This window comes from Macaca fascicularis, chromosome 3, assembly GCF_037993035.2.
Source record: "Macaca fascicularis isolate 582-1 chromosome 3, T2T-MFA8v1.1".
Taxonomy (NCBI): Eukaryota; Metazoa; Chordata; class Mammalia; order Primates; family Cercopithecidae; genus Macaca; species Macaca fascicularis.
In genome coordinates, this window is record NC_088377.1 from 80,766,262 (window position 1) to 80,838,350 (window position 72,089).

The window sequence follows — 72,089 nt, forward strand, 5'->3', positions numbered from 1 at the left end:
ACAATTCTAATGCTTTCCTGCCTTTTCTCAAAGGGTTCATAGACCGGCCAAGAAAATAGATATAGATGTAAATGTAGAGGTTGATGTAGATGTAGGTATAGACATATGGATGTAGAAATTGGTGTAGGCATATATGGAGCTGGAGATGATGCAGAGGTAAATATATAAATGTAGGTATAGGTGTGGGTGTAGATGATGTTGATGTAGATATACAGATGTAGATGTAGGTGTAGATAAAGTAGATGTAGATATATAGATGCAGAGGTAGGTGTAGGTGTAGATGATGGTGATGTAGACACTCAGAGGTAGATATGGTTGTAGGTGTAGATGTAGGCATAGATGATGTTGATGTGGACATATAGATGTAGATGTAGTTGCAGGTATAGGTATAGGTGATGTTGATGTAGATATACAGATGTAGATGTAGGTGTAGGTGGAGATCTGGGTGTAGATGACGGTGATATAGATATACAGATGTAGGTGTAGGTGTAGAGGATATAGATGTAGGCACTCAGATGTAGATATAGGTGTAGGTGTAGATGATGTCAATGTAGACATGCAGATGTAGGTGTTGGTGTAGGTGTAGATTATGTTGATGTAGATATACAGATATAGGTGTAGGTGTAGGCGTAGAGGATGTAGAGACAGACACTCAGATGTAAATATAGGTGTAGATGTAGATGATGTTGATGTAGACACTCAGATATAGGTGTAGGTACCCCATGATCTGTCTTCTACCAGCTTCTCTGGTTTCTTCTTTCTCTTACTCTTCATGGATTATATATTCTCTTGTCTCTTGTGCACATATGATGCTGCTCCATATCCTATTGCCTTTCTTTATGTCATTTCTTCTACTTGGGAAACACTTATCTTCCTCTCCAGGGCCAGATCCAGTAGTTACACCTTCAGGAAGACTTTCCTGTACTGTTTGGGCAGAGGGGTGGGTGCTCTCTCCAATCCCATGGATTCTGTGTTTTTCTCTGTCTTCACTTATCACACAGGGAGGTTGTTGCCTTCTAATGAGGACTGGGGTTAGAAGGAGGCTGAAGAGCATAGTAAGGTATTTCTCAAACAGAGGTCCACAATTTTCTAAGTCATTGCTAGTCTATCCCTGAGCATAGCCAGAGATTTTAGTGCCCATGAGTTTGTATTTATAACTGCGTTGGTGCCCAGGAATGCTTCTTTCACTGTCACAAGCTAATAGGAAATGTACTGGGGTGAAGTAACGAATAAACGATGTGCTTTCACTTAGTGGAGGCCAAATGGCACCATGGTGTGAGGTACTAGCTGCTCAAATAGAGGGAAGTGGTGGGAGATGCTGGGGCTCCAGGACACAGAGGAGCCCTCCTCAAAGGGATTTTCCTAACTTTATGAGATTTATGGTTGCAAAACCTCATCCTCTGCCTCATTAACATGCAAGTTTAATTTAAGTTCTATTGGTTTTGTGGTTTCTATAGTATTTGAAGATGTATACCATGTTATGAGATGTGTACCATGCATGAGAACTGAAGGAATTTGTGTTTAGTTTTAAGTCTTTAGGTGGTTACCATCACAGCACAAAAAGTTACCCGATGAGGAGGCTGGGGAGCCCCTGCTCCATCTAATAAAAGGAAGCTTAGGAAACACACACTGGGTGGTTAAGCATGTGACCTCTAGGATCTAACTGATTAGTTTCAAATTCCTCCTACTCCACTTACTTTCAGAAGGGCCTTAGGAAAATTTCAGAAACTTTTTGAGCCTCAATATCCTCACTGGAAAATGGGGAAAATATTGGTACTTACTTTATATGGTTGTTACAGAATTTTATTTTATTTTATGTTTTAAGAAACAGAATCTTGTTCTGTCACCCAGGCTGGAGTGCAGTGATGCGATCATAGCTCATTACAGCCTGGAACTCCTGAGCTCAAGTGATCTTTCCACTTCAGCCTCCCAAGTAGCTGGGATGGCAGGCGTGCATCACCATGCCTGGTTGATTGTTAGAGGATTAAGTGAAATAATTCAGGTGAAGTGTTTAGTACAGTGAGTCATGCTGATTGCAAACGAAATTCATGTTATTAATGTTGTTCGGCACCTTCAGAGCAGATGTTATACCTTATTTAACTCTGTTCCCCTGAGCAAAGTCAGGCGCTTGGAATATATGAAGTATATAAATGTTCATTAAAATAAAATCCTCTTCTCCACCATAGTTTCTGGCAAAGGGGCTTCCTACACAGAGGCGTAGACTCACTGTGACTCCTAAGTCAGCTCCGACTGAGACAGAAACTATGTTCCCAGCTCTGTCTTTCAATAATTGAATCTTTGAATGATGCAACAGGACCTTCGTGCGGCTCATGACTCCCAGAACCCAAAATAGCTGCCGGAAGACTCTTTGCTGCCAGTCTGACCTGGGTCCTTTTGGAAATTGTATCTCAGTGTCTCTCTACATGCTAGCCTGTTAATCCCATCCTTATCCCAGCCTCTTTATGTTCACCCGATATTTTTATAGACTTTTGCATTAATCCCCATGCCCCAGTTCCAGCCAGTTTCTTTGCCACGTCTGCCAGGCCTGTGGCTTCTACGTGCAGAGGGCCTTGCGATCTCAGCTTGCTTCCACCAGCCCTCCTCGAAGGAAGTATTCCTAACTTTATCCCAGTCCAGTGGCGTGGCTTACAGATGATGAATGTAGGCCCATGACACACATTGCTTGGATCCCCTCCCCTGTGAGCTTCCTGTTACCTGAATGACGTCTAAACTCATTCCAACTTGAAGATTCTGCCCAGTTCACCCACCAGAAACTTCTAAGGCAGTCATTGGAACCTGATCAGATGTCTAACATACGGCATCATTACAGGGGCCTCTCTTGGGCTGGTCTATAATTTCCCCATTCTCTTTGTCTGTCTGAAGTTTCCTTTAGTATGTAGACAGTTTGCCCTAAAGTCTCAAAACAGTAAAACTCATCATAGATCAGAGTAGTGGGGGAAATCACAGAGTCAGAGTCCTGGAAATAGCCATGCTCATTCAGGGTGAGATGCAGAGGCAATTTCTCTGGTGACAGGCTCATTATCAGCATGGGCAATCAATGGAAAGGTAGGCAGAGGCCTGAACAGGTGTCTTAAAAAATAAAAACACATGTGCCCACTAAACCTGTGTGGAGATTTTCGGCACTGTTAGTAAAGAGAGAAATGAAAATCAGAAACAGGACGATTTAGTATTTTATACTCGTTCAGTAGGCACACATACAAAATCTGCAAATCTCAATTCTGGAAGGGATGTGGACATATAGGTCCTCTCAATTTTTGCTGCTGGATTGAGCTTGATGCAGTTTCTTTGGGAAGCAGGTGGGCATTATTTCCTAAAACGCAATGCTTACATACCTTTTAACATTTGCAATTCCACTTGGAACTACTTGAGAGACATGCAAGAATGTTCCTAGCTTCCCTGTTTAGAAGAGAAAACCTAGAAATGATTGAATGCAAATCACCTGGAGAGTAGACTAATCAATTGCTGTGTATTACCACAATAGAATAATTTTCTACAATCCAAACCAGTATACTCCAGTGACAGATGAAACTGTGGATGAATCCTAGCAAGGTAGTGTAAATGAAAAATCCCCAAGGATTATACATGGCATGATGCCTGATATACAAAATTTTAAATAACATAAATAATATCGTTTATGTCTGTGTGAATATGGGCAGGGTCACGGAGCAAAATCATATCAATATATATTGTTAATCCATCATTACCCCAGCCTCTTTGGGTTAACCCCATATTTTTCTATGATATATTGATATGTTGATATGGTTTGGCTCTGTGTCCCCACCCAAATTCATATATGTATATTATAAAATTATAATATATGTATAGCAAGTCCTCCTTATAGCCGTCCTCCCCTCCAGACTGGTGTCCTCTTCACTCCCGCCAGCACCTGGGGCCCACACTGGTTGGCTCCAATGGTACTGTGTCTGCAATCTGCCAGCCCGCCCCAGGGGCTTGGCAGAGCTGCACCATCCTTGCAGGTGGGGGTTGTTGTGTAAGTTATTTTTGTACACGTTCACGTGTGGATTCTAAAGCCTCATCCCTTCTCCCTCAGCCCCACCATATAATTGTACAGAATATTTCTATTGAATTTGAGACGGTCCTTCCCTTGGCTTTATATACATTAAACAGATGTGAATCTTAAAAATATAGATAGATAGATAGATAGATAGATAGATAGATAGATAGATGATAGATAGATATAGACAGATGATAGATAGATATGGTTTGGCTCTGTGTTCCTACCCAAATCTCATGTCGAATTGTAATTCCCAGGATTGGAGGAGGGGCCTGGTGGGAGGTGATTGAATCATGGGGGTGGACTTCCGCCTTGCTATACTTGTGATAGTTCTCGCGAGACCTGGTTGTTTGAAAGTGTGAGGCACCTCCCTCTTCATTCTCTTACTCCTGCTCCAGCCATGTAGGATGTGCTGGCTTCCCCTTCACCTTTTGCCATGACTAATTTTACTAAGACCTCCCTCAGCCATGCTCCCGTTACAGCCTGCAGAACTGTGAGCCAATTAAACTTCTTCTCTTTATAAATTACTCAGTCTCAGGTAGTTCTTTATAGCAATGTGAGAACAGACTAATACATATATGTTTGTGTGTAGGAGTATACGTGTGTATACATACATACCTATTTCCACCTTTTTTCCAAAACATTTCCATATTTTGTGAGAGTACATAAAAATGATATCAAAGTATATAAAAGTTAAAAAAAAAAGGGGCAAGATGGACATGGAATACTAGCCAGGGTACTTCAGAGCGACAGAATCAATAGGATATATCTATATACAGATAGATGAGAGGGGATTTATTAGGGGAATTGTCTCACACAATTGTGGAGGCTGAGAAATCCCAGGACAGGTCAATTGCAAACTGAAGATCCTGAGATGCTGGTCGTGTAGCTCAGTCCAAGTCCAGAGGCCTCAGAACCAGAGAAGCTGATGGGTGTAACTTTCATTCTGAGGCCGAAGGCCTGACAACCCAGTGTGGCTGCTGGTGTAAGACCGGGAGTTGAAAGGCCAGGGGGCTCAGATTTCTGTTGTCCAAGGCAGAGGATGAGCATATTCCAGCTCCAGGAGATGGAATGACACATTGGCCTTTGAAAAATTTTTGTTCTCGCCAGGTTCCTAGTAGATTACACGGTGCCTGCCCACATTAAAGGCAGATCTTTACCTAGTCCACGCTGACCCACATGATAATCTCCTCTGGAAAAAACCTCATAAACACACCCAAGATAATTATTTACCTTTTTTCGAGATATTCCTTAATCCAATCAAGTTGATATCTAAAATTAACCATCACACATGATATTCAGAATGTTGATCACCTTGAGTGAGGAGAGAAAGGGAGATAGGAGGAACCATGGTCTGCTCAGTATGGGCTGCTGTCAGGATATCAAGGTCCTGGGTTTTGTTTGGGGTAGTGGGTACACTAGGACTTAATACACAATTATAATAACTAGCTAAACAAAACTAGCTGACTGTGTCAAAACAAGGATGAGTGCATGCCATGACCCAATGTTATTATTAACTATTTCCTGGGCACCTGATGTGGTTTGGATATGTGTCCCCGCCTAAAGCTCATGTTGAATTGTAATACTCAGTATTGGAGGAGGGCCTGGTGGGAGGTGATTAAATCATGGGGACATATTTCCCCCTTATATTCCTATGATGTGCGTGAGTTCTCATGAGATCTGGTTGTTTAAAACCGTGCAGCGCCTCCCCATTCTCTCTCTCTCTCCTGCTCTGCCATGTAAGGATGTGTTGGCTTTTTCTTTGCCTTGTGCCATGATTGAAAGTTTCCCGAGGCCTCCTCAGTCGTGCTACCTGTACAGCCTAAAGAACTGTGAGCCAGTTAAACCTCTTTTCTTTATAAATTGCCTAGACTCAGGTAGTTCTTTATAGCAATACGACAATGAATTAATACAGCATCTGAAATCCATAGAAAAAATAGTAAATCAGAATAAAAACTAAAGAATAATGAGCAAACAAAGCTCAAACTCAATTCTTGTTACTGTGAAAATTGAATTGCATAATATATATAAATGGTACACCACACGGTGCCGGACTCCTGCTGGGAATCTTTCTTCTGGAGAGCGTAAAATAAACTTGTCTCTTACATGTCCTTGGTCATCTTGAGGCTAACGGGGGTTCTGGTAGGAAGCCACTCATAGCAGTGCCATCAGGGTTCCAGGCAGAGGCATGGGTGTGGGAACAAGACTCCTATCCTGGAATTAAATGAGACAGATCCAGAATCTGCAGGATAGGACTCAGGACAGGTCTAAGCAATTATCCGGAAGCAAGCCTAGGAACAGGGAGTCCTAGTCAGGCAGGAATGAACACATGATAGGCACTGGAGCCTTGAGGGGAGAGGGGTGAGGAGTGAGTCACTTGAGAGGGGGGTACTGAAGCCAGGTAGGGTGTGACAGGGTGTAAGCCCAGAGCACATGCATCCAGGTGGGCAGATGGGGCCTGAGACCTCACCTCCATTCTGCTAGGTACTACTATGTGTCCTGCAGTGAATTCATTTCCTCTGCGCCCCTCAGTTTCATTTCCCATAAATATAAAACATAGTATAAATATGAATTATACAAAACCATGTAATTTGTATATTTCAAAGAAAATATTATAAATGAATATTATAATATGGAAATTTCCTCATTAGGTTGCCACCAGCATTAAAAGAGTTAACACTTGCCAGGTGCAGTGTTTCACACCTGTAATCCCAGCACTTTGGGAGGTGGAGGTGAGTAGATCACCTGAGTTTGGCAGTTCGAGACCAGCCTGACCGATATGGTGAAACCGTGTCTCTACTAAAAATACAAAAATTAGTCGGCTGGTGGTGGCGCACACCTGTAATCCCAGCTACTCAGTAGGCTAAGGCAGGGGAATCGCTTAAACCCGGGAGGCGGAGGTTGCAGTGAGCTGAGATCATGCCACTGCACTCTAGCCTGACCCACAGAGGGAGACCCTGTCTCAACAACAAAAAAAAGAGTTAACACTTGTGAAGCCCTTACATAGTGCAGGCACTATATAGAGGGAGTGCTAAATACATTTTAAAGGTTTTGTATTATCGAAATTACTATAAACTCTAAGCCATTCTTTTATGGAACGCCCTTCCAGCAGTTTTGGATCATGTGTTTATTGGCACATGAGAATGTCTAGCCCCAGATCTGACCCACTGCTAACGTTTCCCTGGGTAACAGACTCCTCTCTGCTTTCCTAGGGTATTGTTTAGTGCAGAAAATGAAGTGTTACTGAGACTAGTGTTCAGATCTAAGCTCTATCACTCACTTGCTCTGTGATCTCTGACAGCTTAGTTCACTACTCCGAGCTTTAGCTTCTATCTTCATGGCAAAAACAATACAATATACTTTAAGATTTTCTGTAAAGATGTTAGGTAATACAGGCAGTCTTCACCTTGCAAGGTAATGTAAGACCATAAATCTGACTGTGCAAGCAGTCTTAATTTAAATCAATGGAAAAGTTATGATTGGTTCATGACATATGAACATTTTTGTCAAAACATTCAAAACTTTCTTACTGTCACTTATAGACGTATGAGAAAATAACACTTAGTAAAACCAATATTATTTAGTAAACTGCACTTTAAGATATCAGAAACATGGAGAATTATAAGGTTTTATTTATTTGTTAGAAACCTGCCAAGAGCCTTTGAACAGTGTTTGCTTTCTTTTCATCCCTTATGATACAGAGCAAGCATCTTTTCCATGCCTTGGCAGATAGGCATCCTCCTTTCCAAGATTGGATCAACTTCCAATATTTTGTCCTTAGTGCTTGCCATGTTGTGAAACATCTCTGAGAGTCCTTTTAGTGGGAGATCTTTTGCCAGCCTTCCTTCCTCCAGGAAATGACGTCCTTTATTTGCCATTGATGTCGACTATCCTCTGTCCCTGAGCTCCCCGACTGCACATCTGGAGTCTCTCGAAGGCTGAGTGTTCACGTTCCCTCTGTCAGCTATTTTTTCTACAACGCGATTTACATTTTATTCAGTTTCACTTCCAGCATTATCACTTTCCATTTCCTTGCTGCACTTTTATCTTTGTTGGCCAATTCCCTCTTTTGAATATCAACGTTGCATATAGGAAAATAAAAAATAGTACCAAGCCCATTGGTAAAATATCATGCCAGTTTATCCTGGGGGACAAGAGACGATATAACTACATGCTTTCCTGTCTGTGCATTGCAGAGTTTGTCTCCAGAACAACAACAACAACAACGAAAAAAAAGCCTATGTGTCAATTTTCAGACCAAACCATAGGCAATTAGAAAGGCTTTACCTGGCAGGCCTCGGGGGAATGTTTTCCTCCCTACATCTGCACAGTCAGTGCTTTGCAGACCCTGTAGGGAGTTGCAGTCAAGGTGTCACGCCCACTGGGCAGCCATTTTCTTATGCATTTTTGCACTGCCAGCCCAGATGATTTCATCCCTAGGTCTGTTTATCTAAGGTCCTCGCTGAGGTCTCCTTATAGAGATGCGGAGGAGGGGGAAACCCTGAAGACACTTTTGCCCATTCTAACTCACTACCCAGTGTTTTTCCACTCCAAATCCTCCCTCATCTTGCCTCCTAGCCTCTGGGTCAGCAAAACTATAGGAGCCATTTGTTTGGAGATCCTTTAACTGTGAAAATGATGTCCCAAAATGTCTATGCTGACCCACGACTGAAACACCGTTCCATGGGAGACAACAGAACAGAGGGGAGTCAGCACTTTTTCTGGTTCAGCCTTTTGCTTATGCCATTGCAGTAAGTGATTAAAGCCTTGATTATGAATTCTATTTTGGCTTGTTGCCTTGTATCAGCTACTCAGGCACCTGGCTACTCAGCTATGTCTCCAGCTAGACTAGCTCCTGACAAGTGTGACCTGAATAACAGGTGTTCAGGGCCAAACCACTGGCAGACTTTGCAAGAAGTGAACTGATTGGTCACTGATCATGATGCACATCTAGTATTTATGTAGGGATGTGTGAACTGAAGAGCTAACAGTGAAGTCAAAGTCATTTTGTTGGAGGGACAAATATTATATCAGCCATAGTAAATGGAATCTATGCATGTCAGGATCGAGCAAAATGAGGACTGCCTTTCTGTGTAATTGCTTGATGTTAGTACCAAGCACACAGAAGGAATTCAATGCAATTCTGCTCTTCCCCTTACCCCAAATTCCTTAGGTACACCTCTGCCCATTCTATAATGAAGCCTCCATATCAGCCTGCATTCCAGGTGGCTAATGTGTCAGATGGACACCCAAGGAGCATTACGGCCTTAACACAAGCATGAGCTCACCCCAGATGCAGTGTAGGGCCCCAGACGGACCTTCACAGTCAGCTCTGTTCCATCATATACTCAGACATCAATTTTAACTAGTTCAGTGTCCATCACTCACCCACACTTACGACTTTCTGACCTGGTTCCCCTAAGGTGCAGTGCTATTCTGGTGACCCACAGGGAACATCCTGGTGAGTTGGTGCCTTGATGAGGAGCTCTGTCTCCTGCACTAACACTGCACACATTCATTCCTGTTCTCCCCATGGAGATTTTAAATGATGCACTACCTATTATTTGAATGATTCATTGATGTCACTGTGTCATTGATTGATGTGTTCATCTGTTCATTTTCAAATACATACTATTAATACTATTAATAGTATTTAATTAATTAATACTTTTAACCATCTAATATGTGTTGGGAACCATGCTTTGTAATTTACTGAACAGATTTTGGACAGGTTTCTTTATCTTTCCATTTCTACAAGTGTACAACAGGACAATACTAGAACCTTCCACCAGGAATGTGAGGAAGGCACAGGCCACGTATGGGGTGTGCTGGGAACTGCTCCTGGCTATTGGGAGGCTCTGGAGGTGTCAGCCATTGTTGCTGATCCTGCGGGGGTCAGCCTCTGCCGGCAGCCCCCTCACATTCTGATATTCCTCTGTAAGCTCCGTTTTTGGATTCCTAGGGCAAATTGTGTTTGATGGTGTCTACAGTGAGCAGAACTGACACACAAATCTCTGAATTTGAAAGAGATGTTTTAAAATTGCATTTGAAGTCATTGCTGAGCATCAATATTTCACCCTGAAAGGAAACTGAAGCATTTTCTGTCTATGTTCAGAGAAAGCTAGGATATCCTTCTCTTTCACCTGACTTCTGTAACTGTGGTCCTCAGCAAGGATCAATCTCTGAGGCGAGAAAGCACAAATCATTTGCTTCAATTAAGGCAAACAGAGTGCAGGCTGCCAAGCAGGGCTCCAGAGCCTTGAAAGGGATCCTTTCAGGAGCTGCTAATCACAGCCTGCCCAGCTGCTGGCAGCTCCTCTGCAGGAGGCCCAGATCGATGCCGCTCTCCAGAACTGCTAAGGAGAGAGAGCCTGGACAGCTCCTCCAGTCACCACCACCACAGCCGCCGTCACTGCAGTAGCCAAAGTGAGTTCACATTAGTCTACGGCAGTTTATTGAAGGTGCAGCGCATGGACTGCATGGGAAAATGCCCACTGTCCCTAATGGGAATGTGGCTGCTGTGCAGAGGGAACAATGTGTCCTGGGGCCACTGATTTGGTAAAGGATGGATTTCTCCCTCTCTGCCTTCACATTGTCTTCACAGACTCAGCTTTTTTCAATAAGAAAGAAAAACAGTCTGTCCAGAAACCTTGGTGTAGAGAAATGTGTGAATGTCGGGTGATATATCACAGGCTTTTCAGACTGTCAGAACAAAAGGAGAATGTAGAAGATATTATTTTTGGTCTTTTATTTATATACATTTATGGGGTACAAGGTGCAATTTTGTTACATACATAGATTGCTTGGTAGTGAAGTTAGGGCTTTTAGGGTATCCATCACCCAAACGATGTGCATTTGACCCATTAAGTAATTTATCATCAACCACCCTCCCCCTATCCCCTCACCCTTCCAAGTCTCCATTCTCCATTGTCTGTCTATTTATTTTATTATTATTATTATTATACTTTAAGTTCCAGGGTAAATGTGCACAACATGCAGGTTTGTTACATAGGTATACATGTGCCATGTTAGTTTGTTACACCCATTAACTCGTCATTTACATTAGGTATTTCTCCTAATGCTATCCCTCCCCCTGCCCTTTACCCTATGACAGGCCCCAGGGCATGATGTTCCCCGCCCTGTGTCCAAGTGATCTCATTGTTCATTTCCAACCTATGAGTGAGAACATGTGGTTTTTGGTTTTCTGTCCTTGTGATAGTTTGCTCAGAATGATGGTTTTCAGTTGGATCCATGTCCCTGCAAAGGACATGAACTCATCCTTTTTTATGACTGTATAGTATTCCATGATGTATATGTGCCACATTTTCTTAATCCAGTCTATCATTGATGGACATTTGGGCTGGTTCCAAGTCTTTGCTATTGTGAATAGTGCCACAATAAACATGTGTGTGCATGTGTCTTTATAGTAGCATGATTTATAATCCTTTGGCTCTCTATTTCTTAATTTTAGAGATGAGCAAATTGTGGCCAGAGAGAAGCGTCTTAAGGACTCCTTTCCCCCAAGAGACCAGAATAGAATAAGGATGTTTATTTGGGGGCAAGCTCTGCTGAAGATGCTCTATGGGAGGTTAGTTATGTTGGAGGCAGAAGCAAATGTTGGTACCTAAAACAACAGGCAGAAAATCTTGTGTTGCACACACTTACAGAAGTTTCTTTAGGCAAATGCACATTTTGAATCTCTGAGAAAGGATTAATTACATATTACTTCATAAACTTAACTTTCCAAGGAATTTTTTTTCCAAGTACTTCCTATTGGGAAACACTTGATTCAGTGAGGTCACCAGGCTCAGACATTGGCTCGCACCGTGATAAACCTTTTGCTGGTTGACCATTGATTTACTTTTAAGGGTAAATGACTTCAGTATCTAAGTCTTTTTTTTTTTTAATGAATATAAAATAACCAATTTTGAGTTGTTTTGATAAAGAATTAATTTTTAAAATGTGTAAAAAAGGAACAATGCAATGTAAAAAGGAATGATTTCACCAAATGGTGCCAGAACAACTGGACATCCACAGGTAAAAAAAAAAAAAAAAAAAAAAAAAAAAAAATCTAGACACATACTTTATACCTTTCATAAAAATTAACTCGAAATGGGTCATAGACCTAAATGTAAAACACAAAACTATAAAACTCCTCGAAGAGAACGTAGGAGAAAATCCAAACGATCTTGGGTATGGTGATAACTTTTTTTCATGATTCATGAAAGAAAAAATTGATAACTGGCGTTTCTTAACACTAAAACTTCTGCTCTATGATAGGCCCTGTCAACACAGTAGAGAGACCACAGGCTTTGAGAAAATATTTGTAAACCACATATCTGATAAAGAACTTATGTCCAAAATTCTTTAAAAAAACTCTTAAAACTCAACAATAAGAAAGGAAATAATCCATTAAAAAAAGAGAAAAGGTCTGAACAGACACCTCACCAAAGAAGACATACAAATGGGAAATAAGCATTTGAAAAAATACTTAACACCATATACCATTAAGTAATTGCAAATTTAACAACAATGAGATATCACTATACACCCAATAAATGGCTAAAATGTTAACACAACAGCAAATGCTGGTGTGGCTGTGGAGCAAAAGAAACTTTCATTTGTTCCTGGTACAAATGCAAAATGGTATGGTCACTCTGGAGGATGGTTTGGCAGTTTCTTACAAAACAAAACATACTCTTACCATATGATCCAGAAATCATGCTCTTTGGTGTTAATCCAAAGGAACTGAAAACTTACATCCACGCTAAAATCTTTTTTTTTTTTTTTTTTTTTTTTTTTTTTGAGGCGGGGTCTCGCTCTGTCGCCCAGGCTGGAGTGCAGTGGCGCGATCTCGGCTCACTGCAAGCTCCGCCTCCCGGGTTCCCGCCATTCTCCTGCCTCAGCCTCCCGAGTAGCTGGGACTACAGGCGCCGCCACCACGCCCGGCTAATTTTTTTTTGTATTTTTAGTGGAGACGGGGTTTCATTGTGTTAGCCAGGATGGTCTCGATTTCCTGACCTCGTGATCCGCCCGTCTCGGCCTCCCAAAGTGCTGGGATTACAGGCTTGAGCCACCGCGCCCGGCCCACGCTAAAATCTTGACAGAAATGTTTAAACCAGCTTTCTTCATAATTGCCAAAACTTGGAAGCCATCAAAATGCCCTTCGGTAGATGAATGGATAAACTGTGGTGCATCCACACAAGGAAATTTTATTTAGTGCTAAAATGAAATGAGCAATCATGCAGTGGAAAAACAAGGAGGAATCTTAAATGTGTATCACTAACTATAAGAATTCAAGCTTAAAAGCCTACATAAGATCAGTGCTTGCTAGGGATTCAGAAGAAGGAATGAATAGATGGAACATAGGAAATTTTTAGGGCATTGAAACTTTTCTGTATGATTCTGTAATGGTTGATACATGTCATTACGCATTTATCAAAACCCATAGAATCTACAACACAAATAGTGAGCCCTGGTGTAAACTATGGACTTTGGTTTATAAGAATGTATCAGTATTAGTCCACCAGTAGCAAATGTGCTAAAGTAATGCAATGTTAACAATAGGAAAAATTGTGGGGTGGGGGAGGAGGGAGAAGATATATGGGAACTCTCTACTTATTCTGCTCAATTTTTCCGCAAGTCTGCTCCAAAAAATAAAGTTTATTAATTAAAACACAAAAAGGAAACAAAAAATGTGTGTAAAGCATGTAATGCATTGGCAGGTGTCCAGAAATGTGTTGCTCCTTTAAATGAATGAAGTAACTTCTCCCATGCCCCAGATCCTGCAAGGAGTTCCCTCTCATTTTATTTTACCATATGGGTGGCCAGAATGCAGCTCTGCCTCAAGGATTCCAGGAAAAATAACAAGCTAAAAGGAGTGTTAAAAGGGTGTAATCCCCTTTAAGTCCTGAAACATGGAAGAAATCAGACCTTTAGGTAGGACACACTTGTCTGCTAAGTCATTTTGTGCGTAGTTATTGGTTTGTCATTTCTGACTTCTTCTGAGCACATATTATGTCTACACTAAGAACTTCACTGTTAAGCTTTCCAGCATGAAAAACTTCTTTGATCCTTGGCTCATTGTAGGGCTGTGTCATTTTGACTCATATCACTGGTTTCTGACTAGCAAAAATGGTGCTGATAAAAGTGACAAATTCTGCTTTCACTTGAAATGAACTGTTTTGTCACCCAGCAGAGGACAAGTTATGGAACTTATTAAAGACCATGGGGGAAGCCCCGGTTTCAATATGACACATTCAATCCGTAGTTCAACTTCTCCTCCCTCGAAAGAGCCCAGAGACAAGATCAAGCAAATGTAAAAAAATGATATTTAAATATCCTCAGAAGTGCTAAAGAACAGAACAGAGTGCCGTCAATAGGCTATACATTTTGAGAATTTCTGTGACTTTTGATTTTGTTGGGGAGCTACCTGGGACCCAGTTGTCAAATGAGGTTCACACAAATCAGTTTCCCAGTGTTGGTCTCTGGGACTAATGTCAGTCATGCAGACAACCAGAAGGATCAAACAAAGGCAAGAGCAGTTTGGGACATCAAGGGAGGTTCCTCACATCCTCCCTTCCTCCTTTGGACATGCACCTGTGGACCACAATAGTAGATGAGGTCTCTAGGTGAGGTTTTCAGGATACCTCCCACAGCAGGAGGAGGATGTGAGTAATGAACCATCTCCAGGTCATCTCACAGACAACTGTGTGCCTATGAGACATTGTCTAGGAGCCAGGTCTCAGGTCATCTGCGTGTATTTACTCTAGGTTATCCGTTAGCTGTGTACTGGGAACATCCTGCTATGGGCATGCTATAGATAAGTACTCTTTCCCCTTGCAAATGTTTTCCCAGAGATACAGTTGCCAAGGAGATTGGACTGGATGGTATGCTGTCATCTATTCCTTCCCAAGGGCATCCCTCCCACAAAGGGATGAGTGGATCACAGGCCTGCTGACTCCCTCGTGGTGCCTTGGGACAGAAAAAAACTGATCAAGGTTGATCTTCCAGAATAAGCCAACAGTGTCCTACTAACCCACTCAGGAAATGTGGGACAAAGACCAGCTTTTTGAATAGTGGACAAAAACACCTTCAAATTCATAGCAGCAAGAGTGTGCCTCAGCACGGTTACTCAAAAAGGCAGAGATGGATATTGCTCTAGGCTTGCTTGTGTTCTCCTAAAATTCATATGTTGAATTGAATTTCATCACCCAAAGTGATGGCACTTGCAGATGGGCCTTTGGGAACTAATTATGTTGAGATGAGGTTGTGAGGGTCTTGCCCTCATGATGAGGCTACAACCCTTATACAAAGAGTCACCAGAGAGCTTGCTTTCTCTCAATCTCTACCATGTGTGGACACAGGGAGAAGGCAACCATCTGCAAACCAGAAAGAGAACCCTTATGGAGGAACCAAATCAGCCTGCACCTTGATCTTTGACTTTCCTGCCTCCAGAACTGTGGGAAATGAAGTTCTATTGCTTAAACCAGCCAGCCTGTGGTTGTTCATGATGGTAGCTGGAGCTGACTAGCACAAATATGAATTTTCAACCTGCAAGAAGCTCTCATACCCACTTTTCTTGCTACATAATGTGAGATTTATAGAGTGTGGCACCCAGATAACGAGAACAGGCAGCTATGAAGAATGAAAATAACTAGAATGTTGAAAGCAAGAAAGAATTCTTGTTATTCCAATCTGTGATTTATAAAATTAGGAAAACCATAGAGTTTAATGAACTTTGCAGAAAAATGAAATAATGATTTAGGACAGTTTTTTGTAAACATCAGCCCATGGATGGAACTCAGGGGTACTTTTTGTGTATCCCTTAAGTGTATGTGGATAAATGTAATATATTGGGCATGGTATCCATTTGAAAGGAGCTCCAAAGTAAGAGAACAGAGGACACAGAAAAGAAGTAATAAAGCAAAAAATAAAAAATTAAAAAATGCCTACTAAAGAAACAGATGAGTTCATGTCAGAAGGGTTCATTTAGGGACCACTGGAATATATTGAAGGGAATCACATACATAGATATATCTTAAATCAGGAGAATTTCATAATTCTAAAAATAAAAAGAAAATCCCCAAAGTTTCTAATTCAAAACAAAAAAATGTCACCAAGCAACATGAAAAATGTCAGTATCTCCAGCCTTACCATCCTTAGCACCAAATGCCTTAGGGCAACAGATCAATACTCAAATTTCTGAAGAAGGCTGGATTTTAATCCTAAAATTTCATGTCCATCCAAGTTATTGTTCACTGGTGACATCAGAAGAAAATATTTTAGGATTAGCAGAACTCAAACACTATTAGCTGCCGTTTATGATTTCTGAAATTAATTACTCAAGCAAGTACTCCAAAGAACTGATGGAAGAATTATGATAACATGTTCAAGAAAAGTGGAAAGTGATGTATACAAAATACACTGGTGGTCAATGAAGCAGTTGATAAGAGTAATAATTTGGGGAGTAACTGCTTAAAGGTGGCAGAATGAAGAGAGCAAGGAAAGCCCTTAGTGGCCATGTTTTCCTGTCCAGCAGACTTTGCTTCCATGTGTTTTCTCTGGGTCCCCTTTTGGGGACGGGGGAAATTAGAGTGCTTCTGGGAGGCTTGCCCTGGATTCTGACTGCTCCCTGTTTTTCTCCAGGAAATAGCCCATGTCTCACCTTCCATCCCGCTGTTGGCAGGTGCCGTAACAATAGAGAGAGCTGCTTTTCTAGTGTTTGGCTGCTTCTTGGAGTTTCCTGCTCATCTTTTTGTGGGATGAAGATGCCTACTGAGTGACAAAGACACTCTGATGATAGCACATTATTAATAATTCCAACCATGACTCCTCTCAATTGATCTCCTGTCCACAACTTCCTTAATTACAACTTTTACTAGGTAAGGTTCTCAGAGAAAGCAAAAGGGAACAGTTTTCACTTGCACTGGTCAATGTCCTGTTGGCAGAAGTGATTTATTATGAAAATTTCCAATGGAAATGTCTCCTGCTGTGCAATGCATCACCCCATGCTGGCATGAAACTCTGCAGTTAAAAAAAAAAAATCTGTTGTAAGAGGTGCCTTGACTGGCTCCCCATGGGTAAATTGATGAACTGGTGCTGCAGTCATAAGACTGGGGATGGCTGTGATTCCGATGTGGAGTCAACAGTTTCCCATAAAGTGCTTGGTATGTGTCATCATTAGCTGTATACATTTGATTACATGAGCTTATTTAGGCTTCCAAAGAACTACATGTTGTAAATTTTACTACTTTCATTTTATCACTCATACCATAAAGGCATGGCATGGGGAGTGTTACTCCCCTCCTTTACCTTCTCTCACTGTAATTTTCCCAGGACCACATACCTTCAAACACTGGTGAAGATAAGATTTAGACACTGGTCTCAATTCTATTCTAACATATGGATGTAGCCTTAGGCAGCAACGTAGAATTTCTTTTCCCCAGATTCTTGTCAGGGAACATAATCTCAAACTCTTTGTCATGTATTTCCTACGTAGAGGTTAAGTGTCCATATTCACAGATGATAGTCTGAAGACTCTCAGTTTGCCCATTCCTCCAGGTACCCTCATTTGACTCTTGGATTAAGTCAGACCACTAGGGGGTGGCATGCTTGGGAAATGGTGAACCGGGCCCTCAGCCAAACTAGACTGTCTTACTTGCATTTTTGGTTTGTGTCCTCTGGTAGCATTGTGTATAATTTACTTACTGAATGGCATGGAACTTGCTGCTATATTTTCAGTTGCAAAATTGTGGAAGGTGTTGTTTGCTACATCACATAACATTCAATTTATGAGTTTCCAGCAGGCAGTTGGAGGATTGGGTCTAGAAGCTGGCAGTGTGTAAGAGATGGGGAAGGGTGCACTCAGAAATACTTGGGTTGAGGTATCTCTTTGCAATTGTTGAGGAACAGGAGGTGGTGCCAAGTAGAGCTGAGGTCTTGAAGAAAAGTGGATACTGGAGAGAAATCAGGGAATGCAACCAGTCACAGGTGAAAAAATAAAGACTGGGCTCTGAAATTGATGCAAGGTTGAAGTGATGACAGATGCATGGGTCTTTAAGTTTGAAAGCCTGAATTCCACTCAAAGGACTTAAATTTTCTGAGCATCAGTTTTCCTGCTATAATATGGGGATAGAACTCCAACATACAGGATAGTTTTGAGGATTAAATGAGAGTATTCATGCAAAGTGCCTGAAATAATAATTATGACATAAGCAAAGCTAAAAAACATAAGGAAAAAAATCATACGCAAGACCACACCCATATGTCTGGGTACCAGAGCAGAAAATCTAAATGTATGCCTGCCTTTGAAGAGTCTCCTTCTACCTTTCTTTCTCTCTGGACTGGGGCACCTATATGTTCTGAAATGTAGTAGGGTCAGAAAATGGCTCTAGGTGCAGCGAGAAGGGTGGCAGGACCAACCACTCATACACATTATCTCTACTCATTGTTCCACTGCACCTTACTACCTTCCCTCACATGAGGTAATTTTGGGAGAGCAATCATAGAACCCCACTGCTCATGTGCTGAAGTACACAAGCCTGGAAGGAATGGCTGCATGGAGTAAAATACTGAAATTGGAAAAGAAACATTTGTCTTCCTGTGGGAGGTAGCCCCTGGCACTGTTCTTCCTCCAATTACTTCCTCTCCTTGGATTCTCTCTACTGTTCATGCTTTTCTCCACTTAATTCTTCTTACTTCATAAGCTGGTACAGGTACAATGACATTCATTTAAATAATTAAATACCTCTTCTATGTTACAGTTTCCATTTACTGCCTCAGAAATCAGACTCTACTAATTCATTGCAGAAGAAAATGTAATTAATTGTTTGGACTTAATTTTAGTTATGAGAGATCTACTGCCAAAATGAGACCCTACAGAACATAATGCGTGAGGAGAGAGAGTAAACGTTAATGTTCTCTCTCCTCTGTGTCTCAAAAGAACTCTAGTTTGGTAATTGCCTACTCTGTAACAGGAACTGTGCAGGGAATTTCATACACATGATCTCAATTTTTGGTCCCAGCCTTTTGTGAAGCTGAAGCAGTTGTTATCACTTCTATTTTCTAGATGAGGAAACAGGATCACAAAAGTCAAATAATTAGAAAGTGGAGAAATCAAGATTTGAAGGCAGATCTCTTTGATTTTAAAAGATATTCATTTCTATTATGATTGTCAAAAATAATATGAATACAAAAGCCTGTGATGGTATGACAATCTTATGACAAATAATACATGTTTATGAATGATAGGATAACTGTAGGGCTCTGGGGGGTTGGCAAAACATGAACAATGTAGCCTCTGCCATCCAGATAATATTTTTGATTGATTATGTTCATTCCATGCTTTAAGGAGAACACTAAGCTCAACAATAGGATTTATGAAACTCCATAATCACTTTAGAGAAATGAGGTGTTGCAGTTTGAGGAACTTGGATCCTGATGTTAGCCTTAGGTGGAATAAGAGCAATGAGCCATCTCCAATGGAGGTGTGAAAAGGTATGACCCATTCTGCCTGTGTGGGAGCAGGTTGCTGCATATGGATAAGTGTGTGAAGAGGTCTGTGTATATGGGTGTCAGCGCGAGGAGGTCTGTGTACACGGGTGTCAGCGCGAGGAGGTCTGTGTACACGGGTGTGAGCGCGAGGAGGTCTGTGTACACGGGTGTGAGCGCGAGGAGGTCTGTGTATATGGGTGTGAGCGTGAGGAGGTCTGTGTATATGGGTGTGAGTGTGAGGAGGTCTGTGTATATGGGTGTGAGTGTGAGGAGGTCTGTGTATATGAGTGTGAGTGTGAGGAGGTCTGTGTATATATATTGGAGTGTGAGGAGGTCTGTGTATATGTGTTTATGTAGCTCTTTCTATATGGTTTTGTATGTTATAGGCACCCCACTCTGGTGGTGAGATGATCAGAGACTTTCAAAAGTAAAGCATCATCTACTTCAATGTGTGTCTTGCTTGAGAGGTTCAAAATACAAGCTTTTGGAAAATTGGCTAGCAATAAACATAACAATTGCAACTTTTTATTACATACTAGGAGGCAGATCCCTACATCCCTTATTACTGATTCCCTCCACATTGGATTTAGGGTAAGAGCATATTTAACTTGCTGGCATTCAAACTCAAGAATGTTTAACTTGAAACTTGTGCTCTTTCCTTCTGCCCTGCTGAGCCAAGCACTTTGTCCTTGGGGTACCCATCCAAATCCTGGAAGAGAGTTAAAGTTTACTTAGACATAAGCAGAGGCCCTGCCCCACCAACAGGCTCCTACAGCAATTGTGCATGTCATGTTGCCTGACATGCATTAGGTAACTTCTGTGTACAGGGAGCAGGTGGGTGAAGGAGGAGGGTGGGAGTTGCTTGCATCATAGATGATCTTATGGATGGGGATGTACTATAGTTTTCCAGTGTGTCAAATACTAACTGCTGTTGATGCAAAGGTAAGGCACTGGGTGCAAAGAAAAGATGAAAAGATTCAACCCTCTGGAAGCTGAGTGCTTCCTTTTGCTGGACAGACAGGAGCCTTGGCCCCTCTGCGGGTATCCTTCGCATATTGTCATTGGAAGCAAGGCTGGTGTGAAGCCCATTTGCAGCTCAGGCCCCTGGTAGGGCAGACCTGCAAGTAGTGGGGGCATCATAGCTCCCACTGGGATGGCCTCAGATTGCTGGAGTGGATGCTCAATAAATTTAGTAAGTTTAAAAAAGACTCATTAAGCTCTAAGGAATGATTGCTGTTGGGAAACCTGGAAGAGATGACTGCACCTTGTCCGTGGCATCCCTTTTTCCACCCTCTGGGCAAGGCTCAAGTTCTCCTGGAGTGTCTCCTGTCCAGGCCCTTCATCAAGCCCGCTCCTGCTTGGTTGTCTTCCTCACTTCTGTGCTCTCCATCTGAGCCTGTCTTCTGACTCTGGGTTCCAGCGCTTGTCCAATCTCTTCCATCTGCGTCCCGCCTGCTGCCAGCAACTTTCTTTGCTGCTGGATTAATTCCCATTTCTATTGTCTCAGTGACCTCAGGCAGGCCGGCAATTCAGTGTGGTAAAGAGTTTGAGGACTTTTTCTTTCTTTTTTTGGTTCTTCTGTGGGAACAAGAACACGCGTATGCACAAACGAATTATTTTTTACAACTCACGGAATTAGAAAACAGCTGCAAGGATGATTCTGGGATTAGGAATAATGATATGCATTTGTTGGAGTAGAGAGGTCATCTTAATATGTGCAGGGTGCCTGACTCGGTGTCCAAAGCCAAGTGCTCATTATAGTCTTGTCCTACGACCTTGGGGACGCTGAGAGCACTTACCTGCTCTCTTCCTCGGCTACTTTTCTTCAGAGCCAGACGAGCCCGTGGGTTTATCCCCAGCAGTCCTGGGGGCTCAGACACTATCTCATTCTTTCCTTTTTCTGAGAGTTGTATTTCTTTTAGTTGTCTTTTCCGGTGTCTTGCTCTTCCCAAACCCTCTGAACTCTGTCCTTGAGTTACTGCCAAACAGATTGTCAGAACAAGATGCTCGCTGGCCCAGTCCCCTTTTTTGGAGGTGCTGCCCAAGTACACTTGAGTCTTTTCTTTCCTGAACTACCATGACTTTCAAATGGATTCAGTCCAAAGTTAGCATGTGATGAAGACACATTTGCAGGCCACAGTTTTTCACCTAGTTAGTTAACAAGGCTGAGAACTCAATCTACTGCCTTTTAACAAGTCATCAAGCAGAAAGCACAGGGGGTTTGCTGTAATCAGGTTTGGATCATGAGTCTGTGCTGCTGAATCATGATCCAGAAGCAGAAGCTGCAGGAGCCCCCTTTCACATGCTGTCTTTCTCTGACTCCACAGCAGCCCAGCCTGCCAAGTGAGGCTGCACACCTAGGGCAGCTAGTCCTCGCTTCCCTGTTGCAGTCTTAGCTGTTTTTGACCAGTTTTCTTCCCTTGCACATGTCTTCTAGAGCTGCGCTGTCTGTGCTGTGTGGTATGGCCTATTAACTCCCACAGCCCCATTCCCAGCCTACACTCAGGACTGACTACACTCTTTCTTCCTCTAAAACTAGTTTCTTTCCTTCTCTCCTGCTCAAAGAAACTGCAAGCTCTTATAGTAACTGAACTCTTATTGAATTCAGAGTAAAAGTGCTAGGATGTAAAGTTACTCTCTAATATCAAAAGCAGTGAGGCACATAGACATCAAGGAGCTCTATAACAAAAAAAAAAAGAAAAAAAAAAAGAGAATCCGACTCAGTTTGTGATAGGGGACAAAACAAAAATAGAAAATTTATTTTTAGGAACTCAATTATCTTCCTCCAAAATTCATGTGCTGAAGTCTGAACTCCCAAAGTGACAGTGTGTGGAGATAGGGCTTTTAGAGTGGTAGTTTAGGTTACATGAGGTCATAAGGTGGGGCCTTAATCTAATAGGACTGATGTCGTTCCGAGAGAAAGAGCCATCACGAGCATGCATGCATGGAGGAAAGGCCGTATGAGGACACAGAGAGTGGATGGTATCTGCAAGCCAAGGAAAGAGGCCTCGGGAGAAGCCAATGCTGCCCACACCTGGGGCTTGGATCTCCAGTGTCTAGAACTGTCAGAAATAAATTTCTGCCATTTAAAACACCTAGTCTGTGATATTTTCTAAAGGCAGCCTATGAAAACTAATACAGATATCAACTTCTAGAAGGATCTTTGAGCAGGATATGGACCGTGAGTAGGACAGGGAAACAACTTAACATCAGAGGTTACTAAGAGATGTTTTCTGACACATGGTAGACCCTAAGTATTTGAGGGACGGATGGGAGGATGGGCATTTGGATGGAGGAATGAATTAGTTGGACATTGATTGTCCTAACAAGAAGAAGGATGTCTCCAAGGATCATACAAGACACTCTCCCAAATAAAAGTGTGTGGCACATTTCTAATTAGCACAGTACCTGACACATTAATGAGAATCAATAAAGTTGGGCATAATCTGAACAGAATCTTTTTTAATCCTTGGATGTATGTAGGTATGTGTTTTTGTATTTTTCAAAGACCAGCACTGGCTCTGGCTTACCGAAATAAAATTAAACAAGTCTGAGTCACCTGACCATTCCCCATGGGTTTTCTTCAGGATGTTTTTTCAAAGAAAACTCTTCAACTGAAAGAAGTAGGTTACATTTCACGAGCTTTAAGTGAACACTAAAGTCAGTCAGTGTCAAGGCCCTCTAAGACTAATCCAGGAAGCTGTAGGCACTTGGGCAGAAATCACATTTCCGATGTGGGAAGCTGTGGCAGTCAGCAGCATGTGTGATGCAAATCATGGGGGACATGGGGAAACTGATTCAGCTTTCGGCAGAAAGTGCCTCCGACTGCACATCTGGGGGTGGAGAAAGTGCATGTGGAGGGATCTGGCAGAAGAAGTCCTGGACTTCAATCCCCAACCTTTACTTGTCTCTTAGCAGATGATTCTCCTTGAGAGGAGTATTAAAACTCCATCATTAAACCCCCAAATTGGAATTAACATAAAGTAATCCTGTGGCATGTGTCCATTTGTGTTTTCTGCATTGGTGTTAGGAAAGCTGAAATGACATACTCCCACTTGTATTGCTTTGGGAAGAGTGGCAGAATTGAAATAAACTACCACTATTTAACCTTTAAAATGAGGCAATTTGTAACAGGTGAAGGGAGGGAGGAAAGAACATGGACTTTGGAGGCAGAGCTGTACTCCAGTGCTAAATGCCAGTGTGGCTTGTTCCAGCACCTTCAGGGAAGTTGTCAAATCACCCCAAGCCTCAATTTTTACATCTGCAAAAATGGAAACATGGCTTTGTTTCCAGTAACATAGTAAAATGAGCTACTGCAAAATATCTCCTGTTCACAACACATAAATATGCTGGATAAAATCTAATGACAAAACCAAAACCAAAATCCATGGCCGGGTTCAAGGGAAAGAAAGAGAAGTTTAGGTGCCAGAAATAAAGTCCTTTAAAACCAGACTTGAGAGTTGGAGACCTAGTGCTATTGAATTATGAGGGGCCAGGAGTAGGAAGAGAATGTGGGATATATAGGACTAGGGGCTTGGCCTTCCAGCCTTGTAACAGGAAAGTGAGATGCATTAAAAAACTGGGTGCCCACCATGGCTGCAGTAGGGAGACATGTCTACAATGACCCCAAGTGTACCTGGTGGGGATTAAAATGAAAGTAGGAAAATAGGAATTTTAGACACAGACACACACACATACACCAATCCTGGAAAATTAAAAAGCCACAACAAAACAGCATTCTATATTATTAAAGGTACATAAACATGCAGTAAAGGAACAAAATATCCAAAAAGTAAACACACCCCTTCAGGTAACTCTAGAAAGGGTGAATAAGTTGGGTGATGAAACTCATCTGTGTATGTAACATTCCATTTTTTCAAAGGAAAAAGAAAAGGAAGTTAAGAAAGAAGAAATGAATGAAAGGAGAAAGACAGGAAGAAAAGGAATGATCTAAAGTAAATATAGTAAGATGTTAATATTTTTAAAATCTAGGTTGTTTGAGTAGGAATTTTTAAAAATTATTTTTGATAGTTTTTTCTATAAGTAAAAATATCTCATATTAAAAGACAAAAAGAGACGAAACTACCTATTTTTGAAAATACTTATTTTTGTAATTATTATGATTATGTGTTTTATATGTAATATACATCATGTAATGAGATATATGTATATCACACTGGATATTAATATTATAAATATATACTTAGAAGATATATATCATTTACACCAAGTATATCAGTGTATAGAAAGTATGGTTTTTTCATCCTGTAATTATTTCCACAAAGGTTAATTTTTTACCCAGATTTATCTCTTTCTTTCAAGGATTCGAACTACTGCAGCTTTTGTAAGTTCTTAAAAAGATACCAGAAATGAACTAGACAGGGTTTGCTAGCGTTGGCAGGTCCTCCAGTGTGGGGCAGGACCACTGGTCACCAAGGAATAGCAGCTCTGGGCTGGCTGCCTGGCCTGAAACCCAGTCCTACTGCCTGTTAGCTCTATGGCTTCTGGCAAGTCTCTTCACTTCTCCACACTTTAGTTTTGCATGTGTAAAATCGCTGTGTGATGGTATTTACCTCAAAGATTGTTATAAAGATTAAATTAATATATTAAACTTCGAACATGGCCTGGCACATAGTAAATACTATCTACATATTATTGGTAATTTTAATTTTATTTATTATTATTATTATTATTATTATTATTATTATTATTTGAGGCAGGACCTTGCTCTGTTGCCGAGGCTGGAGTACAATGGTGCAATCATAACTCGCTGCAGCCTAGACCTCCCAGGCCCAAGTGATCCTCCCATCTCAACCTCCCAAGTAGCTGGGACCGCAGGTGTGTGCCATTACAGTGGGCTAATTTTTGTATTTTTTGTAGAGATGGGGTTTTGCCATGTGGCCCAGGTTGGTCTCAAACTCCTAGGCCTGAGTGATCCTCCCACCTTAGCCTCTCAAAGTGCTAGGATTACAGGCATGACCCACTGCACCCAGCTGGTAATTTTAAAATAATAATTTAAAAAATCCACAAAGTGAATTTATTTTCACAAATTTACAGAGATGTTCACATACTACTTGCGTTGGTCAGTCAATGGCTACCGATGCATTAGATAGTATTTAATGGATAAAGAGTGTTGTCCTCCAGCACTTTGGGAGGTTGAGGCGGGCAGATCACGAGGTCAGGAGATCGAGACCATCCTGGCTAATATGGTGAAATCCTGTCTCTACTAAAAATACAAAAACAATACAAAAAAAAATATTAGCTGGGCGTGGTGGTGGGCGCCTGTAGTCCCAGCTGCTCGAGAGGCTGAGGCAGGAGAATGGCGTGAACCTGGGAGGCAGAGCTTGCAGTGAGCCATGATCGTGCCACTGCACTCCAGCCTGGGCAACAGAGTGCAAGACTCTGTCTCAAAAAAAAAAAAAGGTGTTGTCCAAAAGAACACCAGGATGGCTAAAGAGTAGAAAGGACAGTTTTCCTGGTGATATCTGTTTGTAAACCAGGAAGAGATAGTTTCTCACACATGCCAAAGTTGCTCTCTTCAAGGAGGGAGAGGGCAGTTGGCTTTTATGCCTCACAGGGCCCATATCACACAATAGAGTCTTAGATATTCCACAGGTTTTAGGGAAAGGCCTAATTTATGAGAGGAGCTGAGCACGTGTGCAATGAGTAAACTTGGATGTAACATACATCCCAGGTTCAATTTCCGATGGGGTTTTAGATTTAAAATGAAGTGGAATTTGGCTATTTATGTCAAAAGATGGACCACAGGACACAAAGACAGTTTGTGCACAATCTCTATAATCAGGCTGAAATTGACTTAAGTCTGCAGCTGCCTGTCAGGAAAGGGTGTTTGTCAGGCTGGTCCTCTGTCCAGTTGCAGTGGTAGTCTGGAGTGTAAGTCAGCGTTAAGACAGGTCTGATCATTTGTCTGACAGCTCCTATTGTTAGGGAGTTCAGCAAGCATGTGATTTTTCTTGCAGTCATAGGAATTTACAGAGTTATCATGTCAGTCAATTCCTGAACCTTCAACCTATAAGTGTAGGTAATGTTGCTTCTTTAACATTGCAGTCCCTCTTAGTTGATAAAGGGGCATTTATTTTGGTCTCTGAAATCACAAGAGGAGCACCCCCACAAGGAGCTCCAATGCTTCTTCCAGCCTTGCTCCTCCTGAATTCTCATGTTTTCTGCTGGGAGCTGGGTCTGCTGAGCTGCCACCCTACTGCCGTGGTACAATTTACCATCTGTGTCAGCTCATCATGTCAGGTTAAGGTGGAAATGAATGGCAATACCTACTCTCTTTGATGTTGAAAACAGGGAAATCATTCTTTCCTTAAGGTTAAATAAGACCAAGCAGTGAAGCACTCAGCATGTTGCAGAGTGGTACACACACGGCAGGGTCTGGTGTTTGAATCACCACTGCCTTATCTGGAGACCTTGTCCTTTTTTTTTCCTGGACTGCTCTTTATCTCACCTTTCCAATAAAAGAAATGAAGGGAAATAACATGAGAAGACAAGAAAAGAGAAGAAAACAAAAAAAGGAAAAGAGAAGAGACAAGACTCAGTGGTGTTTTCCAGAATGGCCTGCAAGGCTAGAGGTGTGCTGGTGGGTTTGAGCAGGATTAGTAGGCAGCTGGCTCAGAACATGGTCCAGTGACAACTTTCACATGTTGCTAAAGCACCTACCTCCTAAGGAGAAGGCAGGTACTTGCTGGCTTGTATTTTGCTTGCATTGTGTGAGGTCTACCAGATGAGAGGTGGACACCACGAGCTCTGCTTCCACAGCCCCCAAGTCTGTTCTCTGAATTCTTGTTGATCAAAGACTCAAAAATATCACTCTGAAGGTCAGATTCTTCTTAGCCTGCATGAGGAGCCTCTATATCTTAACTAAGTCCTAGATCCAATGATGTATAAAAGCAATTAAATCACGTGAAGACCTTTGAATGGCTCTCATCCTATTTGGAGAAACAGAAAAGTACATGGTGACCTTAGTACAGAGTGGAGCTGCAAGCTTTCTTGGAAGGCACCCTGAGGAGGGTCACAGTCTCTGGAGGTATGGGAGATCCAGCCCAAATCATAGGCAGGAAGCCTGACATTTTGCAAATGCACTGAGTCACTCCATAATGTTCTGTGAACTTCCTTTTTGAATTTTCTGGATCGGCTCTCTACAGTTCCTAAATTAACAACCTACAAGCTAGCTTCTTCATTCCCCTTTTGCTGAAGGTATCTAGTCTCATTATGTCTATTTATAACAACATAAAATCCTTCTGTGAATGAGACTAATAATATAAAATGTATCAAAGTCATGTCCAAGGACTGCAGGGCATATTAATTTGCTTCCATGGGTTTTAACTTGGCAGTTCCCATTAACATTAATGGGATTATTAGGTTAAAATGCAACATAATGAACAAAGAATAGTTATTACAACAGGCCCAAACAATTCATGTAAGAAACAAAAATTCCATAATAATGCATATTGCATGTAACCATTAAAATACGATTACCATACCATGGAGGAGAACTTTTATTATTCAAAAATATGTTCATAAATTTGGAATGCATGCTGGATCCTAACTGGTCACCAAGCCCTGTGATGGTAATAATGTGAGGCTCCTCCCCTTTGTGGTGGTTATTGCTAAGGGGAAACTCTTTCAGTCCCAAGGAGAGCTCATGAACAATAACATCTGTTATTTATTACTACCAAAATGAAAGTTTTGTTTTCAGAAGATGAAACTCCAAGCAGAATGATGCTAAGATAGGTAAAATTTGCAAACTAAATTATTTCCAGACAAATCAACCTCTGACAAAAATTATCCTGGCAATGTATCAATAAAGATCACTCATGCAGTTAGAAGCAATGCAAAAATGGCTTATAAAAATGTGCTCTTCCCTGAGTGCCTACCTCATATTTAAAAAAAAAAATTGGTACTGCAAAATTAGCATCCAGAATAATTGAAATATATATATATACACACACACGTGTATATATACACATACACACATGTATATACACATATATACACACACATATACATACATATATGTATATAAAGTCTATTTTTCTATCTGTATGAGTTTATTTATTTATTTATTTATTTTTCTCATGGGTCACTGAGGCTTTTTATTTTAAGCACAAAACCACCGGGCATCTTGCCTGTGGCCACCCCGAAGATGACATGAGGCTCACATGACTCCAGACACTTGGTGGAAAGTAAGGCGAGAAAAACAGTGATTTGGGCCAATTACAGGACGGCAAAGCTAGAGCTGCCAAACAAGGCTCCGGGGAGCTTGGTTCTGTAGAAGTTCTAAGGAAGCGGCACGGACTCCACAGCGGTGGGTGAGGGGCGCTAACTAGCAGGGACCCCTGCAAGCGTTGGTCGGGGCCTCGAGCTGCCCGAGCTGACACAAGGGGAGGGGTTCTATTTAGCCAACAGGTCACCGAAGGGCTTGCCTGCCCACAGCTTACTTGGCCAGGGGGTTTCTGAAGTTCCTGCCGGCAAACTTAGCCTTGCTGCCCAGCTCCTCTTCAATTCTGAGGAGCTGGTTGTACTTGGCCAAGTGCTCAGATCGGCAAGGGGCACCAGTCTTGATCTGCCCAGTGCACAGCCCCACAACCAGGTCAGCGATGAAGGTATCTTCAGTCTCCCCAGAACGATGAGACACCATGACGCCCCAACCATTGGCCTGGGCCAATTTGCACGCCTGAAGGGACTCGGTCACGGAGCCAATCTGGTGGACTTTGAGCAGGAGGCAGTTGCAGGACTTCTCGTTCACGGCCTTGGCAGTCCTCTTTGGGTTGGTCACTGTGAGATCATCCCCGACTACCTGGATTCCTGCACTGGCCATGAACTTCTGCCAAGCTCCCCAGTCATCCTGGTCAAAGGGATCTTTGATAGACACCACTGGGTAGTCCTTGATGAAAGACTTGTACAGGTCAGCCAGCTGATCAGGTGAGATGTACCTGCTGGGGTCATCGGGAGACTTGAAGTCCAGGTCATACTTCCCAGACCTGAAGAACTCGGAGGCTGCTACGTCCATGCCAATGACCACCTTATCAGTGTAGCCAGCTTTCCCAATAGCAGTCTTCAGCAGCTCCAGGCCTTCTTTATTCTCCAGGATGTTGGGAGCAAACCCGCCTTCATCCCCCACATTGGTGGCATCTTTCCTGTATTTCTCCTTGATGACATTCTTCAGGTTGTGGTAAACCTCTGCTCCAATGCGCATGGCTTCCCTGAAGTTTGCTGCACAGACTGGGAGGATCATGACTCCTGCATGGCCAGCTTGTTGCCGGCATGAGAACCGCCATTGATGACATTGAAAGCCGGGACTGGCAGGATGACTTCAGAGTTGCCAGCCAAGTCAGCGATGTGGCGGTACGGGGGTACCCCCTTCTCAACAGCACCAGCTTTGCAGACGGCGAGGGACACCCCCAGAATGGTGTTCGCACCAAACTTAGATTTATTTTCTGTTCCATCCATCTCGATCATCAGTTTGTCAATCTTCTCTTGTTCTGTGACGTTCAGTTTCTTGCTAACCAGGGCAGGCGCAATAGTTTTATTGATGTGCTCAACAGCCTTTGAGACACCCTTCCCCATATAGCGAGTCTTATCATTGTCCCGGAGCTCTAGGGCCTCATAGATACCAGTTGAAGCACCACTGGGCACAGCAGCTCTGAAGAGACCTTTTGAGGTGAAGAGATCAACCTCAACAGTGGGATTCCCATGAGAGTCAAAGATCTCCCTGGCATGGACCTTGAGAATAGACATGGTGAACTTCTAGCCACTGGGTCTCCTGGCCTAGGAGAAGAAGCGGCAGGTGCAGCAGACACCGAGGTGAGTGTGAAGCCGGCGAGGTCTGCGAGGTCTATGCGCTCTGGGTCCCCACACCTACTGTCCTCTATCTGTATGAGTTTATAAAGGTGGTCATGATAAACTACTACAGACTGGGTGGCATAAATAATACAAATTCATTTTCTTACAGTTCTAGAGGCTGGAAGTTCAAGATCAAAATGTTGACCGATTTGGTTCTCCTGAGGCTTCTCTTTGGCTTACAAATGGTCCTTCTCACTCTGTCATGTGGCCTTTCCTCTGTGTGTGCTCATTCCTGAGGTCTCTTCTTCTTACGAGGACACTAGTCCTATTGGATTAAGGCCCACACGAATGACCTCATTTTGACTCACTCACCAATTTAAAGACGCTATCTCCAGGTACAAACACATCCTGAGGTGGTGCAGGTTAGTACATCTGCTTATAAATTCGGTCTATAACCAACTATCTATCTGATTTCTCTCTTCTCTCTCTCTCTCTCTTTCTTTCTCTCTCTCTCCCCCTTTCATTTACCTAGTTTTCAAACCTGTTGTTCTTAAACCTGGAGAGCTATAAAATTGATAGTTCTTCTTAAATAAAATTGATATATATTTGAAAACTGCTGACTGCATTTTCATCCTGACCTGTCTTGCTTCCAGCAATGGAAACCAGTCACTTTCCCATCTATAAGGCAGAGTTTCCAATTTCTACTCTGGGATTATTGTGGGTATTTAATAATTTAATGAAAACACCTAATTCTGGTCCACAGATAGTCATCAATGCTTGCCAGTTTCTTTACTTTTATATGTACTGTTCATTCAGATTAAAGCAAAGGGACAATTCCACTGATTGTCAAATACAGCTTTAAATTTACATTGTATGGGAAAATTTTCCAGATGACTGAAAGAGCCAGTTTACATTCAGCAGCAGTTATAGACATTCTGAAAAATGAAGGAATAATTTGTGCAGACAATAGAAAAATTAGTGATAATCTGACAAAATCATAACAAAATCTTGTTTATAACAACATATTTTACTCCATTATAGAAACCACTGTTGGAAAGAGTTTGTCTTGTTATAATCAGGGTTGTATTTAATTCAAGCCATTCATTTATACACTCATCACCTGACATATTTTGCCTTCAAAGTAAAATTAAAGCAATGAGAAAACTGCCTACTTTTATCCACGTGTAAGCTTTAAATCTAGAAAGACAGCGTAGTGACTCTAGAGGTGGCAGTGCAGTTGATGAAAGAGCCAGACGTCCAGGGTACAAGTCCTGACTTTTCAATTCACTGGTGTAGTGACATTGAGCAAGTTTCCTTCTCTGTGTTTCGATTTCTTCATGCATTCGAAGAAAGAACATTCAACTTATGCATATGCAAGCACTTAGACAATGGGTGGTATTGCACATGCTCTACTTACTGGGAAGTCTAGTTCAAGGCAAAAGAACCTAAATGCTGCTGGGTAATGCCTGGTCTATTTCTTTTCGGTAACATTTTAAAGCATCACCACCTAATCACTTATTTCTTTTCAAAATTTGTCTTACAATGTATTACAAATGATGATTTATATTCATTTCAGACATTATAAATTTTACCAAAAATATTAGAACTAGAGAAATCCCTCATAAATTCCATAACTCAAGGATAATAACTTTTAACATCTTTGCCAATCTTTTTGTACATATTGTCACAAATGCCAAAGCATATATTTTAAATAAATAGTATTCCATATATATTAGATTATCTACTCATTTTACATGTTCAAGGTTGTTTGTACTAATACGATCATTATAATAGATATTCTTTATGAGTTAAATGTTGATATACTGTACTGGCTTTATTTTTAAGGAGAAATGTATAATTTTATTCTAATAATAAAATGTTTAGTGATGAATATTCATTGAGCATTAGTATATGTCAGGAGCTGAAAATAAAACACATAAACAAACATGAATGAGATATGGAGCCGTGAGGGAGCAGAGAGGGACGTGATTTATGAGCTGGAAGATGGCTTTCAGGAACTCGATAGCACTCCTCTAGGCAAATGGTGGGTGGAATTGGAGGGATGGAATAGGAAAATGGATTGCAGGGAATAGAGCCCAAAGGCAAAGGAAACAGCAAGGAATGCTCTGGGCACCATGATCCCAGTGTTAGTGGCTGGAGTTGAGACTGCAGTGGTGTCCTGGATCAGAAAAAATCTCCAAACCACAGTGTGAGGAGCCTGGATGTCATGTGAGGTCCCAGGGGGCAGCTATGACACAAGTCAGGGAAGTCAAATTAAATAAAGTTTCTTTTAAGTATTTTATTTTATTTTCAAAATTGCAATATTGTATATATTTATTGTGTACAACATGATGCTTTACTATCATATATATATTCATATATATATGAATGACTGAATCAAGCTAATTAATATATGCATTACTTCACAGTTATTTTTGTGATAAGAACACTTGAAATCTATTATTTTAGCTTTTTTTTTTTCAAGACTGCAATATGGTATATTGTTGTTAACTATAGTAACCATGTCGTACTATAGATCTCATGAACTTACTCTTCCTATCTAACTGAAATTTTGTATTCTTTGACCAATGTCTTTCCAATCATCCCTCCCCATTGCCCCAGATACAGGTCACCATCATTTTACTCTCCACTTATATAGTTCACCTTTTTAAGATTCCATATGCGAGTGAAATCATGTGGCATTTTTCTTTCTATGACTGGCTTATTTCACTTAACATAATGTCCTCCAAGTTCATCCATGTTGTAGCAAATGATAAAATTTCATTCTTTTTTATGGTCAACCAGTCTTTCATTGTCCACATATACCATGTTTTCTTTACCCATTCCTCCATTGATGGACACTTAGATTGAGTCCATCTCTTGACTGTTGTGAATAATGCTGCTTTGAACATGGGAATGCAGGTATCTAATTGATATACTGGCTTTGACTCATTTGAATATATGTCCAGTAGTGGGATTGCTGAATCACATGGTAGTTCTACTTTTACTTTTCTGAGGAACCTCTACACTGTTTTCCATAATGGATGTACTAGTTTATATTCCTACCAACAGTGTGCAATGGTTCCCCTTTCCTCCATATTCAGGCCAACACTTATCTTTATAATGGTCATTCTAACATTTGTGAGGTGATGTCTCATTGCCCTTTTAGCTTGCATTTCCCTGATGATTAGTGATGTTAAACTTTTTTCATATACCTGTTGGCCATTTGTATGTCTTCGTTTGAGAAATGTCTATTTACCTCCTTTGTCTTTTTAAAATTGGGTTACTTATTTTCTTGCTATTGAACCATTTGAATTCCTTACATATTTTGGATATTAACCCCTTATCAGATATATGGTTTGCACATATGTTCTCCTAATCTGTAGGATGTCTCTTCACTCTGTGGCTTGTTTCTTGTGCTGTGCTGCTGTGCAGAAGTGTTATAGTTTGTTGTAATCCCATCTGTCTATTTTTGCTTTTGTTGCCTGTGCTTTTGGGTTTATAGCCAAAAAATTAATTGCTTGGACTAACATCTCTGAGCATGTTTTCTTCTAGTATATTTTGGTTTGGGGTCTTATTTTTAAGTGTTTGGTCTATTTTGAATTGACTTTTGTATATGATATGAAATTAGGGTATAATTTAATTCTTCCACATGTTGATATCCAGTTTTCCCAGCATAATTTATTGAAGAGACTGCCTTTTTCCAATTGTGTGGTCTTGACACCTTTGTCAAATATCAGTTGACTTTAAAAGCATTGATTTATTTTTGGGCTCCCTATTCTGTCTCATTGGTCTATGTATTTGTTTTAATGACAGTGCCGTGTTGTTTTGATTACCATCACTTGTACTTTTTTTGAAGTCAGATAGTGTGATGCTCCCAGCTTTTGTCTTTTAGCCCAAGATTGCTCTGGCCACTTGGTCTTTTGTGGTTCCATATGAATTTTAGGATTTTTTTCTATTTCTGTGATAAAACATCATTGGAATTGCAGGGAATGTATTGAATTTGTACATTGCTTTAGGTAGTATGAACATTTAAAAAATACTAATTTCCTTAATCTATATAAATGAGACATATTTCCATTTACTTGTGTCTTCTTTAACTTTTAAAATCAATGTTTCATAGTTTTTAGTGCAGAGATCTTCACCTCCTTGGTTAAGTTTATTCTTAAGTATTTTACTTCATTTTATTGTAGCTATTGTAAATGGCATTGTTTTCTGATTTGTTTTTCACATAGTTCATTGTTAGTGTATGGAAACATTACTAATTTTTGTATCCTGAAATTTTACTGAATTTGTTTGTTAGTTCTAAGAGCTTTTTGGTGGATTTTTTAGAGTTTTGTATATATAAGATCATATTGCCTGCAAATAAAGAATTTAAATTCATTTTTTCCAATTTAGGTGCCTTTATATTCTTTTCTTGTCTATTTTCTCTGACTAGGTCTTCCAATGCTATGTTGAATAGATGTGACAAGAGTGGGCATTCTAGTCTCGTTCATTATCTTAAAGGAAAAGCTTTCAACATTTTATACTTGAGGATGATGTTAGCTATCGGTTTGTCATATATGGCCTTTATTGTGTTAAGATGCATTTCTTCTACACCTCCTTTATTGAGAATGAGTTTTAATCATGAGTTTCATCATGAAAGAATGAATTTTATTGAATGCTTTTCCTGCACATTAAGATTATCATATATATTTAGTTCTTCATTTTGTTAATATAATATATCACATTTATTAATTTACATATGTTGAACCATCCTTGCATCCCTGGGATAAATCCCACCTGATCATGGTGAATTATCTTTTGAAAGTACTGTTAAAGTTTGTGCACTAGTATTTTGCTGAGGATTTTTGAATCTATATTTAAGGGTATTGGCCTCTAGTTTTCTTTTCTTGTAGTGTCCTTGTCTGGTTTTGATATCAAGGAAATCCTGGCCTCATAAAATGAGTTTGGAATTATTCTCTTCTTTTTTTCTGGAAGAGTTTGAGGAGGATTGATATTAATTTTTTAAGTGTTGGGTAAAATTTAGCCATGACACTGTCAGGTCCTGTGCTTTTCTTTGATGGGAGACTTTTTATTACAGATCCAATTTATTTACTTATTACCAATTTGTTCAGATGTTCTATTTCTTTATAATTCAATTTGGTAGTTTGAATGTGTCTAGGAATTTATCCATTTCTTCTAGGCTAAGTAATTTATTGTTTGTTATATAATTGTTTATAATAGTCTCTAATGATCATTTGTATTTTGGTATATATCAGTGAAACTCTACTTCGGGATGAAAGAGAGGAGAAAGTCGAGAACAACTCGTTGGAATCTAGTTGTAGGGACTGAGAGAGTAGTTGCACAATATATCGAGATTGCAATTTAGATAATTTTGTGGGACATGTAGATACTCATTTTGCATGACTGGCTCTCAGAATGGAGTCCTGAGAGAGAACCACATTACTGTGATGTAATATGCATGTGCTGGAGACCATGTGTTCACTAGAGAAACCATTGGGGGAGAACAAATGGAGAGTAAATTTTTTTTTTTTAATTATGCTTTAAGTTCCAGGGTACATGTGCACAACGTGCAGGTTTGTTACAAATGTATACTTGTGCCCTGTTGGTGTGCTGCACCCATCAACTCGTCAGCACCCATCAACTCGTCATTTATATCAGGTATAACTCCTAATGCCATCCCTCTCCCCTCCCCCCTCCCCATAGTAGGCCCCGGTGTATGATGTTCCACTTTCAGAGTCCAAGTGATCTCAAAGTTCAATTCCCACCTATGAGTGAGAACATGCAGTGTTTGGTTTTCCGTTCTTGTGATAGTTTGCTGAGAATGATGGTTTCCAACTGCATCCATGTCCCTACAAAGGACACAAACTCATCCCTTTTTATGGCTGCATAGTATTCCATGGTGTATATGTGCCACATTTTCTTAATCCAGTCTGTCGCTGATGGACATTTGGATTGATTCCAAGTCTTTGCTATTGTGAATAGTGCTGCAATAAACAGCACTATTTTCCTTCTGAATAGTTTCCTTCTGAAACTATTCCAATCAATACAAAAAGAGGGAATCCTCCCTCACTCATTTTATGAGGCCAGCATCATCCTGATACCAAAGCCTGGCAGAGACACAACAAAAAAAAGAGAATTTTAGACCAATATCCCTGATGAACATCGATGCAAAAATCTCAATAAAATACTGGCAAACCGAATCCAGCAGCACATCAAAAACCTTATCCACCATGATCAAGTGGGCTTCATCCCTGGGATGCAAGGCTGGTTCAACATACACAAATCAATAAACGTAATCCAGCATATAAACAGAACCAAAGACAAAAAACACATGATTATCTCAATAGATGCCGAAAAGGCCCTTGACAAAATTCAACAGCCCTTCATGCTAAAAACTCTCAATAAATTCGGTATTGATGGAACATATCTCAAAATAATAAGAACTATTTATGACAAACCCACAGCCAATATCATACTAAATGGGCAAAAACTGGAAGCATTCCCTTTGAAAACTGGCACAAGACAGGGATGCCCTCTCTCACTACTCCTATTCAACATAGGGTTGGAAGTTCTGGCTAGGGCAATCAGGCAAGAGAAAGAAATCAAGGGTATTCAGTTAGGAAAAGAAGAAGTCAAATTGTCCCTGTTTGCAGATGACATGATTGTATATTTCGAAAACCCCATCATCTCAGCCCAAAATCTCCTTAAGCTGATAAACAACTTCAGCAAAGTCTCAGGATACAAAATTAATGTGCAAAAATCACAAGCATTCTTATACACCAGTAACAGACAAACAGAGAGCCAAATCATGAATGAACTTCCATTCACAATTGCACCAAAGAGAATAAAATACCTAGGAATCCAACTTACAAGGGACGTAAAGGACCTCTTCAAGGAGAACTACAAAACCCTGCTTAGTGAAATAGAAGAGGACACAAACAAATGGAAGAACCTACCATGCTCCTGGATAGGAAGAATCAATATCATGAAAATGGCCATAGTGCCCAAAGTAATTTATACATTCAATGCCATTCCCATCAAACTACCAATTACGTTCTTCACTGAATTGGAAAAAACTGCTTTAAAGTTCATATGGAACCAAAAAAGAGTGTGCATTGCCAAGACAATCCTAAGTCAAAAGAACAAAGCTAAGCTGGAGGCATCACGCTACCTGACTTCAAACTATACTACAAGGCTACAGTAACCAAAACAGCATGGTACTGGTACCAAAACAGAGATATAGACCAATGGAACAGAACAGAGCCCTCAGAAATAATACCATACATCTACAGCCATCGGATCTTTGACAAACCTGAGAAAAACAAGAAATGGGGAAAGGATTCCCTATTTAATAAATGGTGCTGGGAAAATTGGCTAGCCATAAGTAGAAAGCTGAAACTTGGTCCTTTCCTTACTCCTTATATAAGAGTGAATGTTAAACATTATGTTCAACATTTTGAGGACACACCAGACTGTTTTGCAAAGTAGCTGCACTATATTGTAATTTCATCATGAGTGTATGAGTGTTCTGATTTCTCCATTTCGTCACAAGTAATTGTCAGATTTTTTTGATTGTAGCTATGCTAGTGGGTATAAAGTGATATCTTATGGTGATTTTGATTTGCATTTCCTTGATGACTAATGATGTTGATTATCATTTCTTGTGCTTACTGTCCATTTGTATATCTTTGGAGAAATGTCAATTCAGATCCTTTGCACATTATAACAGTGGGCTGTCTTTATATTACTGAGTTGTAGGATTTATATATTCCAAATGCAAGTTTCTAGTCAGATAAATAACTTTCAAATGTTTCCTACCATTTTGTGTTTTGACTTTTCACTTTTCCAATAAAGTTGTTTGAAACACACAGGTTTTACATTTTGATTAAATACAATTGACCAATTCTTTTGTTGGTTTCCTATGTTTTTGGTGTTTTTGGCATTGTATCAAAAAACCATTGCAGGACCCAAGATCATGAAGATTTACTCCTAAATTTCCTTCTAAGTGTTTTATTGATCTAACTATTACATTGACATTTATGGTCCATTTGATTTAATTTTTTTGTACAGTATGAGGTAGCAATCAAATTTCATTCTCTTGTATTTGGCTTTTCAGTTGTGCCAGCACTATTTGTTGAAAATACTTCATTGTCTGCTGAATAATATTGAAATAATTGTTGAAAATCAATTGATTGTATATATATGGGTATATTTCTGAAATCTCAATTCTATAGTATTGATCTGTATATCTATATTTCAGGATCACATTGTCTTGATTACTGTGGCTTCACATTAAGTTTTGAAATCATGAAATATGAATCTTCCTATTTTTCATTTTTCAGATTATTTTAGTTGTTATGAATAATTTTCAGTTAGATATATATTTTAGAATCAGTTTGCTAAGTTTACGAAGAATTCACCTGAAACTTTGATCGAGATTATGTTGAAACCGTAGGTCAGTTTTTGGAATTATTAATATCTTAAGAATATTCAATCTTCTGAGTCATTAATATGGATATTGATTCCATTAATTAAGATCTTTTAACATTGTTGTTTTTAGAGTATAGGTTTTTCACTACTTTTGTTAAATTTATTTCTCAGTATTATATTAGTTTTGATGATTTGTAAGTAAAACTATTTTCTCAATTTCCTTTATAGATTATTCATTGCAAGTTGATGTGGTTTTAATGTTTGTGTCCTCACAAAATTAATATATTGAAATCCTGCTACTCAAGCTAATGGTTTGTTTGAGGACGTAGAGCCTTTGGGAGGTAACTAGGTCATGAGGACTCTGCCTTTCCAAATAGGATTAGTGCTCTTATAAAAGAGCATCTCTCTCAACATGTAAGGACAAAAAGAGGAGAATGTGCTATCTCTAAGGAAGCAAGCACTTGCCAGACAGTCAACCTGCTGATGCCTTGATCTTAGACTTCCCAGCCTCCAGAACTATGAGAAATAAATTTCTGTTGTTTATAAGTCACCCAATTAAAGGTATTTTTGTTATAGTATCTCAAAATAGACTAATACACAAGTACATAGAAATAGAACTGATTTTTGTATATTGATTTTGGATCCTTCAGGCTTATTAAATATATTCATTTGTTCTAATGATTTTTTTAGTGGATTCCTTAGGATTTTGCATATACAAGAAAATATAGATAGTAGCAAATAGAGATGGTTTTACTTCTTCTGTTCCTCTCTAGTTGCCTTTTATTATTTTTCTTTCCTGATTGCCTTTGCTATACTCTCCAATACAGTTTTGAGTAGAAATGGTAAGAGTGGATATTCTTTTCTTGTTCTTGATCTTACAGTTCCAGTCTTAGAATTGAGTTATTTACCATTAAGTATGATGTTACCTGTGGATTTTTGTATATGTCCCCTATCAGGTTAAGGAAGCTCATGTCTATTCCTAGTTTATTTAATGTTTTTTACTATGAAAGAGTGTTGGATTGATCTGTGCTTTTTCTGCATATACTTAGATGCTTATTATTTTTGCTTTTTTATTATATTGATATGGGTTATTCATTAATTGGTTTTGGATATTAAACCAACTTTGCATTCCTGTAATAAATCTCACTTATTCATGGTGTGGAATCCTTTTTATATGTCAATAGATTTGGTTCATAAGTATTTTGTAAAGGTTATATTCATAAGGGATATTGGCCTGTAGTTTTCTTTTCTTTCAACGTCTTCTTCTGGTTTTACTATCAAGGCAATACTGATCTCACAGAATGTGATAGCAGTTTTCATACACCTTTATTATTTGGGATCCTTGAGAATAATTGATATTAATTCTTTAAATGTCAGTTAAAATTCATCAGTAAAGCCATGTCACCCTAGGCTTATTTGTGGGTAGCTTTTTAATTACTCATTTAAACACTATACTACTTGTTATAGGCCTACAGAGATTTTCTAATTCTTTTTGAATTAGGTTAGGTAGTTTGTGTCCTCCTAGGTTTTTATTTTTTATTTTGGAAATGGAGTTTTGCTCTTGTTACCCAGGCTTGCACAGTCTTGGCTCACTGTAGCCTCTGCCTCCCAGATTCAAGTGATTCTTCTGCCTCAGCCTGAGGAGGCTGGGATTACAGGTGCCCACCACCATGCCCAGCTAAATTTTGTATGTTTAATAGAGATGGGGTTTCACCATGTTGCTCAGGCTGGTCTCAAACTCCTGACCTCAGGTGATCCACTCATCTTGGCCTCCCAAAGTGCCGAGATTACAGACGTGAGCCACTGTGCCAGGCCCTATGTATTTTTCTATTTCATCTAATTTATCTAATTAGATAAAATTAATTACTCTAATTAATCTAATTAAACAAAGAAATACAGTTAAAAGTAAATAATCAGAAGACTTCTATTTCATCTAATTTATCTAATTTAGTGGTGCATAATTCTTCATAATATTTCTTTATTCAATGAAGTTTAGTAGTATTGTCCACCATTTCATATCTGATTATATTAACTTAAGTCTTTTCTCTTTTTCTTGGTTAATCTAACTAAACGTTGGCAATTTTGTTGATCTTTACAAACAAATAACTTTGGTTTTACTTATTTTCTCTATATTTTTATTTCCATGTATTATTAATTTACATGCTATTATTTTCTTACTTCTGCATACTTTATAGTGAGTTAGTTTGTGTTTCTATTTCCAGTGCCTTAATGTAGAAGTTTAGGTTGTTGGTTTAAGAACTTTCTTGTTTTCTAAACTATAGACATTAAAAGCTACACTCTTATTTTCATTCATTTCAAAGTTTTCTATTTTGTGCTGTGGCTATTGAAGTATTCTGTTTACTTTTAACTGTATTTCTTTGTTTTTTTTGTTCTTGTATTCACAGTGACTCTCCTGATTGGAAGTCACTGCCTTATGAATGAGCCAGATGACACTGGGACCCCAGGATTCTCAGCAATCCATGTCTGAGGCAGTCTACACCTAGTAGTGGCAACTGGATGGAAGAAGGAATTCGTGATACCTTGTCTGAAATTGCCTAGAATATAGCCTCTGCTACAAGCAGCTGGGGGACAGGATGAGGCATGCTGATGTGCTACTCCTCTCTGGAAGATATCTTAGCCCTTGACTTACCACTGGGGGAAATGGGGGGCACTGTTTTTTGGCTACACCAGTCTGCAGTGAAGTTTCTTTTACATTGAGATGGGAAGACAAGAAAGAAAGGATATTATAATTTAAATGCCATAGACTTTCATATTCTTATTCAATTTTAGTAGACTTATATGGATTTATTAGATTTTCCATCATGTTCCAGAAATACAAATTAGTTGCCTTCTTAAAATTTTTCACAAGTTTCACTAGGGAGTTGGTCTGCCCAGATCCTTATGTTGCCATGCTGCATGTGGAATTCCCCATGGTTCCTTTCAAAGTTATTTTGTCCTTATTTCCTTCTAAACTAACTCTGCTAAAGATTGGCATAAATTTTTCATCTTCACTTGCATTTGACATGGATGACTTTGACATGGACATGAGAGTCATTGTATTGAGATGTTCGCTATAGCCTTTATCTCCAAGTGAACTTGGTTCATTTGACTGGGGTATTTGTTATCTATTGTTAGGTACCAAACTATCACAGTCCTAGTGGCTTAAAATGACATACACTCATTACAGTTTCCGGGTGTCAGCTGTCAAAGCCTGACTTAGCTGGATCCTTTAATTAATTATCTCTCATGAGACTCTAAGCAATACATTGATCAAGAAATTGATTTCATCTCAAAGCTCAACTGGTGAGTCACTTCTGAGCTTACGCAGTGTTCACTGCTGATAGTTCCTTGTCAGTTGTAAGCCTAAGGACTTGAGTGTCTTCTTGGCTGTTGGCTGGGATCACCCCATTGCTCCTTATGATTTTCTTTATGATTAGGTCACCGCCCTAGGGAAGTTTGCAACATAGCAGCTTCTGTCATCGAAATTGGCAAAGGATAAGATAATCTATTAGCAAGACAGGTTACCATCTTATGCAAAGTAGCCATGGAATGACATCCGCCTTTGCCAGATTCTACTGCTGAGAAGCGAGTCACAGAGTCCCACCCACACTCAGAAGGAGGACACTAAAGAGGAGTATTAATTTAAAGAGTTAGATATTTAGGGGTCAATCTTAGCGTTGGTCTGCCACAGTTGGGAAGGGGTCTCTTTCTGCGCTGATCCATGGCTGGGCCTCTGCCAAAGAGGGCAACACTTCCACAGAAAGGAGCCGGCAAAGAGCCTATTTTAAGTCTTTGGGCTTCCCCCCAGGCATTTCTTCTTCCTGGAATTCTGGGCATTAATCTGTTTTAGTTACTTTTATAGCATTAACAGTCTTCTTTCTCTGGCTCCTTAATGTGTTTTTCTTTGCTATCTCTCATGTGTGTAGGTTTTTGCTGGAGATCTGCCTTATCCCTCTGTCATTCCCAACTATAGTAAATCCCTCAAGGATTTGATTCTCTGAGAGATACACTTTAATTCCATGAAGAGAGACTCTCCACCTACATTGTTTTCCTCACTTTCTCTCATCTCCTCACTTGTATACCCAAGCACCTGGCTGGAAACACCTGGTTATTTTTAAGGCTTTTTAAAATGTAGTTTTTCAAAAAAATGAACACAAATACCTGCAGAAGCATATATTTCCATTTCCCTGAAAAGACAACTTACAGTTTATGAACTCCCTACACCCCGTGAGCTAAGTACTTTCTACACTCCCTTCTCATGGCATCGTGTGTGTGTATGTGTGTGTGTGTGTGTATACTCCCAGAGATTTGTGATGAACATATATTCTTATATGTCATTTTTTCTTCAGAAACTTTTGCTGTCTCTTACCTGATCACAGAGTGATTCCATTTTCTTGGAGAGCAACTAAAGCCCCTCACACTATTTAGAATCTACTTTTGGCAAAGCAACACCCAATCCCTTCCTCTACTTTTTCAACTCACTAGCTGATTATCCTAATCAGTGCATGGTTTCATCAGCACACTAGACTGTTTATGCCTTTATAACACTCATGCAATATTACTGCTTACTGTATTGTCTGATAAGGATCCTATAAATTAGAAATACATCATGAAACAGCAAAAAAAAATAGAAATTTTATTTATTTCTATATACACATTTAAAAGAAAAATAATAATGTTAGTATGCAAATAATCACTACTAAGATTTAATAATAAGACTTTGTAACTACCAAGCATACAACCTGTATATGTTCTTCCCCAATTGTGTCTTCCCACCCTCTCACTTAAGCTATTTTGACATTTTAATAGCACTCCCTGGCTTTTTGTAAGTATAATTTTATAAACTATACATGGATATTTAAAGAATGGGATATTTGATTTTACCTGGTTTTGAAATTCATATGAGTAGAATCACACTATAAGTATTCTTCTATTACTTGCATTTTTTGTTGAAAATTATATTTCTAAGATTCAGCCATTTTGGTGCCTTTGGCTGTATTACTAATCTTTTTGTTGCTTTTTAACATTCCATTTTACAGTATGCCACACTTTATTTATCTAATCTACTGTTGATGGAAATTTAAATTGTTTTCAGATTTTGGCTGCTACAAATGATGCTGTTTTATATATTCTTATACAGATCTTGTAGCTCACATGTGCAAGAGTTTCTTTAAAATCTGTACCTAGTTTTGAAATTCCTTTAGTTAAGAACATGTGAGTGACCGTTTTTGCCAAAATGAGTTGCCCAGTTGCTGTGGCTTGAGTGTTTGTCTCCTCTAAAACTCATGTTGAATTTTAATTGCTATTGTAACAATATTAAGAGGCAGCAACTTTTAGAGGTGATTAGCTCATGAGAGCTGCTCTCATTGATGGATTAATGTTGTTATTGTGGGAGTGGTTTTGTTACAGTATAAGTGGGTTTCTTATAAAAGGATGAGTGTGGTCCCCTTTCTCTTTCCCTCTCACGTTTTTTTTGCCCTTCTGCCATGAGATGATACAACAACAACAACAACAAAACCCCTCACTGGCTGCTAGGCCCATGTCCTGGACTTCCGAGACTCTAGAACTATGAGCCAATAAATTTATCTCCATTATAAATTACACAGTCTCAGGAATTCTGTGATAGCAGCACAAAACATAGTAAAATAATTTATACACTTATCTGCTCTGTATGGAATTAGCATAGCTCCATATTCTCATGGATTTTATATAAAATGTCTGTGATAGTTCATTTTATATGTCAAGTTGACCTGATTAAGGGATGCCTAGGTAACTGGTAATGTGTTATTTATGGTTGTGTCTCTGAGAACGTTTCCAGTGGAGATTGGTGTGTGAATCAGTGAACTGAGTGTGGAAGAGCCGTCCTCAATGAGGATAAGCACCATCCAATTGGTTCCAGTCCCAGATAAAAAAGACAAAGCAAAGGCAAATTTGCTTTCTCTCTCCCCCCTGCAGCTCAAGAGCCTTTGTCTCTTGCCCTTGGACATCAGAACTCCAGGTTCTTCGGCCTTTAGACTCTAGGCTTTCACCAGCAGCCCCCTGGATTTTCAGGCTTTTGCACTGAGACTGAAAATTATACCATCGCCTTCTCCAGTTCTGAGACTTTGGACTTGGGTTGAGCCATGAAAATGGCTTCCCTGGGCCTTCAGCTTGCAGACTCTGGTCTGTTGTAGGACTTCTCAGCCTCAATAAGCACATTAGCCAATTCCAGTAATAAATTCCCTCTCATCTAGCTATCCATTCATCCATCCATCCATTGATCCATCCATCCATCTATCAATATCCTGTTGGTTCTGTATGTCTGAAAAATACTGATTAATGCAATGTCTTAATATTTACCAACCTATTAGAGTTGTAATGATGACTTTTTGCACGTTTAATTTATGTCTTCCTGATTGCCAATGATGTTGAGCATATTTTCATGTGTTTCTTGGCCATTTAAGCTTTCTATTTTGTGCAATGGCTGTTGAAATCTTTGACTCCCTTCTAACTGTATTGTTGCATTTTCCTTATTAATTTATGTGTTCATTTATATATTCTAGACAAAGAGGTGGCACCCATTTTTTACAATCTTCATGACACATTTTGATGCAAACACTTTTTTATTTTTATTATATGCAAGTCTATCAATATCTACCTTTACAATTGTCTTAAGAAAACATTCATATAAAGTCTTGATGATAATTGCTGATACTATTATTTATGAACTTTAAAATTTATATTTTCAATCCATCCAGAATTAAATAGTTGCATGGTGTGAGAAAGTGGTTTGACTTCGTTTTTTCCCATTAAAGATATGCCATTATCTCATCACAATTTATTAACATGTACCTCATTTCCCCACTGATGTGTCATACCACCTCTGTCATTCATCTGTTTCTGAGATCTACGATCTTTTCCACTTACCTTTTTGAACTTATTCTAAAATCACACAGTTCTATTTTTATCACTTCAAAATAAACCTTAGTGTTTGGTATGGTTAATCTGTCTACCTTGTCCCATTTTTCAATGATTTGGAAGTTTTAGAAGAGAAATTTTGGAAACGTTTAGTCATTTTCCTGTTAAATAAATACATAAGCTGTGTGTGGTGGCTCATGTTTGTAATCCCAGTGCTTAGGGAGGCCCAAGGCAGAGAATTACTTGAGGCCAGGAGTTTGAGACCAACCTGGGCAACAAAATAGTGAGACCCCCGTCTCTACATTAAAAAGAAAACCATTAGTTGGGCATGGTGGCATTTGCCTGTAGTCCTAGCTACTTGGGATGCTGAGGTGGAATATCCCTTAGGCACAGGAGTTGGAGGCTGCAGTGAGCTATGACCTTTCCACTGCCCTGCACTCCAGCCTGGGTGACAGTGAGACTCTGACTCTAAATACATACATACTTAGATATGTGCATATGTGCATACATAAGCCATTGTAACTAAACCTCTTGAGATTTGATGAAGATTTCAATGATTCTATAGATAAATTCATGGAAAGGTAGAATCTCTAAAATATCGAGTCTTCCAATCTACGAACATGCTTTTCTTCATTTATATAACTTCTTTTAAAATAATTTTCTTTAACAACCTTGAATAATATTAATAAAAGTTTCTATGAATATCTTTCACATATTTGTTAGATTTATTCCTAGATACTTTATAGTTTTGATAGTATTGTACTTGCACCTCTTTTAAACTTCTTTATCTGATAGGTAAATATGAAAATAATTTTTGGACATTGATTTTATATCTAGTTTCCTTGTTATATACTTCTATTCATTATAATTCTTCACCTGTATCTTTTAAATTTTCTATTATGCAATCAAATAATCTATGAGAGAGATAATTTTGTTTTTTTTCTTTCTGATTCACATTAATTTTAAATTTTTCTTGTACTCTATAGTACTAGCTAAAAAATTTAGTCTACTTTTAAATAGCGGTGGTAAACAGACATCCTCATCTGGTTCCTTAATCTCAAAGTCAGTTTTTGATGTTGATATTCTTTATCTGGTAAAGGAAGGTCTTATTTTTTAATCTAATTTGCTAAGAGTCGTTATTTTGCTTTTGTCTATTTAATTTCAAGATGAAGATAATATTTTATAAATTTGTTTCTGCACTTATTGGGATGACCAAAACATTTGATACCTTAATCTGTTAATGTTAATGTGTGTAATACTAATTAATGTTTTAAAATGTCAAATCTACATTACGTATCTGGATTAAGTTTACTTGATCATGGTGCATCATTTTTTTATACATTATTCTATCTAGTTCGTTAATATTTTGTATAGATTTTTGTATTCATATTAATAAGTAATATTGGCCTTTCTTATACTGCTTTTAGTTTATACTGTTTTACCTGCGGTGATTTACATTTAGACCACTAAAAAGACGTTCAGTGCAGATCAATGTAAATGACTAAAGAAGTACCTATGGCCTTTATTAGTTTGAGAGAATTTAGTAAAGGAACACAACTTTGTGTCCACAAATATGATAGCTTAGATGTAATGAAAAAACTCCTTGAAATACACAAATCTCAAAAAATCACATAAGGAGAAATAGATAATCAGAATAAGGATATATCCATTAAGGGACATACCTCAAAATAATAAGAGCCATCTATGACAAACAGCCAGCATCATAGTAAGTGGGCAAAAGATGGAAGCATTACCCTTAAAAACTAGTATAAGACAAGAATGCCCTCCCTCACCACTCCTATTCAACATACTATTGGAAGTTCTGTCCAGAATACTCAGGCAAGAGAAAGAAATAAAGGACATCCACATAGGAAAAGAGGAAGTCAAACTATCCCTGTTTGCAGATGACATGATTCTATGTCATGAGAACCACATGATCTTAGCCCAAAAGTTCCTTAAGCTGATAAACAACTTCAGCAAAGTCTCAGTATACAAAATAAACGTATTAAAATCACTAGCAGCTGGGCATGGTGGCTCATGCCTGTAATCTCAGCACTTTGGGGAGTCGAGGCAGGCAGATCACCTGAGGTCAGGAGTTTGAGACCAGCCTGGCCAACACGATGAAACTCCATCTCTACTAATAAAAAAAAAAAAATTGGCCGGGTGTGGTGGTGAATGCCTGTAATCCCAGCTACTTGGGAGGCTGAGGCAGGAGAATCACTTGAACTTGGGAGGTGGAAGTTGCAGTGAGCCAAGATTGTGCTATTGCACCTCCAAGAGTGAGACTCTGTCTCAAAAAAAAAAAAAAGAAAAAAGAAAATTACTGGCATTCCTGTACACCAACAACAGCCAAGCCAAGTGCCAAATCAGGAATGCAATCTCATTCACAACTGCTGCAAAAAGAATAAAATATCTAGGAATACAGCTAAGCAGCGAGGTGAAAGATCCCTACAACGAGAGTTATAAAACACTGCTCAAAGAAATGAGATGACATAAACAAATGGAAAAACATCCTATGCCCACGGATAGGAAGACTCAATATCATTAAAATGGCCATAGTGCTCAAAGCTATTTATAGATTCAATGATATTCCTATCACACTAACAATGACATTTTTTCACAGAAGTAGAAAAAAAATCAAAATTCACATGAAACCAAAAACAACAACAACAAAAAAGAACCTGAATAGCCAAGACAATCTGAGGCAAAAAGAACAAAGCTGGAGGCATCACACTACCTAACTTCAGACTATACTATGGGGCTACAATAACCAAAACATCATGGTACTGGTACAAAAACCAACACACAGACGGATGGAACAGAATAGGGAGCCTAAAAGTAAGACCACACACCTACAACCATCTGATCTTCAACAAAGGTGACAAAACCAAGCAATGGGAAAGGATTCAAGGACCTATTCAATAAATGGTTCTGAAATAACTGGCTAACCACATGCAGAAGACTGAAATTGGACCCCTTCTTCACACCATAAACAAAAATCAACTCAATATGGATTAAATACTTACTTGTAAAACCCAAAACTATAAAAACCCTGGAAGACTGCCTAGGCAATACCATTCTGGACATAGAACCTGGCAAAGATTTCATGATGATGCCAAAAGCAATTGTAACAAAAGCAAAAATTGACAAATGATATCTAATTAAACTGAAGAGCTTCTGCAAAACAAAAGAAACTATCAACAGAGTAAACAGACGACCTACAGAATGGGAGAAAATGTTTGCAAACTATGTATCTGACAAAGGTCTAATATACAGCATCTACAAAGGACTTACATAAATTTTCAAGAAAGAAAACAAATGAAAAAAGTGAAAATATCTGTTCATGTCCTTTGCCCATTAAAAAATAGGTAAAGGATATGAGCGGACACTTTTCAAAAGAAGACATACATGTGGCCAACGAGCATATGAAAAAAAGCTCAAAATCACTGATTATTAGAGAAATGCAAATCAAAACCACAGTGAGATGCCATCTCACACCAGTCAGGATGGCTATTAGTAAAAAGTCAAGAAATCACAGAGGTTGGCGAGGTTGCAGAGAGCAGCAAATGCTTGTATACTGTTGGTGGGAGTGTAAATTAATTCAACCATTGCATAAGGCTAAAAGAGCTAAAAGCAGAATTATTATTTTGGTGCAAAAGTAATTGCGGTCTTTGCCATTACTTTTAACGGCTAAATGATGAGAACACATGGACACAAAGAGGGGAACAACAGACACTGGGCCTACCTGAGGGTGGAGGGTCAGAGGAGTGAGAAGGTCAGGAAAAAAAAGAAATGAAAATGAAACTATTGGTTACTAGACTTAGTAGGTGGGTGATGAAATAATCTGTACAGCAAACTCCTGAGACAGGAGTTTACCTATATTACAAACCTGCACATATAACCCTGAACCTGAAATAGAAGTTAAAAAAATAAATTTTGTTTAATTTTAAAGAGAAATTTAAAATTAGTAGGATGAAAATTATCAAAAAATAATAAAATATAATTTCCATAACTGAACAACTTGAGTTTCCAGATGAAAAGAGACCACAAAATGACCAATCTAATGATTATATAAATTAATTAATTTATATACTGCACACAATGTGTAGTCCCCAACCCCCATCCCACCCTTTCCCTGTGTCCCCAAAGTCCATTGTGTCATTCTATGCCTTTGCAACCTCATAGCTTAGCTCCCACTTATAAGTGAGAACATACAATATTTGTTTTTCCATTCCTGAGTTGTTACTTCACTTAGAATAATGGTCTCCAACTCCATCCAGGTTGCTGCAAATGCCATTATTTCATTCCTTTTTATGGCTGAGTAGTATTCCACGGTGTATACATACCACAATGTCTTTATCCACTCATTGATTAATGAGCATATGGGCTGGTTCCATATTTTTGCAATTGTGAATTGTGCTGCTATAAACATGTGTGTGCAAGTATGTCACTGTTTGTTATTGGTTATTGGTCTGTTCAGAGTTTGTATTTCTTCCTGGTTTAATCTAGGACGGTTGTGTATTTCCAGGAATTTATCCAACTCCTCTAGATTTTCTAGTTTATGAGCATAAAGGTGTTCATAGCTTTGAATAATCTTTTGTATTTCTGTGGTAGTGGCTGTAATATCTTCTGTTATTCTGTAATATCTTGTTCTGTAATATCTTCTGTTTCATTTCTAATTGAGCTTATTTGAATCTTCTCCTTTATTTTCTTGGTTAATCTTGCTAATGGTCTATCAATTTTATTTATCTTTTGAAGGAATTAGTTCTTTGTTTCATTTATCTCTTGTATTTTTTTTGTTTCAATTGCATTTAGCTCTGCTCTGATCTTTGTTATTTCTTTTCTTCCACTGGTTTGGGGTTTGATTTGTTCTTGTTTCTCTAGTTCCTTGAGGTGTGACCTTAGATTGCTTTCTGTTTTCTTTGTGCTCTTTCAGACATTTCACCCAACAATCACTCAAGAGCAGGTTATTTAATTTCCATGTATTTACACGGTTTTGAGGGCTCCTTTTGGAGTTGATTTCCAATTTTATTCCACTGTGGTTTGAGAGAGTACTTGATATAATTTTGATTTTCTTAAATTTATTGAGACTTGTTTTGTGGTATATCATATGCTCTACTTTGGAGAATGTTCCATGTGCTAATTCATAGAATTTATATTCTGTAGTTGTTAGGTAGAATGTTCTGTAAATATCTGTTGAGTCCATTTGTTCTAAGGTATAATTTAAATACATTGTTTCTTTGCAACGTTCTCTCTTGATGACTTGTCTAGTGCAGTCAGGGGAGTATTAAAGTTCTCCACTGTTATTGTGTTGCTATTTACCTCATTTCTTAGGTCTAATAGTAATTCTTTTATAAATTTGGGAGCTCCAGTGTTAGGTGCATATATATTTAGGATTGTGATTATTTTCCCGTTGGACAAGTCCTTTTATAAGTTTATAATGTCCCTCTTTGGTCTTTTCTATTTGCTGTTGCTTTAAAGTTTGTTTTGTGTGATATAAGAATAGCCACTCCTGCTCACTTTTGGTGTCCATTTGCATGAAATATCTTTTCCCACCCCCTTCCCTTGAGATTATGTGTCCTTATGTGTTAGGTGAGTCTCTTGAAGACAGCAGATATTTGCTTGGTGAATTCTCATCCTTTCTACCATTCTGTGTCATTTAAGTGGAGCGTTTAGGCCATTTACATTCAACATCAGTATTGAGATGTGAGATACTATTCTATTTATGCTAGTTGCTGCCTGAATGCCTTAGGTTTTTTTTTTTTCCATTGTGTTTTTGTTTTATAGGTCTTGTGAGATTTCTGTTTTAAGGAGGTTCTATTTTGGTGTATTTCAAGGAATTATTTCAAGGTTTAGAGCTCCCTTTAGCAGATCTTGTAATGCTGGCTTGGTAGTGGTGAATTCTTTCAGCATTTGTTTGTCTGAAAAACACTGTATCTTTCCTTCATTTATGAAGCTTACTTTTATTGGATATAAAATTATTGGATGATAATTATTTTGTTTAACTAGCCTAAAGATAGGGCCCCAATCCCTTCTAGTTTGTAGGGTTTCTGCTGAGAAATCTGCTGTTAATCTAATAGGTTTTTCGTTATATGTTACCTGATGCTTTTGCCTCACAACTCTTAAAATTCTTTCCTTCATCTTGACTTTAGATAACCTGATGACTATGTGCCTAGGAAATTATCTTTTTACAATAAATTTTCCTGGTGTTCTTTGAGCTGCTTGTATTTGGATGTCTACATCTCTAGCACGGTCTGGGAAGTTTTTCTTGATTATTCCCTCAAATATGTTTTCCAAACTTTTAGGTTTGTACTATTCCTTGGCAACATGAATTATTCTTAGATTTGGTTGCTTAACATAATCCAAAACTTCTTGGAGACTTTGTTCATTTTTTTATATATACTCTTTTTTTCTTTTTCTTTTTTTTATCTTTGTCAGATTGGGTTAATTCAAAAGCCTTGTCTTCAAGCTCTGAAGTTCTTTCTTCTACTTGGTCAATTCTATTGCTGAGACTTTCCATTATATTTTACATTTCTCTAATTGTGTCCTTCATTTCCAAAAATCATGATTGTTTTTGATGTATGCTATTTATTTCACTGAAGATTTTTCACTTCATATCTTGCACGAAGAATTTGATTTCATTAAGTTGGACTTCACCTTTCTCTGGTCCCTCCTTGATTAGCTTAATAATCCACCTTCTGAATTCTTTTTCTGGCAATTCTGAGTTTTGTTTGTTTGTTTGTTTCTTAGTTTGGATCCATTGCTGGTGACCCAGTGGGATATTTTGATGGGGTGGCGGGTGGATTAAAGAACCTTGTTTTGTCATATTTACAAGATTGTTTTTCTGGTTCCTTTTCATTTGGGTAGACTATGTCAGAGGGAAGATCTGGAACTTAAGGGCTACTGTTCAGATTCTTTTGTCCCCTGGCATGCTCCCTTCATGTGGGGCTTCCCCACTTCCCCTAGAGATGTGGCTTCCTGAGAGCCACACTACAGTGATTGTTATTTCTTTTCTGGATGTAGCCACCCAGCAGAGCTACTAGGCTCTGGGTTGCTACGAGGGAGTATCTTCATGGAGTCCTGTAATGTGATCCATTTTTAGGCGTTTCAGCTGTGGATACCATCACCTGCTCCAGTGGAGGTGGTAGGAGAGTGAAATGGACTCTATGAGTCCACATGGCTGTAGTTTTGTTTACTGCACTGCTTTTGTGTTGGTTGACCTCCAGCCAGGAGGTGGCACTTTCAAGAGCACATCAGTTGCAGCAATATAGGGAGGATCAGGTGGTGGGAGTTGGGGGGCGGGTCATAGAACTCCCAAGTGATTATGTCCTTTGTCTTCGGCTACAAGGGCAAGCAGAGAAGGACCATCAGGTGGGGGCAGGGTTAGGCATGTCTGAACTTAGACTCTCCTTGGTGGGGCTTGTTGTGGCTGCTTTGGGGATGGGGGTATGGCTCTCAGGCCAATGGAATTATATTCGCAGGGTGATTATGGCTGCCTCTGTTGCCTCACACAGGTTGCCAGGGAAGTGTGGGAAAGCCGGCAGTTACAGTGCTACCTAGCTCCCATGCAGCCCAATAGGCCAGTCTCACTCCCACTGTGCCCCCACAACAGCCCTGAGTTTATTTCCAAGCAGCAGGTGAGCAGGGCTGAGAACTTGCCCCAGACTACCAGCCTCCTGGCTGAGAAAGCAAGCGGGGCTTCCATGTTTCATGCCTCCCTGCCTGCCATGACTTCTTTGCTGGGTCTACTACTCCCAGTTTGCCCCCTCCACCAGGTTCTGTCCAGCAAACCTTGCATTTGTTCGAAATTGTTACAAAGTTCAGCTGGAAGTTTCTTTCTCACTGTGGTTTCTTCCCAGTTCCTCTGGGAGCCTTCCCCAAGGATCCTTGTGAAACAAACCCAGAAATGGCTTCCCTGGGGACTTAGAATGCCCATGGGGTTCTTTCCACTGCTTCTCGAACCCTTTTATTTCACTCAGCTCTCTAAATTTGTCTCAGCTCCAGGTGAAGTCCAACCCTTTTCCCATGATCTGGACCTTCAGGTTCCTCAGTGCGGGTACATGTTCAGGGGCAGACAATCAATCCCCCTTTCGCACTTCCACGCTTTGGGCACTCACAGTTTTTTGGTTGTCTCCAAGGGCCTGCAGCAGCAATCCATTTCCTTCAAAGGGTCTGTGGATTCTCTCTGCTTTCCTAGTATTTTCCTGTGGCAGTTCTTGGAGCAAAAGTTCATAATGTGAATCTCCACATGCTGCTCTGTCTGTCCGAGTCCAAGAGTAGATTTTAAATAGTTTGTATGTTAATTTATTGGATGTAGCCATTTCACAATGTATACATATTTCAAAATATCATCTTTGACAACATAACTATATACAATTTTTATTTTTTAATTGAAAGGCCAATTATTTAAAAAAAATCATTTTGAAAATTCATGTGAAAACAAGTTAAAAAAAGGTTTTGAAAGAAAATGGTTGATTATAGTCTGCTAGATAGATTGATCTATGAAAAATATAATTGAATATCAGCTGGCGAAAGACACTCTTATAGTTGCTATGAAAGATGTTAAAAAGTTTAAGAGAAAAAAAGAATTTAAATCAGAAATTAATAATCTTCCAAAAAAGTAATGATCAGGACAAAATAGTTTCAGTGGTGAATTCCACCAATCACTGAAGAAAGAAATGTTATTAATTCTCCACCAATTCTCTTCATAATCTATTCCAGAAAATATAAGCAGAGGAAATATTTCCTAACTTTTTCTATGAAACTAATATTACACAAATACAAAACTATGTAAAAGCATTACAATAAAGGAAAACTTAAGACGAATACCTCTCATGAACATCAATCCAAAATTCTTCAGCAAAATATTAGCCAACTGAATCTAACAATTTATAAAAAGAATTATAAACTGCAACCAAGAAAAGTTTATTCCTGTTATTAAAGGCTGGTTCAGCATTAGCAATTTAGTCAATGTGATCCACTCTATCAATAGGCACAAGAGGAAAAATCACATACTTTTTTTCAGTTCATGCAGAAAAATCATTTGACAAAATCTAACATCCATTCACAATAAAAACTCTAAGTAAAATAGAAATTTAGAAACAACTTCCTAAACTTGATCCTTAGAATACCTCCAAAAATATGCAGCTAATGTCATACTTAACAATATGAGACTGGATGTTTCCTAAGGAAATAGAAAGTATACATATTTGGAAGGAAGAAATAAAACTGCTTTTGTTTGCAGATGGCATGATTGTCTACATGGAAAAACCCAAACAACAGATAGAAAACTTCCTGGAACTAATAAGCAATAGAAATTTCACAGGATATAAAGTTAATATGTAAGAGTCAGTTGCTTTCCTACATATCAGCAACACACAGTTGGAATCTGAAATTTTAAAAAATGCCGTTTTACAATAGCACTAAAAAAAGAAACATATAAATTTAACAAATTATGTATAGGATCTTATATGGAGAACTACAAAACTCTGATAGAAGAAATAAAAGAAGATCCAAATAAATAGAAGATGTTCTGTGTTCATGGATTAAAAGATTCAATATTGTTAACATGTCTTTCCAAATTTGATCTAAAGATCCAATAAAATCCAAAACAAAATTCTTGCAAGCTATTTTGTAGATATCTACACACTGACTGTAAAATTTATATGGAAAGTCAAAAGACCTGGAAAGCCAAATGACATTAAAGAAGAGCAAAGTTGAAGGACTCATACTACCCATTTTCAAGAATTATTTTAAAGCTACAGTAATTAAAATGGTATTATGATAATGGAGAAAAAGTAGGCAGACCAACAGAAAAGAACTGGGAGGTCTGAAATGGACCCATACACACATTGATAATGAAGCAAAGGCAATTCAATTGAAAACAAGTACTCTTTTCCACAAATGTGAAAAAATGAGAACTTGGAGGCAGACTTTATATCTTGCACAAAAATTAACTCAAAATTTATCATAGATATTCTATGTTAACATATCTAAATGTGAAATGCAAAATTATAAAACTTCTAGAAGAAAAAACTGTAGAAAATCTAGGTAATCTTGAGTTTCATGATGTGTTTTAAACTACAACACCAAAAGCTTGATCCAAAAAAGAAAATTTGGTAAGTTGTATTTAACAAAATTGAAAACTTCTATTCTGTGGAAGACACTGTTGAAAGAATAAAAATACCAATTATATGCAGGGAAAAATGTTTTCTGAATACATATCTGATACATGACATGTCAAAAATATGTGGAGAACTATTAAACTTCAACAATAAGGAAACAAACAACCCAATTTTTAAAAAAATGGACAAAAAAAATGAGCAGACAACTCACCAAACTAAGTAGATGGATGGCAAATTAGTATATAAAAGAATGCTTACATCGTGTATCAGTAGGGAATTGCAAATTAAACAACGATGAGATACTGCCACACAGCTTTTAGAATGGCTAAAGTCCCAATCACTGACAATACCAAATGCTGACATGGAGCCACAGAAACTCTCATTCATTGCTGGTGAAATTCAGATTGCTACAGCCACTTTAGAAAACAGTCTGGCAGTTTCTAACAACTTAAAAATAGACTTATACTCCAGAAATCATGTTCCTAGGTATTTACGCAAATGAATTAAAAACATGTCCACACTAAAACATTCACAGAAATGTTTAAAGTAGCTTTATTTATAATTGTAAAAACTGAGAGCAGCTAAGATGTCCTTTAATAGGTGACTGGATATACAAACTGTGGAATATAGACAATGGAATATTATTCAGTGAGAAAAAGAAATGAGTAATCAAGCTACAAAAGGCATGTATGAAACTTCAGTACATATTACTAATAGATAGAGATGAATTTCAAAGAGCCAGATACTGTATGATTCCAACTATGTGATATTCTAGAAAAGTCAAACTATAGATATAGTAAAGAGATAAGTGGTTAACAGGAGTTTGGTTCAGGGGAGGGTTGAATAGGTGAAGGAAAGGATGTTTTAGGGCTCTGAAACTATGCCGTATTATACCATCATGGCAGACACATGACAGTATGCATTTGTCAAAACCCATAGAACTTTATAGTACAGGGAATAATCTTAATGTATTAAAAATTAATTTTAAAAATAATGAGCCCAAAAGTTTGAGACCAGTCTAGGAAGCACAGGCAACCCTTGTCTCCACAAAACATAGAAAAAAAAATTAGTTATGTATGGTGGCATGCCCTGGCTACTTAGGAGGCTGAGATGGGAGGATCGCTTGAGCCCAGGAGGTCAAGGCTGTAGTGAGCTGGAATTGTGCCACTGTACTCCAGCCTGGGTGATACAGCAGTCTCAAAAAAAAAAAAAAAAAAAAAAAAAGAAAACAAGAAAAAAAAAAGAAATGTGTTATAAAAATAAGAGGTCGACAGAATCCAGGACGGAACTTGGAATGTGACAAAATAATCTAATTGTACTACAAATGTATACACCGACTTAACAGAAAGGGGTGGATGAAGGGTCGTGACCTTAGCAATTCTGGAAATGAGTGGAGTATTCACAGGGCATTGGTTAACAGTGCTGATAGTGCTATACACATGTACAATAGAATGAACAACTTAGTATGCTAATGGTTGATGATGTGAGCTGGGTTTCTCACTGTTAGAGACAGAGTTTACAAATAAGCAAGGGGAGAAGGCTGGGATGACTTATGTGGCAATGGATTAGGCTTGGCGATGTCAGTATAAACTCATATTTAGTTTAATGTAGATTCAGGTATGTACATCTAGAAATGAGTATAGACATGTGTTTATTTATGAGCTAGTATACAAATATATTTCCCTGCTGTCAGCTGAGAGAGCTTAGGCTACCCTAGTAGCAGTGAACATACCTGGTGCCCAGATCTTGGTTTCTAATACTATACCCCAGTGAAGGGAACTAGAATTCCTTAGAGAAATCACTGATTCTAAGACCGGGGCAGGAAATAGACAAGAGGAGTCTGGGACCTCTTTTAGTGCCCAAAGGTAAGGAAGTGTTCAAATAAAATTCCCACAATGATGGGAGTATGTCAAAGGGACAGGAGCTAACTGAAAGCACCGCCTATCCCCAAGGCTGGAAAAATTTGAGCAACAATGACCCCAGGTAAGTAGTATGGGTTATAATCTAAAGTATAAAGTGCATATCTCTGAGGTCTTGCTAATATAAGCAAATGAATTCAGGAGAATAGACAAATGCCCTATACAGACAAAGTTCCAAATACTTTATTTATTTTATTTTGAAGCCAAACACTGAATTTATTAATATAGTACTAAGTTTCTGTGTGTGATAAAGTCTTTGTACATAGTAATAAAAAAAAGATGAGGCAGGATGCATTAAGCAGAAACCTTCCTGCTTCTTTCCTCTGTATTCTTACAGAGCCACTGATGAATTATGAGCACAATCCTCAACCCTTCAAGTGCGGGCTGTGTGTAGTGGCTGGTTTCAAAAGATACAGTTTGGAAAGGATGGAAAAAGAGTCACTTTAAAGTGGAGAAACCTGACAACTCCCCTCATTCAGGTGATGAAGGTCACCATCAACAGTGGCAAGTCATATTGGTAGCATGTGCCTTGATATGATGTGATAAAGATGACACTTTATTTCCACGGTCCCACTCCCTCAGAGCCATACCCCCAGTGTAATCATAAGAAAATAATCAGATGATCCCAGTGAAGGGGCATTCTACATAGTACCTGGCCATAACAGCTCAAAACTGCCAAAATTATCTCAAAAAGGTAAAAAGTCAGAGAAACCATCACATCCAAAAGGAGCCTAAGGAGACAGAACAACCAAAGCGAAGGTAATATCTTGAATGGACTCCTAGATTAGAAGAGGGAGTTAAGTAAAAAATAAAGGAATTTGAAAAAAATATGGGCTGTAGTTAGTAATTATCAATAAAATAGATTCTTTGTTTTCTTGAGATGGAGTCTCACTCTGTTGCCCAGGCTGGAGTGCAGTGACACGATCCCGGCTCACTGCAACCTCCGCCTCCCGGGTTCAAGCAATTCTCCTGCCTCAGCCTCCCGAGTAGCTGGAATTGAGGGCATGCACTACTACACCCGGCTAATTTTTCTATTTTTAGTAGAGATGGGGTTTCACTACATTGGCCAGGCTGGTCTCGAACTCTTGACCTCAGGTGATTTGCCCGCCTCGGCCTCCCAAAGTGCTGGGATTACAGGCGTGAGCCACCGCGCCTGGCCTAATAGGTTCTTTAATTGTAACAGTTGTGTTATAGTGACATAATAATATCTAGCTACATATAATTATGTCGAGTGGTCCAAATAAAGTAAATTTTACCATGTTCCAAAAGGGCTTTCAGAGGTCACGTTTGGATGATTGCCTCCTGTTTTATTCTGTTCTGTGTAGCTCCTTACAATATCTTCTCCCCCAAGACTCTACACAGATGTTGTTACCCTCAAAGAGTAAAACTCAAGCGTGTATCTACCTTTTGATAGAAATCAACAGAATTTAAAAATCATGAATGTCAAAGTTGTATCTTAGTCTTTTGCAAAATAAAAATTGAAGTTGGAAAGTAATGCATTTTAAAATACATGACTTGAAGGTGGTAGGTTTGATTTTACTGAGGAGATCCTTGCTCTGCTCGGGAGGTCTTTTACATCATCCCATGTGAACATCGTGCTTTGGCACTCAGCAGTTCACACTCTGAATACACAGAGGACTTGGCTTGTTGTGTTAAACTGAATGTTATTGCACATTTTATGAAAGATATATAAAGGGTTTCTAGTGCACAGTTCTCGGCTCATAATTGATCCTGAAGGAAATGTTGAAAACTGGTATAAAAAATAGAATTTATTCTCTTTGATACTATGTTCTGAAAAGCCTAAAATGAGCTTCTTAGTCATATATTATAAAATATGGGCAGGCTTAGCTCAACTTAAGGTCTTGCTTAACTGTGGCATTCCAAGCTGAGACTAAAATTTATTTTGCCTTCAATTAAGATACCTGGAGTCCTGATACCTACCTGTAATTACATCTTAAAGGGTTCTCTAAATGTGGACTTCTCAGCTGAGATATAACTAAAAATATCTAAAACTACACTATAAATTGAGAACTCTTTGTTTTTTCTGTAGAGTCATCTTTCATTTATAGAAGGAAAATCTCTAAACAGTATATGCCACCAAGAACTCAAGTTCCACAAAGAACTTGAGATGGTCTGCTCCTGGCCTGTGCAGGTCCCTGATGATGGCCCTTTTAAAATATCTGAGTCAGTCATTTCTCCATGCATTGCTTCAAACCAATCTTCCCATTTCCTGTCTTGGTCTCTTCTGGTCCATTTTTCATCCTACAGTCAGAGAGAACATTTTTAAATTAACCCAATTATATCACTTCCATTTGTAAAACCATTCAATGGCTTTCCAATGCCCACAGGCTGAAGTCTAAAGTTGTTATTGTAACCTGTTACTATAGCACATGCTTGCCTCACTTCCAGCTTCGTCTCCAGCCACTCCTCTCTGTGCATTATGCCAGTAAACCACAAGAAACTTCTCTAGGAGCAGGATGTGCTCACTCATGACACTATCACATGCTAGCCTCTGTCTATTACACTTCCAACCTCACCTAACAATTCTGACCCATCCTTGGATATCTTTTCCTCCAAGGAGCATTCCTGGATTGCAAAGTCAAGACAAAATCCACGCTTTAATAAGGTATGCCCAGCAGCCTTTAGCTCAGGCATTTCGCTGCACAAGATCCACTGTTTTTGAGAGCTTATTATCATTAACACGAGTAATTCTATAGTACTATTGATTTTTTTAGTTTCACTAGAGGAATAAAGAAAATAAACTTCCTAATATTGATTTAAAGAAAAGGGAAGAAGACTATAAAGTAATTTGAATTAGATAATTTAACATCCTTTATATTGAATATTAACCACTACTTCCTTTATGGAGATTTTGCAATGTTTTCACTTATCTGGAGCCAAAAAGTTTGACCTGAATATTATTATGAACACTTTTACACTATTGGTGGGATTGTAAACTAGTTCAACTATTATGGAAAACAGTATGGCGATTCCTCAAGGATCTAGAACTAGAAGTACCATATGACCCAGCCATCCCATTACTGGGTATATACCCAAAGGATTATAAATCATGCTGCTATAAATACACATGCACACGTATGTTCGTTGTGGCACTATTCACAATAGCAAAGACTTGGAATCAACCCAAATGTCCATCAGTGACAGACTGGATTAAGAAAATGTGGCACATATACACCATGGAATACTATGCAGCCATTAAAAAGGATGAGTTTGTGTCCTTTGTAGGGACATGGATACAGCTGGAAACCATCATTCTCAGCAAACTATCGCAAGAACAGAAAAGCAAACACCGCATGTTCTCACTCACAGGTGGGAACTGAACAATGAGATCACTTGGACTCAGGAAGGGGAACATCACACACTGGGGCCTATTATGAGGAGCGGGGAGGGATGGCATTGGGAGTTATACCTGATGTAAATGATGAGTTGATGGGTGTTGACGAGTTGAGGGTGCAGCACACCAACATGGCACAAGTATACATATGTAACAAACCTGCACGCTATGCACATGTACCCTAGAACTTAAAGTATAATAATAAATAAATAAATAAATATTCTTGATAATATTTTCCTGCTACTTCATGCAGCTCCCACTGCATGAATCCTCCATATAGTTGAAATGAGTAACGATTTATAAATTGTTCTGGGGAAATTGTCACCTCCTTACAAACAAAAATAGAAAGCCAATTATTAAAACCCAAGAGCTTCCCACTGACTGTAGGGAATAAACCAACAAAAACAGGATGTGAAAACAAAGCCAGCCCTCTGTCATTTCCTTCTTCAACTAGAGCTAAAAACTGTGGTTCATTTATCTTTATATCCCTAGACTTAAGAGTGCATAGTAAATGCTCAATAAATTTTGAAGGAAGGGGGAATAAGGGAGTTAGTTAAAAGCTTATCAGTTTTAAGCTCTCTCTTGAATCACAATCATAAGGTCTGGGTAACTGTGTATGTCAAAATAGCTTTCCCAAGGCAATTGTCATAAGTAATTGTGCAATTCTTTTCTCTATCATCTGCAATAAGGGCATTCTAACACAACAGCTGAGATAGCTGGGACTTGTTAATGGACTTGAAAACATGCAAACCCCTGGCTGCTCATTTTTCCGCTCTAGAGAATGGGGCCAGCATCATGGCATTCTCAGAGACATTCTGTGCAGTAAATACTGGTGGTGGAGCTTAATCACATAAATTCCACAAAGAATATTTGCTGAGATATTTAAGGCCTCTATGCTGAAAGTATTTATTGACAAATGTCTTCAGATTAAAGGAATTTGAGTCATGAAGGAACCAGGATACTGCACCTTGTGAGGCATATGAAAAACAGATTCTCATAATGGTGTAGTGCTTGCCAAATTATGACAAATGATCTAGACTCAGAGATCATGTTCTAAATAACACTGATAACTCCAAAGAGTTCTGGTCAATGGCGATGTCCAACACCATGTGCCAAATGTTGGCGGAAGTACCACAATGATGTGAGAACAGCACAGACAGCAGAATGCAAGAGCAGGGTAAGCAACCCCGTATTTTGTTCATACTCTCCAAATTGACCCCTACTTGACATAAATGCGGGTGACATATGTTCTCCTCTGCTACCACCTCCACCTCATTATTCTTATTAGATTCCCGGTTAAAAGAAAGGTGGAAAAGACATCACCTGTCTCACCTGGCGTGCTCCAGCACAGCACATTATAAAATGAAGTTACATCTTTTACCCTCATGTACTTCGGTGTCTCTTGACTAAGAGATAAAAAGTCTGTTCTTTCAGAGCAATTATAAACAAGAAACATTTTATTTTATTGTCATTAATTCCTAACACTCTTCATTTGTTTTTGTAGGTTCAAGGTTCTCACCTATATTTTATTCCTTCTACCTAAAGAACTTTAACATTTCTTGTAGAGCACCTCTGGTAGCAAAGATTTTTTTCAGATTGTGCCTAAGATGGTGTTTCTGCATTACTTTTGAAGTTTACTTTCACTGAATATAGTACAGCATTTCCTCCCCAGCACATTAAAGACCTTACTCCATTTTGTTCTTTCTTACATGGTTTCTGATGAGAAATTAATTAGTTAATTTGCATTAATTTGCATGTTTACCCAAGATTTTTCTTGTAAGTATGGGGTGGAGATTCCTTTCAACTGTCTACCTCTCCAGGGTGAATTTGGAATGTCCATCATTATTTTTAAAAGATATTTTCAATAGATACTGAATCCTGGGTTAGCAGATGGCTTTTGTATTTAACTTTTCTTCTCTACTGTGTTCTAGCTTGTGTTGTCTTAGACAAGAAATATGGTGGTAATGATTATCTTTGCTCTTCTGTATATATTCTGTCTTTTTCTTCATGGATAATTTTAGTATTTTTCTTTCTTACTGAATTTTAGAAATTTGACAATAATATGCTGTGGTTTTGGTTTATAACGCCTGAGTCCATTGAGTTTCATGGATCATCAGATTTGAAAAATATATGGCCATTATTTCTTCAAATAATTTTTGTGATTTTTCTGCTCCAATCTTCCTTTCATTTTTTTCTCTCATATTCAATGTATATGTATTATACTTAATATTGTCCAGCCGTTTACATAGGCTCTGTTTATTCATTGTTCTCCTTTTTGTTTCTCTGTATTTCTTTTTTGTTGTTGTTGTTGAGTTTATATTATCCTGCATTCCTGTTCATTGATCCATAAAAGTTTTATTCTACTATTGCATCTTTTAGCCCTAGATTTTACATTTGGGTCTTTTTTATGTGCTCAGTATCTCCTAAGTACATTAATGTTTCTCTTTAAATCTTCTAATATAATTTTAATAGTTGCTTAATGTGCTTCTTTGCTAATCTCATCATGCCTTCTATTTTTGTGTCCATTTCTGTTAAGTTGTAATTCTCCTGTTTATGGATCAAATTTTCCTGCTTCTTTGCATTTCTAATATTTTTCATTGTACATTATATATTGCATATTCTAACACTCAAATTCTTTATTGGTGCTTTTTTTTTTTTTCCTTTCAGGTTTATTGGAAATCAGCTTGAGAGTCCCAAGGCTTAAAAAAAGATTGGTTCTGAGTAACCTTCAGTGTAGGGCTAGATTAACCTTAATCCTATGGTATGAGCTTTCTGGATTCTCTTGTGAACTACCAAGGTGCTTAACAAGGTTTCTCCTATGTGCCTTCTTGGAACTTGCAAATCATTTTGTGCAAACTTTGGTTTTCCATTCGCAGCTTCCCTGTAGCTGTTTTTTCTCTGGTACCTTTTTTCACCTGACCTTTGGGTCCTGACCTGTACAGACGTAACACAATACTAGAGGAGATCCTTATGCAGAATTCTGAAGTCTGTTGCAAGTTTCCAAGCCCTGACTTGTCCCCTCAGCTCAGAAACCTTACTGTGTTCTCTTCAGGTTTCCTGTCCCAGTACTGACATCTGGGAAGTGCCTCCACGTAGAACTGAGATAACCATGATGCTCACATTGTTTGTTTCCTTCTTTCAGGGATCCTAATCCTGCACCACCTGTTATCCAATGACTGAACACAGTTATTTTATACTTTTTGTCTATTATTCTAGTTGCTTGTGGAAGGAATCCTTGCTTCTTAAAATTTACTCAACCATGGCCCTACATAAAGTGTTTGATTGCCTAAGGCATTGCATCTGTTTGCCTGATGCTCTGCCTTCTATTGGTATGTGTGCTTCCTAGTACGAAAATAAATCTATTAATTACAAAAGGGTCAATCTGGTTTCCAGATCACGATTTCCATAAATTCAATATAAACTTATCTTTGTCAATTGTATGCCTTCTATTAACATATTTTTTCAATTGCTTTTGCGCTATCATCTTTCTGTCCACAAGGATTTCAGAAGGCATAGAAACTTTCTCTTATGAAAATATAAGAAGCAGAAACACTTGTAATAACTTCCTTTCTTCTTCTCAAAGCCTGTGTGTGTTTTCTTGAAATAATCTTTGGAACTCCCTGTTAATGCACATTATTGTTCCATACCCCTTTCTTATGTTTATTGGATGCTTGCATTATGTTTGAAGCTAGATAAGAGATCAAATCAGCTGATTAACTTTGCTCAGTGGTGGGCACAGAGGGAGCTTTTCTGAACTAACCTCAGAATGCTTAGAGTTGAAAGATGAATACAAAAAGTGTTAACAATGATTTCTTGTTAAAAAAAAGGCGTGAATAAAATATTCTGACAAATGAGGAAGAGCTAGTACATACTTTTGCATGGCACATAGATAATATTTAAGTAATACTTATTTAATGGTATAGGAAAAAATAATGAATCTGAATCTGGTACAGAGAGCTAATTGTAGTTCAGCTACCCAGTGAAGAAAATACAAGAAGCAGAGGCTTAGATGGTTAAATAAGCGATAGTCTAACTCCAGAGATGAGGTGTCAATACTCATAGTAATTAACACAATATTAGTTCACACGTACTTAGTGCTTAAGTTAGAAGTAGCATAGAGTCAAGTGCTTTAAAAATTTTCAAATATTGTGTGTTAAGTGTTTCACTTAGTGAAACATAGTTTTGATACACTTAGCTTCATCTGATTTGTTAATTCCTCTGGGATCACTAACATTATCATCATTCCCATATTACAAATAAAGTAACTATCCAAAGAAAGTTGAAATTTCAGTAATTCACATAAGGTCACCTACAATTCGTAAGGGATGCAACTGAGGATCCAGTTGAAGCAAGCCACACAAAAATCCATGTTTCTAACCACTGTACTCTATTGATTTCTATGTAGGTGGGGCTTTTGCAGGGCTCTACTGAATTCTGTGTAGGCGGGGCTCCTCGTCTGTCTCTGTGGGTGACCAAAGTTCCTTTAAAGGTCATGGGACGGATGGTCTGGACACTATGATTGCCTCTTTTCATCATGCAGTTTACAGCAATCCCTTGTCCCCCTCCTCCCCTCGCTGGATCAGTATCTCATCAGCTAGTCTAGGACAACTGTCTCATGTTACTTTACTTGGCTTTTGCTATTGTATCAGCTCCTTTACACATGGATTGTATTTTAAAAGGTTAGAATCTGACAGAACCCTAGGAACCAATAAAAAATTAAACATTTAGCTAACATAGCATGTATAAAATTCAGCCCCCAAAACATACAAAACCCCCCAAAAATGCAAAAGAATGATTAGGACACATCCAGTGTGCATGATCTCCACCATAAACAAATGGAAAACTTATATAAATTCCATATTTAAAGGAAAATTAAACAATGATTGGAAACATTAATCTAGTTACCCTTCAACAGCTCTCTAAAAGAAACCCTGTGATTTTTTATTTATGAACTTTCAATTAAGCACAGTGAAACTATAGCTTCAGAAGTAAAAATCCTCTTACGCAGATGTCAAATGATTTTAATAAGATACTTCTGTAATTCATCTCTTTGCCATTATCAAAACACACTGGTAGTCTTTCAAGTTGCTTCCCTCAGTCATGAACCTTGATTCCTGTCCCAGTTTCTGTTGTTTTGCCTTTTCCTCTCTTGGGTTGTAATGTGGTTAAGTTTCATTAGAATTTTCAAATAAAATGAATAAAACATATACAGTTAAAATACATTTTTCAAATTCAAATTTACATATTAAATTATTATATTTATGATTATTGAGCTATTGAAAATAATGTGCAACTGTAAGTTCTGTGCAAAATTCAGTTAGAATAAATCTATAATTTGAATGTACAAATATAAATTACTCATAATGCAAACAAAACAAAAAACAATGAAAAATTAAGTAAAATTTAATGGAGAAGTTATACATTTAGGATAAATGTGAGCATTGAGATACTCAGCTTCTTTCTTTCTCATGAATTAGATTTCCTGCATTTATCAGTATGAATTCATGTATTATTTTATAAACTTTAGTTATAATGGGTCAAAAGAGAAGCTTGAATATATGCTCTAATTTTTGTTGTATTATTATTTTCATTTCCTGTTTACAAAAGCAATATATAATTTGAAAAAATGGAAATATTTTACCACAAATAATTGGTTATAATACCAGATCCAGATAGTCACTGTTAGTATTTTTGTATATCTTCTTTATCTATTTTCTTTTTTTAAATTTGTTATTATGGAAAAGTTAAAATATACTGTAAAGAAGGAAGAATAATATGATGAATATCTATGTTTCCCTTAGCCAGCTTCAACAACTTTCAGCCCTGCTTTTTCTCCACTCTTCTCTCCTAAGTCCTATTGGATTATTTCAGTGCAGTTTCATGACATTATATTGTTTCATCCATGAATTATTCCGAGTCTCTTCTAAGAGACATGAGGTTTTTTCATTTTTGCTTAATTTAGTATTACACTTATGTAAAACATTTACACGTGACCAGAGTATAACTGTGAAAGAATGTGTCTACAGAAAAGTCTTGCATTCACCCAGATTCTCTCTGCTACCATCCTGTTACTTTCCTCTCTATGTGGAAAACCATTTTTCATTAGTTTATGATTGGTCCTTTATTTTTTTAAAGCATTGGTAGATACATATTTGTGTTTACTTCTTCTTCTTTGTTAAATAAAATACACCTTGTGAAGCACAGTTTTTTACCTTGCCTTTTGCTTGTTTAAAAATTGTATCCCGAGGCTGGACATGGTGGCTCATGTCTGTAATCCTAGCAGTCTGGGAGGCTGAAATGGGTGGATCCCTTGAGCCCAGAAGTTTGAGACCAGCCTGCACAACTTGGTGAAAGCCTGTCTCCACAAAAAATACAAAAATTTGCCGGGTGTGGTGACATGCATCTGTAGTCCCAGCTACTCCAGAGGCTGAAGTGGGAGGACTGATTGAGCCCAGGAGGTAAAGGCTGCAATGAGCAGAGATCCCACCACTACACTCCAGCCTGGGCAACAGAGTGAGACCCTGTCTAAAAAAAAAAATTGTAACCTGGACACCCATTTTCAGCAGTGCATACAGATTTCTTTCATTCCATTCTTAAAGCTGCTGATACTCCACAGCATGGAATTATTATTTATTCATCTAGTTCCCCACTGGTGGACATTCAGCTCAATTACAGTCTTGCTCCTGCATATAGTACTTCACATGAGAAACTTGTGCATACATTCTCCAATACATTTGCCAGTTTGCCTTTGGTGTACATACTAAGAATTTGGATTTCTCAAATTGTGATTCAGATGAAATTTTGCTGGATAGCACCAAATTCTCTTCTACACAGTTAGCATTTTGTATGTGAGTTGCTGTTGTGCTCTAGTCCACATTATGTTGTCAAGCATCTGAATGGTAGCCAATTTGACATGAAAGAAATATCTCAGTGTAGTTTTTCCCTTAAATTTTATCAAAGTTTAATATACATACAGAAAAATTCACAAAACACAAGTGTCTGACTCAATAATTTTTCATAAAATAACTATGGATGTATAATTAGCCTACAGTTAAGAAATAGACATTGCCAGCCCTTCAGAAGCCCTACTCAGGAACTTTATCCACCCAAAAGTAACCATTGTGTTAAATTCTAAAACCCTCAGTTTGATTTGCCTATTTTTGCACAATTACCTGAATCAAATTGTACAGTAAATGCTCTTTTATTTACAGTTTCTTTTCCTGAGGGGTTTAAATATTGTTTTTATGAGATTTAATTTTGTTGCAACATGTGATAATAGTTTTTTCTCATTTCTGTATTGCATTCAAATGTATGAGAGAATCATCATTTATCCTATATTTTTGTAGCATTACAATGTATCTGATTTTTGCCTGTTATAGATTGCTACTATGAACGATCTTATATAATGTTTTCTTCTGAACATATGCATATATCTGCACAATATTTATAAACATTTGGCATTACATTTAAAGTTACCAGGCATTCCAAGATACAGGATTCTATGACTGAAAACTAAGAATAGAATGAGACTACACACAAATTCCCAGATGATACAGGTATTGTAGTTAAGAGAAAGTAATTTTTAAAAGCTATGATTACAAATAGTGGAAAGATGGATAAAATATTTAAAATGGAGAAATTTACCATGTAATTGAAATATATAAACACCTACAGTTTTAGAAATAAAAAAGAACTCAACTAATATGTTTATCAGGCTACTAGACAACACAAAAGAATTTATTATTGAAGTAGAATACAGATCAAACAAATATGTCCATCCAGAATACAGCACAGAAATCAAAAGTGTAAAGAGAATATATCTTACTGAAATTAGTTACAGAAAAGCATGACTGCCATTAACACCTACATTCAACATTATACTTCAATTCTAGCCAAAATACTAAAAAAGAGAATAAAATAAGATATTTAAATACTAGAGGGAAAAACCCATCATATTTAAGATAACATAATTGAGTACATAGAAAATTCAAAGTAATCAAAAGGTAAACTCAGGTTTATCAATGAATTTAGAAAACTTGATGGACATGATATGAACATTAAGTACCTTCCATGCAATAGCAGCAAATACAAATGACAAAATATCACAATAATATTGGAAAACATTAAACACTTAGAAATAAATGTTATCAAATGTATATGGGTCTTCTGTCTTGAAAACTATATAACACAGAGATTACATAAGTAACAAATAAATGGAGACAAATAACATCTTTAATAATTAGAAAACTTAAAATTATAGATATAAAAGATTTTCTCATGCTGATCTATAGAATTAATGTAGTCAGTCCCACCCAAAATCCCAGCAAACATTTTCTACAGGAATTTGTAAGCTAATTTAAAAATGCACGGAATTCACAGGGTTCAGAATAGCCAAGAAAATCTTGAAGACACAGAAACGTACAATATCACATATATTTAAAAATTTATTGTGACAAATGTCCCCCAAAAATAACATAAAAGTTACCATCTTAATTATTTAAGTGTGCAGTTTAATAGTGTTATGTATACTCACATTGTTATGAAACAGATCTTTAGAACTTTTTCATCTTGCAAATCTGAAACTCTATACCCATTAAATAGCAACTCACTTTTCCCCCTTTCCCTAACTCCTGGTAACTACCATTCCATTTTTTGTTTTTCTAAATTTAACTACTTTAGATAACTCACATAAGTGGAATCATATATTATTGGTATTTCTGTGACTGGACTGGGTTATTTATATTAGCACAATGTCCTAAAGGTTCAGCCACGTTTTAGCATGTAAATAAATTTCCTTCCTTATTAAAGGAGAATATTGTTCTTTTATATGTATACCCTGCATTTTGCTTATCCATCCATCCATCAAAGAATATTTGTGTTGTGTCTCCCTCTTGGCTATTGTGAATAGTGTTGGTATCAACATGAGTGCGCAAACACCTCTAAAAAGAAGGGTGCTTTCAGGTCATGTCCATGGCCTCAATAAAGGTGTAGAACATGACCCCTGTCCTATACCTACATTTAACTTTATACCTTTAAATATATACATTTATAAATAAATTTTCCATTTTATTGTTGAGGTAGAATACAGATCAATAAAGAGTGTGGGGTGCAAACACCTTACTTTGAAATATTTTGGATATATATGCAGAAGTGGGATTGGTAGATTATATTATAGGTCTATTTTTAATTTTTGGGAAAACCTCCATATAGTTTTCCATAGTGGCTGCACCATTTTCCCATCAACAGTGCACAAGGTTTCCAATTTCTCTACATCCCCACTGACACTTGTTACTTTCCGTTTTTTGATAGTAGCCATCCTGATGGTGAGAGGTGATATCACATAGTTTTAAAAGTTATGGTATAAGTGTGACCTCGGCTCAAAGAAAGACAAGTAGGTCAATGATTTCTTAATAAAGAGTTCTGGAAAACATTTATCAATATAGATATATTAGTTTTAGAACAAAGGTAATATTGTGATGCAGTAGACAAAGTGTTCTCTTGAATGTGTGTTCGATTAAGTACATATAAGGAAAAAAAATGAATCATGACCCCTGTCATATGCCAAACACGTAAGAGTCACCAATCCCAGATAGATTGCAGATTTAAACACAAAACTTTTAGAAAACCTAAAAGAATAAATATCTTCATGATGTTGGTTTGGCAAAAATTTCACAAATAGAATTTATAAAGCAGTAGCTATAAAAAAATAATTATTTGTTTTAATTTTAAATTAGAAACTTATTTATCAAGAGAAATATTAAGATAACTAAGATACAAGACCTAACATGAAAATATTTGCATATATGTATAAATGTAATAAAAATAAACAAAAGAACAGAGTAGAGACTTGACAAATGACTGTAACTTCACCATTATTTGTTATTGGAGAAAATACAAATTATAACTACACTATAATATTATGAATATACACTCAAAAATAGATAAAATGGAAAAAAGATAAACAATAGCAACAATAGTGCAGATGTGGTGCAATTTGATCTCTTGTAGACAGCTGGTGGGATTTATACAGATATAACAACTTTGGGATTCTAAATTTACAGTGCCTATGACCCTGAAATTTGAGCCTAACTTTAGAAGCAATAAAAATGTATTTAAAAGACCAATTATATAAAATTTCATGTAAAAATATAGACAAGATTATTCATAGAAGAAATATGTAAGATAGGCAAAAAAGGAAACACTCAAATGCCAATAAATAAAATGATTAAATTAGCTGTTATATATTCATAAATTGTACAGTGGTTATTATTGATGCATAACTTCAACTCTTAAAAAAACAAACAAGCCTCAACAAAAAAAAATTAAAGGAAATAATCCAAGGACATTTATATAAAATTCAGAAAGAGGTAAACTATATATGGGTTTATAAGTCAAGGTAGGGGCTATCTAGAGAGGAGGTTGTAACCTAGACAGGGAGGGGAAAAAGTGGACTTCTGAAGCACTAATATTCTATCTCTAGATCTTTTACATGGTTGTGTTCATTTTGTGAAAATCGATAAAGCACTTCACTTCTGATCTATATGCTTTTCTATATCAGTGATACTTCAAAACAACTTTATAAAAACTAGAGAAAAAAAAAGAAAAATTAGAAAAATGATGGAACCCAGGATAGAAGCATGTACAAGGGCAGTCCCACAACACTGGAGGTATAGACAACATAATAGAAGGTGTTGCAGGAAGTCAGGCACTCCGAACGGAGGGACCGGCTGAAGCCGTGGCAGAGGAACACAAATTGTGAAGATTTCATGGTCATTTATTAGTTCCCCAAATTAATAATTTATAATTTCTTATGCCTGTCTTTACTGCAATCTCTGAACATGAATTGTGAAGATTTCATGGACCTTTACCACTTCCCCAATCAATACTCTTGTGATTTCCTATGCCTGTCTTGTCTTTAATTTCTTAATCCCGTCATCTTCATAAGCTGAGGATGAATGTCACCTCTGGACCCTGTGATGATTGCGTTAACTGCACAAATTGTTTAAACTATATGAAAT

General features: G+C 38.2%; 1 pseudogene; it reads right to left on the reverse strand.

Annotated features, from left to right (window-relative positions):
• Nucleotides 1-28,604: 28,604 nt before the first annotated feature.
• Nucleotides 28,605-30,396, reverse strand: LOC102130971 (alpha-enolase pseudogene; annotated as a pseudogene).
• Nucleotides 30,397-72,089: the final 41,693 nt, after the last annotated feature.